We start from the raw sequence: 52851 nt of genomic DNA on the forward strand, positions 1-52851 counted from the left end.
TTCAAGTGCAAAATATCTCTTGTATTCAAGTCTAGCTCTGTCTAGTGTTACTCTGCGCGTGTTGCATTGTTTTTGAATCACTTTGTAGGCATTATTACGAAATAGTAGAATTTCCCCTGTTTCGTCTCTTTGCTATATAAAGTTTGTTTTCTTTGTTAACATTTCGCTTTGATCCATTCCGTGGCTTTCGAACGGCGAAAGCTGTGCGCAAAACGGCCACTCACCTTTCCGCTTGGTAGCTGGCTTCTGCCGAAGTTTGCCACGCTGAGTCGAGGGCACCTCCTCTGAGACCGAGCCCGCTACCTCTACACGCTCTAAGGGTGTCTGGGAATGCACGCGGTTAGTGCGCGAAGGTGATAGCGCCTCATCCTGTTCTAGTAAGTCTCTTTCGGCAATGGCCTTTGCTTCGCCGTCTTGTCCACCTTCATCTCCGGCACGCCCCACCATCGCTTCCACTGCTGACAGAATAGGAGACGGACGTTATAATGACGCCTCTCCGATATCAACATGCAGAAATCGCGAAACTGTATGCTCCGGTTTTAAGGCTGGTTACACACCAGGTGGAAATTGTTTTCCGTCGCGTGGGTTGGACTGTGCATCTTCGACTAGGCAAGGTGCAGAGGCATGTGGCACAAAGGTATCCTTTTCTGTGACCCTCTGGCCGTGCTGATTTACCACTGCATATTCTCCTAATTTGTGACGCTCCTCACAGAACTCCTCACTCTTAAACAATTCTGTTATGTTGGCTTTCAGCTTATACGAAAAACTCAAGTAAGCTGAGCTACTCTTTTTTTCGTACTGATCACTTTCGCGAGTATCCGCCGCTGACAGCCAATATCTCCAACAAAAAATCTCTCAGCTCATCACAGGCCTCCAAGCCGTCGTTTAAAACTTCTCGAACTCATGAGATGCTTCGCTGGAAAGAAGGGCTAAAAACTACGATACTCAACAACACTGCCGATGCGCTTCCGCAGAGAAACGGGTTGAATTCTGCGAGATACTTTGCCATATCCGTTGCGATGAGGATGGGCGGCCGCATGTCTCTCGAGTGATGACCGTTAACATCATGCAATGCAGAAAATGTTTTATCCCTCCTCAAGCATTGCCGATGAGCTTCGTGCTCAAGGTCCATCAACTTGGTTACACAAGCAAGCTGTTTTAATGCATTAGCGATTCTTTTAACATCTTTATATTTGTTTGCATAACAAAACAGAGGGAGTGCGGGCGAAAGGTGTGTCAACACCTGACGAAGGGCTACCGTCCTGTGAAGAGGCAGTTTACAAAATAAATGCAAAAACATCGCATGAAGACATACAGTATACAATATGCAATACAATATACAGGATACAAAATATGAAATATGCACAAAACTATACAATGAAAAACAAGCTATGTATAATAGATATCTCTGGAAAATCAATGTACAGGATATACCAAGATAATACTGGGAAAGAAAAATAGAATACACCAAGTGGATACTTAAATATAAACAATGTGTGAAAGGGAGAAACGTCTGACAAAGTATTGGACATTATCCGCATTTAGCCGTTGTTTGTTTGTTTGTTTCTTTACCTGTATCTTCGTTCGTTTGTTTGAATAGTGTTTTGAGGTAGGCTGATTACCTACCTGCCGCCAGTGGTAGCACCTTCCTAAAAAGGGCCGTCGTGCATCACTTGACTGCTGCAACACTACACCAGGAGTGCCAGAAGGACTTCCTGAGATCTACGAGTTTAAAGGTGAGAATGAACAATATGGACATTAACAAATTATCGCTATCCGAACAACTGCCATCCATGAACACCGGATCTGCACAATGGAACCGAAGTGAATACCGAATTGCTAGCGCACCTAATTGGTATTTTGCCTTACTACGCAAAATCGACCAATATTTTTTCCTCTAGATGCTCGTTTCCCACCACCCCCCTTCACCTCGTCATTTCTTTTCCTCTACCCGCCGTTCCTGTCTGTCTACTTCTTCTAGCCCCCCGCATAGCTTTCCTTTTTAATCTTCCTCTTCGCACTAACAGAGCTGGCATTCTTTTTAACGCGGCAGCCTTACGTTTCCCGTTCTGCAGGAAATCCGGCGTCGTCGGTGTCGTCCTTGGCAGTGTTGTGAACAGAAGATCCGGACCGTGCAACCTGCCTATTGTACTACGTGGTAACCTATCCTTCGGATTATGCGCAAACCGCCCCACCGTGGAAGGCGCCAGTTACACTGATGATTGGTCCCGGGAGGTTGCCCGGCGAGAGCTGCCTTTGTCTCAAAATCCGCACCAGTGACTGTGTTTGAAAGAGCCACCTTACGGGGCTGTGGCGCGTCGTTTACTACTGCACCACCGCACCACAATTTGTATAAGGACTACCTGTGACCTAGACAATGACAATGTGATGTAGACGATGATGAGTTCCTCATATATGGGTATGTAGGCCGAACCTAGGCGACGAAGGTGGAGTACTTGAGCTGGAGGGATCCTTAACCCTTTTTGCCTCGGTGGTATCAATTGACACCACAACACAAATGCTATCGCATTGTACTTTTAAGAGTAGGTTCAGCGTTATGTGATGGTGGAAGAAAAGCAGTGTCTGTGACGTGCAAGGTAAAAAGGAGTCAGTGCCCCTGAAGGGACCCATTAAAGCTACCGCGTAATTTCCTTAAGAACGAGTTAAGTACCCCTTCAAATTTGCTTCCTTCTTAATTCCTAGCGGCGTTCCTGGTAATCAGCCCTCGCATCATTTCGTCAGCAGGCACTCCCTGGCCCAAGGTGATGGCCAGCATATGCTCATATACTTCAATGAGTTCCTTGATCTTGATCTGGTGCCTTGTTTTTTTTTTAAGTAGTTCTCCATCTGCCTCCTTCCATCATCATCGTCCCCCATCGTGACCTTCTTTTATCTCCTCTTCCCGTCCCCCAGAGCAGAGTAGCAGGCCGGATACTTATTTTTCAGGCCAACCTCTCTTCTTTTCCTATCAATAAACCCTCTCTCTCTCTCTTGATCTGAAGAGTTTCAATCGTTCTCAATAGCCTTTTCCCGTCTGCACTTTCAGAAATATACTGTCGCTCACAATGATCGAGGTACAAGTGTGACACGGGCAATCAATTCTCAACTCTGCTTAGTCCACTCCCTCGGTATCAGCCCTGGTGTTAAAGCCCTCCTACTTGGCTTCATACCATCAAGTCTATGTCCAGTGTTTCACGCAGCCCTTCTGAAAACTACAAGAACCTGTGCTGGTGAAGTTTGGTGAATTGAGGGGAGAACATCAGGTGCTCACAGCGCCCAGTCGCTGACGTATGTAGATCCCGCGGCTGCCTTTCCCTGTTGCCTTTGACTATCCCGCCATTGTGACCACTGTTGTGACGTTGTGATCATCAACGCAGGTCTGCCAAGTTTCCTGGAATGTCTCATAAGACCATTTTGCGGAGGCTCGCGCCGGCCCGTAGTCATATGGTGATGACGCTCTTAGGGAAACAAGGTGAGCTTGGGCAGCGCCAATCAACAGGGAGCATATCTTCCGCAGAAAACAATCTGCAGGAACTTCTCTGGAAAACGTCCCGGCGCGACGGGTTCTCCTCTGCTACTAGCACTCTTGCAAAAGCTACGCAACCGCGAAAGGAGAATTTAGCAAGTTTTAACAAGCTGTGGATTCTTATATTTCTGCGCGTGATTGTTCTGTTTCCCAACTGTGTATGGAGAACAATCTACGACCTCCAGTCAACCTCTCTGGCATGCAGCGACGCGAGTAAGCCGGGCAGTCTCCAGTTGCCAGTCATTAAAGGGGCTTCGCCATGGAAAGGAGAGTGCCTTACCACTCCTTATACAGCGAGAAAAAAAAGGCGAGGAAATTTTCCCACTTCATTTTCGTTCATAATACGGCACAGCTTTACGGTCACTTGCCACCTGGCTAGGTGAGTGGTGCTGGGGTGTCTATGTAAACGTGGAATTAAACTTAAAGTGGCCTCAAACAATTGCACCGCCCGAGCCATTCATTTCAATGAAAATGTATATCCCTCTGTCCCAGAGGGTAAGTGTGCTCTAAAAACCAAGAGTGCCTTTGTCACTGTTCGTTACTCAGTTCGTGAGAACTAAGGGTGCACCCCGTGAGACATCGTTAAGAGGATGTTTCATTACACTATGGTCACACAGGATTTTCTGTCACCAAAAAATGTTGCCACGGTAAAAGAAAATAGAGGGCTTAAAGTTGCCTGTAGCCGATTCTTGTATACGCGATAAGTTCATAGAAACCTTGGGTCTCTATTAACGGTAATCTGGTGCTTATAGAGAGGTGTTTGTCATAGGCGACATTTCTCTTGTCCGGTTGACAATAGAGTGCGTCGAAAATTCCAAAGCACGAGTAAGAGTTTTGAGTGGTGTCAGTTCTCATGATGGCGATTCTTCTAAGTATATTTTATGATATGCATGACTGCGTTCTGTTTCAAAGTTTAACACATCGTTCTTATGCTGTCAACTTGTTTTTTTTTAGTTTCGCCGATGTAGGTTCTTGCAGTACGCGCCTAGTGAAAGTGTTACCGTGTTCATTGAGGAGCGCGATAATCGGAGGCTACCTTCAAGATATTTGAAATGGCTTCACTGGCTTCTCGGACATAAGGAAGAGTGATGTCTTTCCGGTGTGGCGTCCACTCTTCTTGGCTGATTTCTCGGCGCATGTTGGTCTGTTTTGAACCGGAATGGTTTTCCGAATGAAAGATTTTGGGTAGGCGTGCAAGGAGCATTCCTTGAAAATCACGCATTTCTCTGTTCTACTCCACAGTGAGTTTCAACTGTTAGTTTTAATTTCTTCACATCTGGTGTGTTATAGTTTGGTTTTGGCTTCATGGGAATTTAACTTCCTAAAACGACTCAGTCTATGAGAGATGCCGTAGTGAAGGGCTCCGGAAATTTGGACCACCTGGGGTTATTTAACCTGCGCGCTGACATCGCACAACACACGGGCTTCTAAAATTTCGCGTCCATCGAAAAACGACTGCCGCGGCCGGGTGTTATGGATGGTGGGCCAATTTGAAGTGAAGCGCAGTGCCAGCCGCAACAAAACTTTCTGCTGGTATTTCGACGACTGTTTCTGAATCATCAAGAATTCCCAAATCCGAAATTTTCTTTTCCACTGAAATTCCAAAGAAGAGGATATCTAGTACAATCTGGGAATGAAAGAAGAAAAGTCCCATCAGTTTGTGGATGCTCTAGTATCCAGGATATGCAACCCCAAACAGTTCTACGTAAACAGCAAATTTCTGCACACTGGCCGATATCTTCACTTCAAACAACCCGACCATCTACAAGACAAGATTTGAAGACATTAATGCGAAGAGTTGAAGCAAGCTGCCGCACAGAACCAAAAAGAATAAAAGCAATACACACGATAATAAAACCTTCATTTTAATTTCTTCACAGCTGGTGTGTTATGGTTTGGTTCTGGTTTTATAGGGGTTTAACGTCCCAGTGCGACTGAGGCTATGATGGACGCCGTAGGAAATGTCTCCTCAAATTTCGACCAATTGGGGTTATTTAACGTGCACTGACATCCATCCATCCATCCATCGAAATTCGACCGCCGCGGTCGGGATCGAACCAGCGTCTTTCGGGTAAGCAGCGGAGCGCCATAGCCACCGAATCACTGCGGCGGGATTGAACGTTGTATAGACTTAAACGAAATAATCAACTTTGAAAAAATAGTCATGTTCGGAGTCAATATAAATTTCTGAAAATGCCGCTTATCTTCGCATACTCAAACCAATCCAAAAAAGGTCAACCACACAGAGGTCAACCATCCATCAATCTAAGCCTAGAGGTTCAGCTCAGAAGCTCCATATCCACAACAGTGATCATATCCACACAGCCCGGCTCTGTGACGCACAAGTGTAACCCTGAATTCGACCATCTGCACTCTTCTAGCACCCTTTACAACACAGCACTCCTCCTTCCCCAAAATGTTGGTAAAGGTTCCAGCAAACTCACCCTGTAACCCCTTCAGGAGGAACCCGGAAGACTACGAAACGTCAGGTGATTTGATTGGAGATCTTTTGCAATTTATTGGACGTGTGGTTTGAACAGTGACCGTAATAGTTTTGAGCACTGTGGCCAAATCGGCTCATTTTCAAGATTCCAGATTTATCTTAACTTTTCCTGGAGGACGGGGAGGAAATGGGCTAGTGACCCAGTTACTATAAAGATTGTGATAGTTGTGGAATGCGGGGTTTACAACGTCCTCAAGTGATGCATGGGTTAAAAGCCAGGTAGCGGACTCCAATTTAACCCAGCTGTGGTTCCTTGGCGTGCCCTGACGTAATGCAGTGCATAGGAGCGTGAAATTCGGCTCCACTAAAATGCTGCTCCCGCAGAGAGACTCCAATTCTGCGACATAATCTCCAGTAGCTGAAAGACGAAGCCGCTTACCCATCAAGGCGGGCAAGGAAAGATCCATGTCAGTGTATTCTAGCGTGTTCCGGTTACCTGCGATTATCGTGTTCTGAATTCATGACAGTCCGGATTTACAAGCAGCAGCATGCAAAACACGGGAGAATATTAATAACGACTAAGAAAACTGTAGAGATCAGAGTTCACACGCTTCAGCTCCACAAAACATGAGGCGACCCATGGGCACGGAATATCAGTATGCCCAATAATGCATGCACGACAATACAAGAAGACGTGATGGCGACGCACGTTTCAGTAACCATTCGCCTTCTCGCTCTTATCAGCGTTGGTTGTTAAATCGAATCAAATTTATTCCTGCCTTGAAAAGGTATACAGACAGCCGAGGCGCAGAAAAAGCTGTAAGATACAGCTTGACAAAGCCGCAGCTCCCTTTCTCTTCACAGCGACTTGACAGCAAGGGTTATAAAACAAAGGCAATTGGTAAACGTATCAACAGGCATACAAAAATGAATACAAAATAAAGTGAAACAGCAATATGCAATATTAAATCGACAATCACACTGGATAAACACAAATCGATAGCAAAGAAAAAGAATAAAAATATTCTGCACATCAAATTAGATAGCACGCAATGATTTTTTTGACGAACTGAAGAGGTAAAAATTATTATATGCGTATGCATTCAAGCATTCAAGCAAATATGCATTCAATCATTCGAATCCCTCCTGAATCTCCCAAAGTGAGCCGCAACTGCAGCTTAAGTTAGGGTTTACGCAAAAAGCGTACAGGCGCTAAAAGACAGAGACAGCGCACACATAAGACAGGACTGACGCCAGTCCTGGCAACCAACTAGCTCAAATCAGTCTTGCTAAGTTAGGGTTTCGCGGCTAAACAGTGCCTTCGACGATCGACGTGTCTTCGACCTTGATTACAATGCGTGAAACTACAATTAAACCTGACCCTTAAAAAGCGCACGAGTCCATAATGACAAGAGTACGGTGCGCGTCGACGTCTTCTCTTGTCAGAATGACGCACTTGTAACGTTGTGACAGCGCTGTTGCTAATAGTCGGGACGTGGACATCCCGGTGCGTACGTTACATCTTTGATGATTTCTTTCAGTCCCCGCGTACGACACCTGTATTCTTCTTTGGCTGGGCATTCTGGTCTTTGGGTTGGCCTAATTCCAGCTGCCTTCAGGAAGTTTGTCCACCTTTTGCGTCTCTTGCCGGGCAGAAGATTTTTGCACACCTTATTGCACTCCTCCAGCGTGTCGAACCTGCATTAGGTCGGTGATAAAATAAACAATGAAGGGCACGAAGATGGGCACGTTCTAATGAGAAGTACATGACAAAGTAAGCGTTTTTCCGCAAAAAAGGTCCCGGAATTCAATGCAGGCAGCGACACCACGCGTCCGTTTTCCGGAACTGCAGAATCGTCAAAGCAGCTTTACAATACACTGCCATTCAGTTTCGCACGATAATCACGTAGGTTGTTTTGGGCCAGTGGGGCGAAATTTTTTTAGTTATTTTTTTATTCTGCTACCTTTAGAATGCGAACCGTTAAGAAAACGTATCAATTGTACGGCGTAGTGTGGTGTACCCTATCTACCTGCACAGGCTAGAAGGTACGATTCACCTTACACAGCTTATTAACTGACCGGTAGGAAGAGCCACCTTCCAGCCAGTTGGCGGTGTTGGCACCTGCCAAGTAGAAGGAAGGAGAATCCACTTCTAAAGGAGACGATGGACAGACCGGAGGATAGATGCCGCGGATGCACTCTCCCTAAAAAATGACTAATTATTATGATGAATAATAAATTGTAATATATATAAAATGTTACAAGGTAAGAATATTAGGCCAGATATTATAAGTGTATAATAAAAGGCACTCATGGCAACAAAATCTAAAGCTAACGAATCGTTACTGCATCATAAGCCCTTTCACTGGCGAATAAGCAAGACGATGGGCAGAAAAAAAATGAATTGAGGTTTTCAAAAAGAAATTCATAAAAGTGACCCTGTGTGCCAACTAGTACAGGCGCCTTAAAATGTGTGCCGTGAAGGTCAGAAGCATGGGGATAGAAGAATGTTTTCTTGGCTTAAAATATTTCTTTGATTTCAAGTTTTTCCCAGGTGTTTCTGCATGGGTGACCCGCTTAACTCTGCTTGCCGCACCTATTCAAAACGTTCTCGATGAAGCAACCTTCCCCCATTTTAGCTATCTGTGCCTCTTTTGGTCAAATAGCACCAATATTGTGCGAAAAGACGATTACAGTTTATGAAATAATTTTTTTAATCAGTCGCATGAGGGAGTATTTTTCAATTTCGCACCAATCATTTCAACACGGAGCGATAGTGCAAGCAGGGCGCTCAAGCTGTCATCCTCTTCTCGTACTAAAATATTTTAATCAACTATTTTTTATCGCTTAAAAGTGAACTCTCCTAGGTACTCTATTACATGCGGCAAGAAAAGAAAATATTTAAAATAGTGTACGAAAACCACTTATCCACGCCGACATAAAATTGCCGGTCTTCCTGCGATAAGGAACAATTTGAGCGGCATCGGATCTCGTGTTCTCGAGTTATTAGCCTTGCAATAGGAGGGAATGATGTGGCATCAAAATTGAAAACAAACAAAAAACAAGTGAAATTATTGTGGTGAACTGTGTGTGGTAGTGACGTAAACACACCTTTTGTCTTCGTCGACGCAATGGTGGTCCTTCATCGTCTCGTACGTCACCTGGTGGCATCGTCTTATTCCATCCGAGTGCACGTACATAAAGTAGGGTTCGTTCATGAGGGTGTGGTTGCAGATACCACCCTTGTGTTCATGTATGCAGCCAGGCGGAGGGTTCTTCTTATTTACGCAGTTTTTCTGGCAGCTGTCGTAAGTGTAGTACTGTGTGTGCCCTTCTGGGTTGGTGGGGCATTTGCCCTCCTTGTATCCCCACCGCTGGCACATGGTTCTGCAACACCAACAGCCAATGCAGGGGTGAAATGTAACGATCAGCCCTACTTAATTTTCGCCGCACCACCGAGACACGAATGTTCGGAGATTGTATACCTCTCCCTAAATACACTGCATTTCGCTCTTTCACGTGAGTAAGCAAAAGATGATTTCTTTGCACACTCGTTGTACTGAACAAGACTTCAGGAAGAAAAAGGGATGCACCTAGACGAACATCACGATTAGAGAATAATCTTATTCGCAAAAAGTTCTTTACAAGCTATGGATAAATGTTAATATACCACACCATATATCCCATGCAGCATGCGTGGCTCGCTGCTCCTTCGTCGCCATCGCCAAGCAGGAAAATGAAAAATGAAAATAGTTTTGGGGGAAAAGAAATGCCGCAGTATCGGTCTTACATCTTGGCGGACACCTGAACCGCGCCGTAAGGGAAGGAATAAAGGAGGGAGTGAAAGAATAAAAAAGAAAGATGCCGTAGTGGAGGGCTCCGGAATAATTTCGACCACCTGGGGATCTTTAACGTGCACTGGCATCGCACAGCACACGGGAGCTGCGTTTGGCCTCCATCGAAACGCGGCCGCTGCCGTCGGGTTCGAACCCGAGAACTCCTGATCAGTAGCCGTGTGCCCTAACCACTGAACCACCGCGGCGTGTCCAAGCAGAACAGCCACGCGCTAGAACGATCACACTTAAAAAACGATCACACTTAGACATCGCGATAGAAGCGGCTGCCTTGCCACCCTTCTCTGTAGCAGGTGTTGCCGGCAACAGTCCGTGCATCTAAGTCTATCCGAGCTGCAATGATAGACACCTTCATTGCTACCGATACTAGACTGGCAATCAGCGAAGTTCAATACTTGTGGTGCGACACATGGCTGATGCCTTTAAACCTCGATAAATTCCAACTGTTGTTGTTCTCTCGCAAACGCGCAGTTATTCATCATTCGTACAATATTAACTCAGTCACGATTGTCCCAACAACGTCATATAAGTATCTTGGATTGCATCTGACATCTTCACTATCTTGGGTAAACCATGTCCAAAGAATATGTTCGGATGCCTCCCGTGTCTTAGGTTATCTACGACGTAACCTCAAGTTAGCAACTCCCGAAGTAAAAAAACTTGCTTACCTAACATTTGTTCGTCCAAAACTTGAATTTGCATCATCCATCTGGCATCCCTCTCAAGCTTACCTCACCGCCGAAGTTGAGGCTTTCCAAAACCGCGCGACCCTTTTTATCACCTCTAATACACTAAAGAAATTATCACTGCACTCAAACGTTCTATCTCCCTCCCCACACTTGAGTCACGCCGCATTATTTCACGCCTTTGCCTACTACACAGCTTTTTTTACCATCCGACGTCAAAGCACCCCCTGCTGAAACCACCAATCCGAACTTCCAGTCGCCTCAGCCACAGCCACCCCATTTCCAGCATCAAGAGCCGTACTTTAGCAATGAGCATTTTTTTTTCCTGACGCAATAACCCATTGGAATGCCCTGTCAAACGACATAGTTTCATGCAACGATCGCAAAACATTTCGCCCGAAACTGACTAGTCATTTTCAGAACACGTGAACTTGTAGTTGCCCTGTACTTTTTCTTGCATTTCTTCCCTGTATTTTTGTGCTTTTTTCTTTTTCTTTTTTTGCTTACCATTTTGTAACCACTTGATCCTATTTTAGTGGGTTTTTTTTTAGTGTTTACAGTTCCAGTGTTAAGTTCATTGTGCCTATGTTTTCATCATGAGTGCATTTACACAAACCAATTGGAAGCCCCTCCGTATGTAATGCCTTCGGGCCTTTAAGGATGAAATAAATGAAATAAATGAATTAGGGAAATTCTCGTCAGGATCACTTATTGGACGCCTCGCTACGGACGCATGCGAATGTGCTACATAGGCACGGCACCAAGAAAACACGAAGAACTTGACATCACTCAAGTCGGTGTACCTGTCCGCTTTGCCTTAGGTTGTGCCTTCCTATGATGCTTTATACTGTAGCTTAAGGCGAAGAAATCGTAGTTCAGGCTGGACACTTACCTCTTTGTGTTTAGGAACCAAAAGTCGGGTTCGAGTTTAGTCTCATTACAGGGTGCGAAGTACTTAGGTTGGAAGCATTTAAAATCCTTTGGCCTTTTTATGCAATATTGCTCGCATTCGTGCAGGTATTTGAACCGGTTGCCATTGCAGTGGCAGATGTAGTGCAGGTAGTCTGTAGTCGACACGCATCTTTTCGTGTAGGCCTCGTAGTAGTACCCGAACTTGCTCTTCTCGCAGTAGTAGAGGTACGTGTCGACCGGAGAACACTGCGGAGAAATTAAAAGGTGTTGCTTCGTTGCAGTCTCGACTCGAGCACAGTCGAACTGCACTGGAGCAGATAGTCCTCGCAGTGCCAGCTGCGCTGAGCACGACGTGGTTCGTAATAAGGGAGTAGTTACTCATTGACATCCACCCGAGCTCAGCCTTCTGGCTACAAAGGAAAGCTATACGGCTCTCTCAGAAACTTCGTGGTGAAAGAAAAATTCGTCCTGGTACGGGGCTCGAGCCCGGGACCACCGCTACACCGGAGCAGTCGCCCTACCAACTGAGCTAACCGGGGCGGCAAGCTTATGGTAGGACGAGAGCGAATGGATCAATAACTAGAAGTCGAACGGTGTTGGTCAAATGTTTAGGGCAACCCCCAAGGTGGAGAAGATCTGTAATAAGGGACTAATTACTCATTGTCATCCACCCCAGCGCAGCCACACGAATTTTTGTTTAACTACGAAGTTTCTGGGAAAGCTGTAGAGCTTTTCTTTGTAGCAGTATGGAAAACTGATAAGGTCGTAAGCGTTTATTAACCCTTTAACCACCAACCCCGAGCTGCAGTCATCATGGGCGACTTTACTAATATTATCAGTGATGATTTATACTTGTCCGGCCCGATGTTGCGCTGCTCCAACTATCAAAAACCTTTCACGATAGAAATAGCATTTCGAAACTTTAGCGCTTGTTTTAAGCCTTACAACAGTGGCTTCGTAATGGCGGTAGACCGTTACAGATGAAGACGAGGGCGACGACGGGGACGTTGGCGCAATGGATAGTGCACGTTAAGTACTAATTATGAAACCTTGTTCGTGTTAGAACAAAGCAACGTTGATAAATTTTGCATTGGGTTACAACGTACCGGATCCTATAAGTAAGACGCAGTTATGTGCGTTGTAACCTACTACTATTGCACGAACTGAAAGCAAAGCTGCCTTTAAGAGCAGCTTTCTCTCTATAAAATTATTGTTTTAATTCTAACCACAAACAAATAATGTATTACATTTTGAGAGCGATATTTTTTTTTGTACACCATTACGAGTGCTTAAAGAATTGGCAATTTGGAACGACTATCGGGAACCAATTTGGCGGTTAAAAGGGCAAAGGACTCCTTCGATCCTTGTAGCGCTCTGTAATCTCCGCGATGCTAGCAAGAACATCCACAAGTCAGAATACACGCGGATTTTCTAAGACGCCACGGTTACGTTGTGCGCAGGTATTGCGAATGTGGCGCAGAAAACGTGCACAATGCATTCCTGGATTCGCGACATACACTCTTCATACATGCGGTTTTCAATGAGTCGTTCACGAGGAAAGCCTAAATGTGACCCGCAGGATCTCCTTGGCTTTCATCGCCGACGAGCATGCTGTCCTGAGGCTTTTGAACTCAGCGTTCTCAAAACTTTCGCGTTGAGCTTTTCCTCGCGCCGGTCTTCAAGAGAACGCCGTGGTACTGCGAGATGTCATCAGTGCTTACACTTTCCCTCCATCAGAGTATTTGAGAGGTCTATCTTTTGATGGCCATTTCGGAGTAAGTGCCATTTTCTTTCTAGAAGCGGCCGGCTTCTTAGACACCGAAGCTAAGTTTTAGCTGGCTTGATTATTTTTAAAGCGATAATATTAAGGCTTCTGTTCAGCGGAAAATGCGGCGTGCCGCCGCCGACGCCTGGCGTTGTTGTGTCGTGAAATTCCTGGTCGATCGAAAAGGTGCCAAAGTGATTAAAACAATGCATAAGTCGCGATTACAGAATCGAAACATCACTAAACAGGTATTGACACATGTAAGACAACAAATAAGTTATGTACTGAAAAAATTGGCCCAATTAGGGGGGAATGAAACCCCTTACACTCAGATAGCGCGACACACACGCTATAGGCGACGCCGGCATGGTAGTGTGGCTGGTTAAACCGGGATTTTGTACGTATACATGCGTGGGCTTTCTGATAATGTGGTAGCTTGCGACTATACGCTAATCATGTGTGTGTTTACAGAGGTACTAATTAAGAGAGTGGCAAAGCGAATCTCGGTGAGGGGTCGGTGCACGGGAACGACTGTCTTGTGCAACCTGACGTTGTAGTGTCGTAATTTGGGAGCATTAGTAGATCACGATATCAAACATAAGAATGAGGTCAACTCGAGTCTCTGATGGGACGCATTAACGCCATCGCGTCGTACACTTACATGAATACCTTAAATGTCCCAGAAATGTTCTATTTATATCGATCGATTACTGCTCTCTACGAAAACGTCGCTGTTTCCACTGAAATGGTACGCTTTATAACAAGGATAAAACTAAACCTCAGAGCTGTCTCCACCCCCAGCCGATTTGACAAACCAGCATCAGTTCAACGAACATATTTGTTCGAAGAGATTCGAAGTACGACCATACGCGCGCAAAACGACAAACAAGAATTAGACAACCAATAACGCTCTAGACGTAATCCGCGATGTCATGATTACAAGCCGAGATGCGAACAAATTTCCAGGTTTATGTTCGAATTTTTCAGAAATGAGCACATAATTACAAGTGACCAAACATAAGAGAGAGAGACAAGACCAGTATACGGTACTTCTTAAGTGGAGAGTACCATGAAGTTTGCTTTAGCGCCCCCTAACGAAGCCCGGAATTTGTCACTCTTACCGTGTTATAGTTCGTAACACATGAAATGCTGGAGCGGGCACAGCTGTTGCCCAGAGCTGCCTTACAGAGAATAAAGCAGTGTATTTTTCCTGGTGCATCTTCTTCAAAGGTTTTTTCTGCGGAAACGCCCTCTGAGCGTTTTAAAAGGAAGAGATAAGCGAAACGTGACAACAGTTTTCACGGCTAGCCATGCGGTGAGACGAACTCAATTTGATCAGATAACTGCCGCTGTCACCTTTTTGGCTCACGCGAATGAAAGTAAAACATTTAACGTATTCAGTGAGCCCATTTAACTTGCAAATTTACATTCTTTAGCCGCGCGTTGTTTCACATAATCTCTTCTTAATATTATGCACGTGATGCACAACTGCGCCTTTTAGGCTGGGATGCTTGAGGCGAAACTTCTAGGCATGACGCTGATGGTGTGGCTGATGTTTATATTCCAAAAACTTGTGAGCAACATGCAAAGATAGCTGTTCTCTCTTTGATACATTTACTGCGTCACATAAGGCAGTATATTTGCAACGATCGCAATCGCTTTCCGTGGCTGTGTTCTCATAATGCGTTGGGATTTGGGCGCCTCTTCTCAACGCTGAAGTGGGAGCATGGAAATGTTTTTTTTATTTCATTTATTTACCACCACAATATACATGGTGACAGGGTGTCCGTAGTAAAAGCGGCCTCTTGGACCGCTTGACCTGACCATGCGCTATTTTATTACTTCTAGATAGGTACTTACGCTGCAAATGGTCACAATTATTCTCACATGAAAATAATATTTTATGTATACACGTACATATATTTATATATTAAAATCAGAGGCTCGTTATACCATGCATATGGAGGAAGCCAGGAGCCTCCATGTCCATGGAGCACAACTGAATATTTTAATTTTTTTCATTTTGTGATGTTGGTCAATGGGAGATTAATTGTCTAATTGCATTTTTGCTTAAAGGATATTCATGAGATGGCAGAATGAATGCAATGATAAGCCACCGATGAGGTCTGATCCCATGACCTCCGATGTTAACGTCCGATGCTCTACCAGCTTAGCTAATTCGTCGGATGTACAACCTCCTCTTTTCGGGGTTCACATGCTGAGTGGAACCAAACGTTGTGTGTAGTCACAAAGTGAACAAGGATGTGAAATCTGAATTTGATTTAATAAATTTTGGCATCCCCAAGCTTCTCTTCTAGAATCCCTTTTGTTCTCTGTATATATCAATGATATTGTTAACATTCCACTAATTGCCAATATTGTGTTTTATGCCGATTACACAAATGTCTTCTTTTCAGAAACTACCCTACATACACTTGAACACCGATCAAATGTCTGGCTGAAAGATGTAATGATATAGTTCTCTTTTATTCAACTTGAATTCAATGTTCAAAATGTGATATTCATGTTTTTCTATCCAAAAAATAACCCAATAGACCACCATATCTCACTTCAGTTTAATAAAAAGAATTTAGCAAGTGCTAGCGTTGGGGTTCTTTTCGTGTATTTCGGCAGTATCTAGGTTGGACCGATCACGCATATAACATCAGATCGAAAATAGCCAGATGTTTAACTGTGATTCGTCTAATAGGGCACCTTCTGACACAGCAGGTTAAAAGACAATGAATTTTACTCTGGTTCACTCTAATCTAGTATTTAGCAGTCTAGTATAAGGTTCCTGGAATGGAACAGATTCGCATAAATTATCTTCTCACCAGAAAAGAGCCCTACGTGCGTTATGTACAACCCAAACTGATGAAACAAATTTCTAAAACATGTCAAGCCCAGTTTCCTTGAGCATTAAAAATTTAGCTTAGCGATTCAAATGCTTCATAGGCTTAAGGAAGATTTCACTTCTTTCCGGAATATGTATCTTTCCATACACATAAAATATGAATTGCGCGTCCTTTCCCTATCTAATACAAGGTTCAAAACAAATTATGGAGCACAAAGCATGATTAATAAAATTGCAGCCTTCTGTAATGCGCACCCATCTTCAGCGGAAATAGCTCAAGAAGCTACGAGCACTATTGCATTTAAGAAGAAATTGAAGTTGTTCTTTATTGTTTTGTAGTTCTGCGATTTTTTTTAGTTCTGTTGGCTCTGTTTCTTTCTGAATGTTGTGAATTTTTCTGTTGCCTGCTTATACTCGAGTGCCTGTTTTCAATTTTCAATTTTCAATTGGAAATGTTTTTCATTTTGCTAGTTAGCAAAAAACCGGTTTGGACATAACAGTGTCATGTTTCTGCTTTTTTTTAGATTTCAGGAATGTCTCTCTTTTGCCTCGGTTATTACTTTTCCTACCCTGAAGTATGTTGTTTTGTTGTAACGTGATTTTTGTACATATGATTTGCCGCTAACTCAGCACTATCCTGATGTGTAAGCCAGGTGTAGGCTTCATCAGGAGGCATGCTTTCCCTGCCTCCTGTCGCAGCTCCTCGAAGGAATATTGTAAATATGGTGGAATAAACTTTTCAACTTCACTGCAGGAAGTATGATCCATGGTTTTTTGACATATTCTGGGCCGGAGCAAAGATACTAAGGCACGGGAGGTTTCGGAAGCTTTCCAGCATAAGAAAAATCGTGTCAGTGATACCCATGCAACTCTCTTTAGGACCGAGATGTCGTATCTTCAACGGCTTTGTTGATTGTGTAAGGTCTTACGGCGGCTCATACCTTGGCTTTCCTAACATTTGCTCTCTCCTCCGCAAATAAAGTTAAATGAAGTTAGCGCTTGTCCAGCGTCGTTTCCCCGTTGTGCTGGACTTTATAGGCGTTGTTGTTTCCTGCCTGAACTGCTATGCAGCATGTAGCCCCAGCTGAAATTTTTCTAAATTCTCAACAGCATCAACTTCGTTATAGTTTCGACTGGCTTCCTCTGCTTATGAACAACACTCGGCGATTAGGCAACAGTGAAAAAGCTCAACTTTGGAGTCATCGCTCGTACTCACTTGTTTTGGCCCTTTCTTCGTTGGTTTTCTAGTGGTTGTTGTCGAAGTTGTAGTAGTCGTTGTCGTGGTCGTTGTTGTAGTAGTGGTTGTAGTCGTGGTTGTAGTTGTGGTTGTAGTAGTTGTAGTCGTTGTGGTAGTTGTGGTGGTTGTAGTGGTGGTTGTTGTAGTCGTCGTTGAGGTTGTGGTAGTAGTGGTGGTGGTCGTTGTTGTAGTTGTGGTGGTAGTAGTCGTAGTCGTAGTAGTCGTGGTGGTTGTGGTTGTAGTCGTTGTAGTCGTAGTAGTGGTGGTGGTTGTAGTAGTAGTAGTAGTCGTGGTCGTGGTTGTAGTAGTAGTAGTCGTCGTGGTAGTTGTCGTTGTAGTCGTGGTCGTGGTTGTAGTTGTGGTAGTAGTTGTAGTTGTCGTTGTAGTAGTCGTGGTTGTAGTCGTAGTAGTGGTTGTAGTAGTAGTAGTCGTAGTAGTCGTGCTTGTAGTAGTAGTTGTCGTGGTCGTTGTGGTAGTCGTGGTGGTAGTAGTTGTAGATGTCGTAGTCGTAGTTGTAGTGGTGGTTGTAGTAGATGTAGTTGTAGTGGTGGTTGTTGTAGATGTAGAAGTAGTGGTAGTTGTCGTGGTAGTCGTGGCAGTGGTTGTGGTCGTCGTCGTGGCGCTTGTAGTTGTAGTGGTCGCAGTGCTGGTTGTGGTGGATGTTGTCATGGCAGTCGTCGTGGTTGTGGATGTCGGCGTAGTTGTAGTGGTCGCTGTCATAGTTGTGCTGGTGGTACTGCGGGTTGTGGCAGTGGAACTGACGTCACCGGGACCACCGGAAGAGGTCTGTGTGGTGGAAATATCTCTGTCGTCGTCGCGGTCGCTTTTCGTCGTGGTTTCAGGTTGTAAGGTGACGGTTGCCGGCGGTCCCAAGTTCCCGAGGTCCGGCAGAAGAGTGGTGGCGTTACCGGTGCGTTTCCCCAGCATCGCTCCTCCCACGATACTTGTGACGACCAGGAAGAGTAGGAGCAGCAGCAGTAGAACAGTGCACAGCAGGCGGAGGCAGCAGGCACCCCAGTTGCTCCGTTCGTCGTCCTCTGTGGACACTGCGAGCAAACGCAAATCAGAAAGAAAAGTCACAAGCAGGACGAAGAGTTTGATCATCTAAACTTCCATGAGCACCAAATAAAACTAGTAAAAAACACGGTGAAAATTTTGAACGCGTTACGATCAGGCATGCGCTAAAAAAAACACTGCATGATAGGAATAGCAATGTCTGGCTGACATGTCCGAAGCTGCATATAGGCTATGACAAATGGCATATTGGTGCGCGACAGATTACTTTAAACCATTTTCGCGTGTTCTGCTCATGCATACCAGACGAACGTGTTCGAGTTTGTTCTGCATCTAACTGAAGCTTGCTGGCCAAGGTTCGATCCCACGGCCTCCAGCTCAGCAGTGGAAACCTTCGACGCGGTTAAATTTCATCAGTGAAGAACTATGCAAAAAAACTATCGCTTGTTTCCCCAAACTTTTTAATCTCGAAAGCAAAACTGGCAAGTATTGCCACGTGGCTCAACGTTTATTTTTAATGCACATCCCTGGCGCACGGCATCATGTTACATAGCGAATAAATTTCGATATCCTCATTAAAGTGGTATATGTGTTTTCAATAAACTTTTATACACTATATCTAGTCTCTAGGCTTTTTATTTTGCCCATAGAGTCCATAGACTATCAACTAAATCTATGAGAGCATTAATTGCCTATTTTCTATAGAATGACTTTAGGCTATTTATATGCTCAAGTCGATAACCCCTGTGTGTTGGCGGCAACCCGTTGCAAGTAACGGCGTTACCGATAACGCATTGATTTTTTCGGTAACTTTGCAACGTACTCGTTACCATTTCTGTACTGTAACGGATAACGTACTTCAGTTAACATTTTTCGCTAACCTGAATTGTCCCGTTACTAGTTACTTTTTTTTCAAATTGTCCCTCCCCCGTATGCTCCTGTTTTTAGAGGAAAAGAAAGCGCAGAGCACCTAAAGTGGTGTTGTAAATAAAGAAAATGTAGAGGTGCTCTCGACGACCCTTGTTGCGGCTCGCATGCATGCCAGAAAACACATGCCCTTGACGATGCACCCAACTAAAAGAAAAAGAACACCCATAATGCACTAATCTCGTGCACAAACACGCATTCACACACTTGCCTTCGCCTACCTCCCCTTCGCAAACCACTGACACACACACAACTCTCTAAAGAGTGGAAGCATGCCGAGCATTTAACGTCACATTTTTCAGGACTACTGTAAATTTGTTTAGAGTTAAGCGATGATTTGTTCGTGAATTTAGAATTGATGATGAAGTGTCATTTTGTGTTTATGATGTCACATTCAGAAAATGGCTTCACCGTGGGCCACAGAGTTGTAAGTAGGATACAACTTAAAAAAAACAGCAGTTCCTTACACTGGGCCGTCGTCCGCTGCGTCCTGTATTACTCCGGTAGCCGAATGGAAGTGCTTGGCTGTATCAAATAATTACCAGATCAAAATTCTAAAGCTCATAATTATTTTTTGTGATAAACTTCTTGTTTAAGTTACGAGAAACGTTTAAGCAGCGGAATACTTTTTCGTTGTGAAGGAATTCTGTGTGCGGCGGCTGAATGTGGGCGAAGCTTCACGGCAGATTTAAGTTGTATCGGACTCCTTTAGGCCACTATAACATTGCTAAGCTCCTGCACTATTGTGCAAAGTATTCTCGTTATATGAGAATTTCCGCTAAAGTCGCCGTTTGGGCTAGAAGTTTTATGTGAAATCTGAGCTTTAAAACATTGTTATCGTGAGCTCTTGCATTGAAGACGCACAAAATTTATTGCCATGGAATAACGGCAGAGTAACGTGCGGTACGTTTTTCGGTAACGGTAACGGTAACCCTCTACCTTTGTTGTAGCTAACGTAGGGCTGTAATGCGTTCATTTTTTTAGCGCAACGAGAAACGCATTTAGTTACTTTTTCTCGGTAGCGCCTGCAACACTGAGTGATACAGTGGGTACAAGTTTTCCCCTGGCATGGTGCTCGGCTAATCCTGAGTTAAATTCTTGGAAAATGGGTTTGAGTAATCTAAAATACCTTGAGCCATGGCACTCTTTGTCCACAGAAGCCCTTTCGCCATAAAAATCCACCATCACCATCGTTTCCTCTATAGACAGTTTATAGACAATCTAGAGAATAATCTCTAACTGCTTTAATTTTCTTTTGTCTATAGACAACCTATAGACTATCTATAGCGTAAGTCCATAACAGCCTTAATTTTTTTCTGCAGACGGCCTTTAGACTATCTACAGGCTAAAGTCAACAGCTTTAATTTACTTTTTTCTATAACCAGTCTCTGTATATGAGAGGCTTATTTTCTTTTAGTCTCTAAACGGTCTATAGCCTATAGATTGAAACCTATAACAGCCTTATTTTCCGCCATCTATCGATGATCTGTAAACTATCTATCGACTGAAGTCAATAACCGCCATAAATTTCTTTTGTTTGTATACGGTCTAAGACTCTGTAGACTAAAGTCCATGATAGCATTGATTCTCCTTTTACTAATAGGCAGTCAATAGACTATCTACAGACTGGAGATAAGAACAGCCTTAATTTTCCTTTGTCTATAGACAGAAGTCTACAGTCGCTTGAAATTCTTTTGTCCATAGACAATTTATAACACTATCTATAGACTAAACAGTCTACAGACTCCTTTACTTTTCCTTTGGTCTATAAATGGTCTAGAAATTATCTACAGACTAATGTCTATGACACGTTAAATTTTCTTTTGTCTATACACTATATCTATACATTATCTATAAACTAATGTCTGTATTCTTTTTTTGTCCATAGACAGTCTATACACTATGGGCCAAAGTTTATTAACTGTCCCAATTTTTTTCTCTGTAGACAATTTATCCAGTGCCTTTCGACTATGTCTACAACAATTTAAATTTCGTTTTGCACTTCATGCGAGGGGATCCCTCGAGGGCGAGGAGAATGCAACACCCTCCTGTATATTGTTTTCAGAAACCTTGAAAAGTACCTTTCCGTTATACGGTGACGTATACAGGGTGTTTCCCTTAAGATTTTAAACAATTCTTGAAAACGCGGTTTTTGAGTTAGAAAATCGCTATATGCGGCATAGCATTGTCAGCGGTGTATTCCAATACAACTAATACGTGCTAACTAGAATACAACTAATACGTGCTAACTAGAAGGATGTTAAGTAATATTGAATACTTAACCTTCTAACCATTACTGGTATGCTTCTTAATTATTGAAACGCATGTAGCTCACTGTAGGAAATATCCATATCACTTTTTAGAATTCCGAAAACGCGGTTACCCTCGGCGCTGTGGCCAACAAATTTGGCTACTTCGCACTAAAATACATGCGCTTTGGAGAAGCTTGCATCTCCAGTGTATTTAACTCTAGAAATACCCAAAGTTTGTAGGGCCATAGCGGCGAGGCAAACCGCATTTTCGAAATCCTAAAAACTGATATGGACATCGCTTACAGTGAGCTACACGTCTCTCTACAATTAAGGAGCCTAGCGGTAATAGTTAAAAAGTTAACTATGCAATATTAGTTAACCATCCTGCTGTTTAGCACGTATTAGCTATAATGGTATGCACTCCATCGCTGAGAATACTATGCTGAAAGAGCTTTCATTAAACTGAAAAAAAAAACTATTTTTAAAAACTGTGTAAAGTCTGACGTGAAACACTTTTAATTAACATAAATATTTAATTCAAACAGGTAAAGAAAGCAAGAAAGGCATTCCTGGAAGTAAGGGAACCCGCTAAGTCTACTACATTAAACCAACACGCTCTCCCTCAAAGGAATCGCTCCAGAATATTTCAATCCATCTTTTGATTCTTACTTCCTAACGCGCTTGACTCAGAAACGTTTCATCAGCCATTCAACATTTCTCTAAAACTCCCTCAAAATGAAAGGGTTAAGACGATTGTCAGAATTCAGGATGTGCCCACCTCTTAGCAACATCGGGAGAATACTCTCGATTAGAATCTGCTGTTTATGCCTTTGCCGTGCGATTCACATTGAAAAGAGCTGCGACTCAACAATCACAAGGCTAGTATTTTTTTGTTCCTTTACAGATACCTGATGCTTCGAAGCCAATTACATGCTGATGTCGCTCATACCAGTTTTCTATGCATACACACACAAAAAAAGACTACGCTTTCGACTTTTTATTTAACCGAAAAGAGTGCCACATACTATACGGTTGGAGACGGCATGCATATGGACAAAGTAGTGAAGTTTCGCTTTTGTTCTCTCGATAACAATGCTGTTTTTAAAGCGCGAGGGAGAATTAAGTTTCTAAAACTATTTCTATCTGCTGGCTTAGATACCAGATCAAGCTACACACGTAAAGGGTGCGAATGGTGAAGATACGACAGTGAAATTAGTTTGCTTCCCATTTTATCTATTATACTGCGAGATGGTGAAAAATTATTAGGGCTGCAAGAAACTGTGCGCGGATGTGTCGGCGTCATCGGCGTGCAGGGTTTGTGTTGGTGGCCACTTCTCGCCAAATTTATTAATTTGAAACTCTGTCTGGCGATGAGAAATTCAGGTTGGCTCTATGGCTATTTTCTCGCTTCTCTGAACTTTTATTTTGCCGCATTTGCTAGCCTTTTTTCCAAACGCTGCGTCCTCGCCTTCAGGGTCGCTGCGAATCGAAGCACCCCTGCGCACGGCTAAGATAGGAAACTTGCATGCGCTCGCGGCGTGACTCTAAAGAAGGTGACATCTTCAGAGACAAGATTTCACTAGACCAAGGAGCCGTGAGAGAGCGCCGCTTACAGTTCATGAGGCAAATGGCGATACAACCCGTGCAGCGGCTTCCAGGTGCCTCGTTTGCTCTTCGGAGGCTGCCGGTCATCAATCGTAATGACAAGGAACGCGCGAAGAGACGTGAAGGCATACTGGAGCTGCCGCTGAATTCTTTTGGATGTTCATCCCACATCATGTTTGAGTTTATGGCACGCAGCGGCAGAATCGTACGAAGACACTTGCAGCGAATGCTCTTTTCCCTAGCTGGCGCAATAAGGCACAAAATTTTGTCACTTGGAGTGGCTATCACTTTTGCTGAGTTTGTGTTCTTGTGTGTTAATGTAGTAAAAAACATATTTTTATACCTGCGCCGCTATGCTGCACCTAAATCGCGGAAAGCTAGTCTGTGCCAAACTCGTGATGATAAGGTGGTCCTCGCGAGCTGTCTACTGGCTTTGTGTAGCAAGTTAGATGCATGGCCACAAATATCGTTAGCCCGTGATTGACGGTCGAAACGGAACTATTCATTAATGCCATGTGAGCTAGATTTACTTGGCGCGGCCCGAAATGCACACTCGCGTTCTGATGTGGATTGCGTTTTTTTTTAAATCTTTGTGTTATCGCCTATCTGGACCATGGAGTGCTGTTCCTCGAGCGGTCAACGACTAACGGTCAACGTGTACAAGCCCCGCGAAAAGCCTACGCGCTGCATCCCGTCTTCTCTTACGTAGCACATGCAAGGATTCGTTCATTTTTGTTATCTGAGCCGCTTACCTGGGCTTTCGTTTCGAATGCTGGGTAAAGGTAGCCTCGATAAAAGATAGCGTAGAGTTCTCTTCGAAAGGCTAGTTCATAAAACCCGCTCAGGAATGCACAAATTTCTCTAACAGCATTTGTGCGAGAGGCAGAGTATGCGTTCAGATTGCTACATTTCGAAAACGCCTTTGTAATCTGCTGCTTATTTATGCAAACGAATTTACTTAGCAAATTTCAGGCGGTATTGACAGTAATGCGTATGCAAGCTCACGCCTGCTTTGGAATCGACGCAGATGTAGCCATTATGTGCTGCTCAAGTTTTTCTCGATAATGCGTTCGGCATGGAAACCCTGCAACCCGTTTGTTTCGAAGAGTGCGCGCTAATGCATGGCAATGCTATTCCATATTTTTGCTTCAATATATGGGCACAAAACTGTGGTGAAATGGTTTACAACTGCTTGGTGGGTTTTGCATGGCTGTGCCCGTTTGGGTATCGGCGTACGTGCCTGGCTTCACACAGAGTATTTTGAACCGCTTGTTTAATAGCAGGTAAAAAAATAAATGCTGCAATAATCTTATGTTGGAATCCTTTTGTGAGGGGCATGAAATGTGCATTATATGGGATGACATTCAAAATCGTAGTGAGTCAACACTGATGTGTGGCACAATTCTTCAAAGTCTTCTGTTTCAACCGAAAAGGAATGCCATCAAGAGTGAGTATTGACAGCAAGTGTTTAGAGCAGAAGGAGTTTGCTCCAGGGATTATGGGCCTTTTTTTGTGTTTTATGAAAACCATTAAAAAATTTTCGTGCTTATTTACTGCAGAGAAGCCGGCGCAATTACTCCGTGGTTACCGCGATCATCTGATGACCTGAGAGACAAAGGTTCGACCTCGTCCTCGGCGGTCGGGGTTTGTTGGAGGCGAAAAGCTAGAGATATAAGTCTATAAACTGTCTATAGACATTCCGTACAAAAATTTCATTGTAATGCTGTAGACCTTTGTCTATAGACAACCTATAGATATATGTCTACAAAACCTTCAGTAGACCGTTGTCGATACAATGTCCCTCAGTTTTAGTCATCTCGGGTCTTTGAGCAGCATAAAACCAAACCAAAGCTATCAAGTTACCTTTCTAGAATGGTATAGCCAAGATATGTTTTGCTTTGTAAAGCACGTGTGTAGAGATGGAGTATATATTTTTTTTCAGTTACCCTTTTATTTTCCCCCTGAGCCATACTCGTCAACATGCGGGATGACTGACTGCAGACAGCAGGCCACAGGAATGCTTGAGGAAACTAGCGCGACCGTTACTTTCAACATTTATTTGTATGATGAGCTGAATTGTTATGGTTCATGTACAGCTTCTTTCAAGCCCGGATAGGTTAGAAATAAACTAAATTTTTAAGTGCATTGATCGTGACATCATTTTTGAAGACCGTGTGGTGATCTTTTCAACAGTTGTAGAATGTGTCTGTAGAAAGCGGTGTACTCAAGGTTTTGCAGACAGAGGTCTACAGGGTGACTGTAGACAGAGGTATCTACAGCATTACCATGTCATAATTGTGTGGAATGTCTATAGACGGTCTGTAGACATGTCTAATGGACCAGTAGGCTTTTGTCAATAGACTGTCTACTGACAGAAATTTTCAGGAACTGCGTGGCCATAAGCCTATAGATTGTCTAGAGAATGTCCATAGATTTTTGTCTATTAGTCTTTCAGCAGACATTTGTCTACACACTGTCTATTCACAAGATAGATAGATAGATAGATAGATAGATAGATAGATAGATAGATAGATAGATAGATAGATAGATAGATAGATAGATAGATAGATAGATAGATAGATAGATAGATAGATAGACAGACAGACAGACAGACAGACAGACAGACAGACAGACAGACAGACAGACAGACAGATAGATAGATAGATAGATAGATAGATAGATAGATAGATAGATAGATAGATAGATAGATAGATAGATAGATAGATAGATAGATAGATAGATAGATAGATAGATAGATAGATAGATAGATAGATAGATAGATAGATAGATAGATAGATAGATAGATAGATAGATAGATGGATAGATAGATAGATAGATATATATATGGATGGATGGATGGATGGATGGATGGATGGATAGATAGATAGATAGATAGATAGATAGATAGATAGATAGATAGATAGATAGATAGATAGATAGATAGATAGATAGATAGATAGATAGATAGATAGATAGATAGATAGATAGATAGATAGATAGATAGATAGATAGATAGATAGATAGATAGATAGATAGATAGATAGATAGATAGATAGATAGATAGATAGATAGATAGATAGATAGATAGATAGATAGATAGATAGATAGATAGATAGATAGATAGATAGATAGATAGATAGATAGATAGATAGATAGATAGATAGATAGATAGATAGATAGATAGATAGATAGATAGATAGATAGATAGATAGATAGATAGATAGATAGATAGATAGATAGATAGATAGATAGATAGATAGATAGATAGATAGATAGATAGATAGATAGATAGATAGATAGATAGATAGATAGATAGATAGATAGATAGATAGATAGATAGATAGATAGATAGATAGATAGATAGATAGATAGATAGATAGATAGATAGATAGATAGATAGATAGATAGATAGATAGATAGATAGATAGATAGATAGATAGATAGATAGATAGATAGATAGATAGATAGATAGATAGATAGATAGATAGATAGATAGATAGATAGATAGATAGATAGATAGATAGATAGATAGATAGATAGATAGATAGATAGATAGATAGATAGATAGATAGATAGATAGATAGATAGATAGATAGATAGATAGATAGATAGATAGATAGATAGATAGATAGATAGATAGATAGATAGATAGATAGATAGATAGATAGATAGATAGATAGATAGATAGATAGATAGATAGATAGATAGATAGATAGATAGATAGATAGATAGATGGATGGATAGATAGATAGATAAAGAGGACGAGGGAAAGGAAAATTTGTCTATTCACAAATGTCTACTAAAAGTGTATGGCCATAAATCTAGATGGTCTAGACTAGTCTATGGGTTTTGTCTGTAGAGAATCTTTAAGATTTGTCTGCAGAAAGTCCACAGATTTCACATACTAATGTCTATAGACAGTCTATGGATTCTCTAAAGAAATTTTTGTAACGCTACATGCTTCCCGGCGCATTAGTTCGACTCAGTCCTAAACAGTTCAAACAATAACCACATTGTGGGCTGCTATGTACAAGCCAAATTGTAAAACAAGCCGTTGACTGAATGCAGTCGAATATGCTATCGTCTGCGATTATTGGCAACATTTCATCGGGGAACTAAAAGCTGTGTTAAATTTTGGAAAAACTCTTATATTCTGAAAAATTTTAAAATATAACGCACGTTTTCGTAACCATTTAACTGAAAGGAACATAACACCATATCCGCCTCAAGTGATTTTGGTTGCTCGTGCCGACATTTTGTGCCAACTGAGTTCAGAGTTCATGAAGAAATAAACGCGGCAGCAACAACCGGTGTGAGGTGCAAAAACGATCTTAAATAAACGCAACTTTTATTCCGACCAAAGTCGTTTTGCCTTTCACTGAGAACTGGACGTTCCGAACAAAAAAGTTTAAGTGATGTTTGACAAGATAGTTTGTGACTAAACGTAGAGTGCCAGCGGAAACCAGTTGGTCACTCTAACCGCACTCTTTTAGAATCCACTCGGATATTGCTTGAGGAAAAACAATAACCTGCAAATTTTGTTAAAATTACTCCGTTTCTCGAATGACTACCAGTTTCACTCAAGGTTGGTCTGGGATCAGAAAAGCAGTGAGTCGGTGCGGACTATAATGGTATGGACGGCTCATAACCTCCAGACGTCTGCTCTGAGCATGGCATAATATTTAAGGTTCACTCCACGACAGCAAAGGCAGTCGCCATTTTTGAGTGCTCTTGATTTTCCACTGATTGCACAATCAACACAACCTGGCGCGATAATAAAAGTGAAGCCCTTGGCTGTTTCTCCCGGAGCACGTGTTATCGGTCCTGTATGTGAATCTATATCGCATTGTTAATAAGTGTGATAGATATAACGGTGGCTTTCAAAACCAGGAATGTGGCACCAACTTTGTCGTACGTGCCAAGGAAAAAGCACAGAGACCGCCACTCCAACAGATGGTGACACTGACCTCTAGTTGCTACAGAAGTCTGGGATGGCTTATCCTTGCTTTCTGGAGGAGATCCTGGTTCATAGCTGCTTTAGTGCCGCCTGTTTCTCTTTGTGTTCCTGATATGCTCATGCTCCAGGAATTAATATTAGGCCTGCCAACTTAGGCGCGAAGTTGAAATTAACAGATTTTTGGCCGGTCGCTAATAATAGCCATATCCGTTTTTAGAATTTCGAAAACGCGATTACCCTCGCCCCGTGAATTGTGCAAAAATACCTGCGCTTTCGAAACAATGCAGGCAAAAATGCAGACAAAGCAAATCCTCCAGTGGACACGACTAGTCTAAAAAGCCAGATTTTGTTGACCCACAGCACAAGGGTAATCGCATTTACGAAAATCTAAAAAAAGATACGGCTATTACAAACGACCGGCAACAACTCTCTGATTGCAACTAGATGCCTGCTACTCAAACTGTCATGCCTTAATTTAGACTCTTGTGTGCTCACCTGGATCAGCAGTTTTCTAACCAATCGTCTCCAGTTTGTTGTCGCCAACTCCCATTCATCCGCTCTCTCCCATGTCCGGTCGGGTGTTCCTCAAGGTACTGTTTTAGGCCCCCTTCTTTTCCTAATTTATATTAATGACCTGCCAAATAACATGTCATCGAACATACGCCTGTTTGCCGACGATTGTGTGATTTACCGCTCCATAAATAACCAATCAGATGTTGCCGTCCTACAGAACGACCTCGTTAAAGTGCAAGAGTGGTGCGATACCTGGCTCATGAAACTAAATGTCAATAAAACTTTTTTAGTCTCTTTTCACCGCCGACGTAACTACTCACCTCCCAACTACCTCCTTTACGGTTGTCCCATAACTCAAAGCGACAATATTAAGTACCTAGGTGTCCATATCTCCAGTGACCTATCCTGGCACAGTCATGTTACTAATATAGCTAACTCAGCCAATCGCGTCCTTGGCTACTTACGGCGTAACTTTTCCTTAGCACCCCCTTCCGTCAAACTAATTGCCTATATATCACTTGTCCGACCTAAACTAGAGTACGCCAGTTCTATATTCGATCCTCACCAAACCAACCTGTCGAATTTACTGGAATCTATTCAAAATCGCGCTTCGCGATTTATTCTTTCAGAGTACTCATATCGCGCTAGTGTAACTGGACTAAAATCTCTACTTGAACTTCGTACCCTGGCATCCCGTCGTCAACTAGCTCGCCTTTCTCTTTATCATATATTTTTTCACAGCTTGCCACCGAACAACGCACTCATCCGCCCAGCCCATCGTTTATCCCGTCACAGCCATCTCAAAGCAGTCTACCCCCAGCGCGCCCATACCACAACGTTCCAAAAATCATTTTTCCTCCGTACTGCCCTGGACTGGAACGACCTTCCCGGCCATATCGCTTCCCTTGAAGATCTTCAACAATTCAAGACTGCCATCGAAAATCATTTTTTTTTGTCATAACTGCCGTACTCCCCGCCCACCCCTCATGTAATACCCCTTAAATGGGGCCTTTGATGACTTAATAAATGAAATGAAATTAGTTAAGTTATTTATTTAAAATAAATGGCCCAGCTTACTAGTTGAGACGATTAACCAGTTTTCTGGTGTCCGTCAGCGTTGGTAATACTATGTAGTAAAAGCCTATTTTAGAATATTTTTGAAAGTGTTCAGTGAAACACATAGTATATTGCACCCGAGCTCGTGCAAAAAATTTTCATTGCATTTGCCGTAACAACAATGCCACTGCAACTCTAAAATCTCTGAAAAACGTGATCTACTGCCGAAGCACGATCAGCCATCACACCTGCCAACCTCACCCTCCGCATTACTTCCACCAATTAACAAGCGTACGCAGGAGAGGAACAGAGAAGCCACGGTGAGATCCGCAATCCGATAGTACGCCTTTCTACTACTTGTTCGAATGAGTAACGATTTCGTTTCTCATGGCTGACATCACCGGAAGATGTGGACGGGCGCAGTGGACGGCAGTTGTGGACGGGGCGTGTCCGTACGAACTGAATGAAAGTAATGAAAAGTAAACGGCGGCGTATGTAAGAATCGAACGCGGCCCTCTGGCGTACGAAACAGGAACGCTTCGACTCCGCCATGATGGGTCAACGTTCGAAGTTGAATTAAGGCGAGTCTACTAAATGCACAAGTGTATCTTCGAGCAACGTACCCAGGCGTACATGATTATGAGCATCTAAATTACAGATGGTGCTGTTTCGGTAAATAACCTCCGTGCTTCAAGCGTGGCCGTAGCGCCATCGTGCGGCACACACTGAAACCCCCCTCGCAATGTACGGCGCCGGTCCAACAGATAGAGCGCGCGTAGGCACGTAGGCAAGATGGCGGACGCGCAAGAGGAGGGAGGACGCGCCGTTTAGAGAAATGCATTCGCATCACTGCACCTAAGCAGACTTAAGTGCACCCCTGGATTTTTTTTGACTTTTACTGTTTGCTTTGTTCTCAACATACTTCCCTTTCCTTTAAGTCCTTTCTTCCTTGTGACGATGTTTGCTTCACCCGTTTTAATTGTATATGTACTGAGGTTATTTCCACGGTTATTTCCACCGGACTATTGACTTGTAACTATGGTTGTTCTTCTTGCCGGACTCGACTACAACTGTATGCATTCTTGTAACTTTTATTGTTTAAGTAAATCTGTTTAGTCATTTTCCCTGCCTTCTAATAGGCTAATTCTGCATTATATCCACTCTCGAAGTGGAATTTGATCAATCAGGGTATACTGTGTATGTATTGTATTGCATAGTTTTTCAAGAAAGAAACGCCACTTTACGGCGTGTATTGGATGCTGTATAGCATTGCAACTTTTTTTAAAGCAATGTCACTTTACCACCGCCTAGTGCTTTTTGTACTGCGACTCTATCAAGCTGTCATTTACACCAGCTTTTACTGTCGGCCTTCAGTGTCATGTACCATAATGACACCAATAAAGGCAGTATTATAATTATTAATATTAGATTGCAAGGAAACACACTGTGGGAAAACCAGCTGCCCCCCTGAAGCACACCATTCTGCTGCCAAACCACCCCACCTGCTTAACTAGGGCGCCTATCCATCCGCCGCCACCTTTCAGAAAGAATTTGTGGCATGTAAAAAGTCTTGGCTTATAGTAAAAACGTTCATTGAAGCGAAAACACTCAAAGTAGTTTTAGCTGGTAGATAGACCTGCGCTCACAGAATTGTTGCAGCAGATGTCTGATCTTCCACTAATTTTTATTCTTCTGCATTGCGTCCTCTGTTCCTTTGCAGTGTGGTTATATTTCCTTAGTTACTTTAATCAGCACTGAATAATGCTATAAGCCTGTAAAGAAAATTTGGCCAAAGTCTTACTCCAAAGTCCTACTCCAAGAACTCCACAATTTGCCACATAAGGAACAAAAAACAAACTGCAAATGCCAGAGAACGGTATTAGAGAAGAGTTATTAGTGACCTTGACGGCTGTGTGGCCTCTACGTAAGTCAGCGTTGCCTATAAGAGCATTTTGACCACTCGTTACAATATTTATTGCCACAGCATCCTCCAGTTGCCCGGCATTTTGTTTTGCGTTCGGAGTTTTCAAGCTGGGCTCAGCGATTTTGCTTTTTTTCCTGTTCAGAAATGTGCGCTCAGAAATGTGCACTCGGAAATATGTCTTCAGAAAGGATTATGGATATGATGAATTTTTAGGCAGCAAAGAAAGCTTTAGCCAAAGCGCGCCATAACAACAACAGTCATTTGTTCGAAAACACAGGTGTGGCCTAACTCATATTTCACGAGCATGTTATCAAAGGGAATCCGGGAACCAAAACATGCTGCTCGGCATCCCTATGGAGAAAAGGAAACGGCAGCTATTTTGTTCGGTGCTGCTGCATCTAGGGCACCTGTGGAAGCAGTTCCATCTATACGGGCCTGAGCAGAATTTGCGAGCTGTCGAATGCCGGCGCTTTGAAAGCGTCAAACCAAACGCCTCAACAGCTGTGTCCGGGGACGACCCCAGGTCGCTACAAAAAAAGACGGGGGGATATCCACAGTGACGAACGCGTAATCAGTGCTTGCCAGCTCGCGAGATGATTACAACAATTACGAGACGCATGGTTGCCCGTTCCACTGAACTGCCAGCGATAAAGCACTGAAGGCCGGACTAGGTGGAAAAGGATAGGTCATATTCATGGCTGAGGGGAATCACACTCCTCATCACCGCAGGGCGGCGGCCTTCAGTTCTGCCTTGGTTGCCCAATATTCTCTGTTGAGGGGTAAAAACCAGACATGGTGGGCCACCTCGGGCACAATGTTCTGTCGCAAGTACTATTCGATCGAGATGAACAGATCGACGACGACGCGATACTGAGTGAACTGAAATTAGTCATTAAGAGCTGTAAAACACTAGAACACTAACTAACCCTTGCCTTAGCCCACATCAGTGCATCTACCTGTGTTCTTTCAGGCCTCGGCCTACCCGTCCGACGCCGGAAGGGCATGCAAGGACTTTCTGCCTTGGAATTGGGAGGGCTGGGAAAAGGGGCGAAACCTAAACAAATCGTCGTGAAAGCTTACGTCTTATGTAGAATAGGTCGTCCGAGTATAGGGTGCTGGCCCCACCGGTGACGCCAGAGGTATCTGCCACGGTGGTACCGCCAGCAACTGTCCTAGTATCGTACGCGGTGGTGCGGCTGGTCTCCCAGCCGCCGGTTGTCATGGCGGTCGTGGCGTTAACCGTGCTGTCTCCGATGCCGGCGGTTGTTTCAAAGAAGGACGTGGCGTCCTTTTCTGCGTATGAGCTGCGATGGGCAGCCATGCTTACGCTTAGCTGGAGACCTCGGTGCAAGCTTCAAGCGAACCGCGGAGCTCTGCTGACGGCTGACGGAGCGCGCGGTTCCTTTCTTCTTCTGCGCGCCCCGAGGCGGCATGCAGCGACACGTGAGCCGCGATCACGCTAGAAAAAGCAGAAGTAATAATCAATAAACATTATTTCTTAGGACGACGAACTGCGTCTGGTTTTGAAAAAGGCGTTTAGTGAAACAGGACTGAGGATGAGGACCTGGTGCCCTTGCACTCGATCTACAATTGTTTTTCGGGAGTTTGCATGGCAAGCAAAAAGTCAGTTTTCTCAACCTAGGTGTTAACTACGAGTATTTCCCTGCAAGTTGAGCCGGCTCTCCTTCGCCATCATCAATAAGAAATTTGGTACGCACAGAGACATTCTATTAATTCTGCATAAGAATTATATAAGACCAAATTTAAAATTCGGTTTCTTTCTATTCTCCGGTTCTCCTAGATACAAAATTCAACCTCTGGTGCTAACGGAGAGGCGCGCTCTACTGTTCTGACTGGGTTTGCCAAAATCAGCGGCAAATGACCTCTTTCTGAAAGCCCGCATACGGTACTTGAACTCACGCTCCCACGTTCTCACAGCTCGCACCTTCTTACGGGGACTTGAGCCTATGCCTGGAGTGGCTCCACCCATTTTTTTTTAGAAACCCTAGCTTCTGCCTAGATAAACATCGGCCGCAATACAAGCTGCCTCAATTTGTGTTTACAGAGTACCGGTTGTCTAGAATTGCTGTCTTGCTTAGGTCTGTGCTATGCGTTAGCAGTTTGCAGGCTGCACCACCTGTTTGCTTCGACCATACGCTGCCACTATATGCAAAGCACTTATCTGCCAATCTGCTAAATGGTCTCCTGAAGGAATATCTGTTTCAATATTCGAGCTATAGAGTAAATTTCACAGATGCCTCTCAACAGGGCGAAACAGTAGCTGTAGGTGTTTATTCTCACGAACAAGATGTAGAGTTATACCCCTGCTATACGGCAAATTTAATGTCATTCGCATCGAATGACATTAGCACCTCATGCCATTAAACCGCTGCTACACGGTAACATCTAGTGCCATTAGGTTGGAATGACATTCGCTATCGAATGAGTTTGGGGAACTCATTCGCAATCGATCCCGAACCGAATGTGTACTCTGGACACCAGATACGCAGCAGAAACAAGCGACGCAAAAAATATAGCATGCGCACTGCCAAAGGTAGAAACTGCATTTATTTAGTTCTCCTAAAGAAATATTTATTTTGTTGTGAACCTCTTGACACTAGAAGCTGTCGTGGATAGCTTTTTTTACTCTCGGTTCCAGCAGCAGCCAACGGCAGCAGGGCCTTTCTCGCAACCGTCAATCCTTTTGGGTTGCGTTTTTCTTGCTCGATGGCGTTCCATGTTCGTTTAGTTCGCAAGTACTGGAAAAAGTAACTGAGCACTTCACCTTTTGGAAGTCATTTCCACGCTCCGCGTGCCTCCATGTCAGCCATTTTGTTTATTTACGTTTATCGGATTTGTGGTTGACTTCGTACTTGCCTTGGCTTTTTATGGCTAAAGTACTGAAGATTTGCTATAAATTTGGGATCGATACCCAGCACCTCCACCAAAAATGTAACGAAGACAGGACCGGCACAGATCACAGTCTCAGCGAAGTCCAGCGCACAGCAGGGAACTCACAAGATGGCTGTCCGAACCACACACACACTTCGTCTTTGTCCACCGGCACACGCACACATCGTCTTCATCGTCGGCGCGCTCCCATGAGCACGCGCCAATATTTTAAGCTTATATGATTGTACAGAAATGTTCTCACCCAGTTTTGAAACACTACATAACCATTTCAAACATCTTTTATGCACGCTGATGTCTTTCAACTGTACTATTTTTTTTTCAGTGATCGACACTTGCATCATTTTCGAATGACATTATTTTTTCCGTGTAGCACTGAAGGAGACCGAATTACATTCGATGCATCGAATGACATTTGGTTCGAATTACATCAAATTTGCTGTGTGGCAGGGGTATTATCCTACCCGGTTCATATATTATGCAGCAATTTTTGCTGTTTGAATTTCTCGCTATTGGTTTGGCGCATCAAAAAGTTCCCCGCTATTTTTGTCTTGCAATCATTCCCTCGGACAGTCTCTCAGCCTTGGCAGCGCTTGAAAGCTCGAGGACTAGTCTCTTGTACTGATCCATAATTTACTTCCTGCTCCTTCATGTAGAAGAAGTCCAGTGGATTCCGCGGCACTGTGGCATTCTTCAAATTCATTGGCCGATTTAGCAAAATACGCCATCAATGGGTTTGCCCCGCCGCGGTGGCTCAGTGGTTAGGGCGCTTGACTACTGATCCGGAGTTCCCGGGTTCGAACCCGACCGTGGCGGCTGCGTTTTTATGGAGGAAAAACTCTAAGGCGCCCGTGTGCTGTGCGATGTCAGTGCACGTTAAAGATCCCCAGGTGGTCGAAATTATTCCGGAGCCATCCACTACGGCACCTCTCCTTCCTTTTTTCTTTCACTCCCTCCTTTATCCCTTCCCTTACGGCGCAGAAACTTCGCATTTAGAAAAATTTGTCCTGGTGCGGGGTTTAAACCCAGCACCAACGCTTCACCGGAGCAGTCGCCCTACCAACAGGGAGGCTAAGCTGATGGTAAATCCAGTGCGAATTGATCAATAACTCGAAGTGGCAACCGCGTTGGTCAGATGTGTTTAGAGGACTCCTCCAAGGGGGAGTGGATTTGTGATATGGGAGTAATTATGCCTTGGCATCACTTTGGGGGATTCCCCTAAAAATATTTCACCTCCGCTGTTCCTACTTTCAGTTATTAATTCACTCTCGCCCTACCATAAGCTTGCCGCCCCGGTTAGCTCAGTTGGTAGAGCGACTTGTGCGGTGAACCGGTGGTTCTGGGATACAATCGCGGACCGGGATGAATTTTTCTTTAACTACAATGTTTCTGAGAAAGCTATATAGCTTTCCTTTGTAGAAAGCTATATAGCTTTCCTTTGTAGTCGTATGGCTCCGCTTAGGTGAATGTCAATAAGTAATTACTCCATTATTACAAGTCTACTTCCACTTGGGGGATTCCCCTAAAACTATTTGTTCGAAATTGAAATGCGACACCACATGTGCTTCACATAAGAATCACAGAACTGCAAGCGTGAAGCGATACGTGTGCAAAGTAAAAAAAAGCGACAAGAAAAGCGAGGACTGTGCCACGAAAAGCCCAGACAGCGCATATTTAGTGGGAAAAATTCACAGGAACACCAGTTATAATATGTATTGGCAGTGCGATAATATTAGAAGTTGTTGATGAGATTACATTCAGTTGTCAGGCACTCTTTCGTGGTAGTGTTCGCGGGTCCCTACACGTGTGTCTGCCCACAACCAAACATCGCATCGGGTCATCTGGAATGAAATATGTTTGTGCAGAGGTGTTTACATTTGGTGACAAAGAAGCAGTGAAAATTTTGCCAAACGCACATTTCCACTTCCCGCCAGGTGATGTAACTTCCGGTCCTCAAAATTAACTGCAGCAACGACCTATTTTTTTCTTTTGAGGTCCTCCCGTTCTGACCACATGTTTAAAGTTGCTGTCCCATTTTTCAGAACAAAAGCGTGTCATAATTCATTTATTCCCAAAACCAGCGCAAACTGGAACGACCTTCCTCCCTCCATCGCTGCCATTTCTGACATTACAATTTCAAGATCAATGTATTTTCTGCCGCTTTGTAAAATAATATTGTATAAGATGCACTGTTTTTGTTAAGTACCAATACCACTCCTTTCTGTAATGCCTTCAGGCCTGGAAAGTATTCGAAATAAAAAAATAAAAAATAAATATAACGCTATTGCGTTGAAAAAAGCTTCGCTTCACTGCGATCTTATCGGCACCCCAGAAGAGATGTATAGATCCTGCGCTTGAGTATGCAAATGGATCGAGCACGATTAAAACTCGAGCGATATTCTTTTCATATGAAAGAAATTAAACTGCTTTGTCAAAGGCGCGTCTCCTGAGCCTATAACGGCGGGCGTGCATTACGTGTTTATTCATTTACAAGACACTGCGTCCTTTCTCTTAGCCTTGAGCCAAGAGTGGGTAGACCTTGAATGCGAACCCTCAAGCGCAAGAGAATGTGGTAGACAAAAGCTTGAATGTTCGTCTTGAGGAACATAGAGTAAAAAATTCGAGGCGACACTTAAGCTCGGCCTTAAGGATGTGACGCCCTAACATTAATGAGGTAATGCCCATATTTGCGGAATCGTCATCACGTTTACATTCAAAAGTCCGTCCTTGCGCCGTGGTGCGGAGGGTACGGGGTGCGCCACATCCCTGCAATGGCAGTGAATTGACAACACCTGAAAGAGAAGGAGAAGGACTTTAATGGAACAGGAGACAACACCTGGTCTCTGCCTTTTACTACTGGTGTTCCCAACCACGCCACTCTACCGCGTTCAGCCCCTACCCTCGATTCTATTTTGTGGTGTGTTTAATAAACCCAGCTGCATTGGCCGCTTCGGAGTTCTGCCTCCTTTGTGGAACCCGACTGCAATGCGCAAGGCGGGCACCATTCATGTGCGTGGCACACAGTACGTATGAAAAGCGTGTTATTCTGTTACGTTCTATCATGAAAGAGTTAGACGTCGGATTTAGAGGATATTGTTTCGACGCATGAAAAAAAAATAGAGGGGTTAGGGGCTGTAGCCAAGCAAAGAAGGTAACCACATTTCAGTATGGTACATGCTAGGCATTACATTCAGGAGATGTCGATGCGTACCGGTTGACGGAAACTGCATGTTCTTACTTTCTAGGGGATTCGATGTGCCGTGATCATGAGCGATGTCAGCCGCTTTTGAACTATCTTCGAGCAAGACTGCTCCTAGTTCATGAGAATTTGCATCAGCAGATACCACAGCCGGGTAATGTGGGTGGTATTTCGCCATATACGTTTCGGAGCTTAGCAACGACTTGATGCTAGCGACAGCTTTCTCTTGGCTGGGACCCCAAATCCAGGCGCTGTTCCTGGTCAAGAGCGAACGGATGGGTGCAGTAACTTGCGACAAATTTGGAATGAAACGGGTCACATGGTTCACCATTCCGAGCAATCTGCAAACGCCGCTGACATCGACTGGAGACGGGAGGCTTTTTGATCGCATCGACCTTGTTTGGGGTGTGGTGAAATTTCCAGCACATCCCCCACGACTCCTAGGAACTTCACAGAAGACGTTCTGAACGGAAACTTCGTTTCATTGAGTGTGATCCCAGCTTGATTTAGGCACACCAAGACGCCGGCTAGGCGTTGGTCGTGCTCGGGATGGTCCCTGCCGAAGCCTAGCATATCATCAATCATATTGACAACTCCAGGAATGTCTTCTAGCAGTCTTGCCATGAAATGCTCGAAATACTCGGGCGCCGTCGCGATGTCACAGGGATGGAGTCTGTAGCAATATCGACCAAAACGAGTTATGAATGTTGCCAGTTCTTCACTCACGACTTAATTTGATTTGATGGAAGCTGGATCTTGCGTCGAGCTTTGAAAAGAAGGGCGCCCCACCAAGCTGGCCTAGGATGTCTTCAACTGTCGGCAAAATATAGCGCTCTCACTGGATGACCTTGTTAAGTTTCGTCAAGTCAACGCAAAGTCTTTACTCGCCCGACGGCTTCGGCACAACGACAAGGCCTGAACTCCATGCAGTTGGCGTGTCGACTTTTCGGATGACCCCCGGAGCTTCTATGTCATCCAGCTCTTTCTTGGCATGCTCGAGCAGAGGGAGAGGTATTCGTCTTAGAACACTTAGTGGAAAAGGACGAGCATCAGGATACAGACGGATGTGATACTCTTGCACTTTTCCAAGTCAGCGAAAAAGCTTCGCGAGGGAACGCTGCCGAACGCAGATGCCGGGAAAGCAGACGCTGAGGCCGGAAGAGTAGACGCTGACGCTGGAGCACTGGGAACGCTGACAGCTGAAGCTGAGAAGCTCTCGACCGAATCTAAGAACTGAACGACACCCAAGTCTTCGATTGCCGGTAATCCCAAAAGATGAGTTGCCTGGTTCTCGACGACATACAAGGTCTGAACAGACATCCTATTGCGTCAATCCAAAGTATCAGAGAAAGTCAGTTCCCAATACGCGTAGCTTGAGATTTCCCTTTCTCGATACCTCGGCTCCGGCTTGATCTAACACACGTGGCAGTCCCTGGAAAGACGGCGAAACTACAGTAACTTCTGCTCCCGAGTCAATCTTGAATTTCGGAAAGTGGCCATTCACGCGTGCGTCGGTGTATCTTGCCCGACGCACACTGAGCGTGTCAAGTTCAATGTAAATTGGTTTTTGGAGAAACGAAATGACGCAGTATCTGTCTCACATATCGGCGGACACCTGAACCGCGCCATAAAGGAAGGGGTAAGGCAGGAACTAAGAGAAGAAAGGAGCAAAGAGGTGCCATAGTGGAGGGCTAGGGAAGAATTTCGACCGCCTGGGGATCCTTAACGTGCACTGACATCACACAGCATACGGGTGCATCAGCGTTTCGCCTCCATCGAAACGCGGTCACCGCGGTCGGGTTCGAACCGGGGTACTCCGGATCAGTAGCCCCGCGCTCTAAACACTTAGCCAACGCGGCGGGTTTCGATACAACCCAGAAGCTCTTTCCGGAGCTTGGCCTTGCAAACTTCTGCGAAGTGGCCATGTTTCTGCAGAAATGAGGCGTTGATTGGCGTGCGGGGCATTATTTTCGCGGGTCTAAACTACGGCCACAGAAGGTTCAGTTCGATCCAGGTGGTGGCGTTGATTGCTACAGCGTGACGATGAACATGACGATATCTTGCTGCTCAATGCTGAGCCCTCGCGAACGCTAGCGCGAGGAAGACGCTTTTTTCGGCTTTTTCTGGCAGGCGCGCTTGACATAGGGCTTCTTCCGCCGAGAGTTTCGTGCAGCGGCACAACTGGTCTGAGTGTTTTCGTCCCACAATCCCACGACAAATTTACTGCGAACGAGGTGGTCTTCTACTTCCAGGCTTTTGCACCCACACCGTTTGACAAGATTACGAAGCGCCGTGAAGAAGTCATCGACAGAACCGCCCTGCTGCTGCGTTCTGCGATGAAACCGGCGGCCCTCATATATTTCGTTGACAGGGTGCATAAAATCAGACGATAGCTTAGTCTTGACCTCCGAAAACAAGACAGTTTCAGGGGTCCACGCTCCCAGTGACAATAAGACGCTGAGTGCTTGAGGCCCCATGTAAGACAAAAGCATCCGCACCTGCTCTTCGTCGTCGGCGGCGTTGAGACGCGCATCCAAGGCGTAGTCTTCGTATGTTGCTATCCACGCCGGCAATTCTGCTGGGCTTGTGGACGTGAACGGCGGTGGTAAGTCCGGGCGCTCAGACATGCAAGACGTTGACCTTGGACTGCTCGGCGTCCGTACCGGCTGCCTCATTCATAACCGTGGCGTTTGTCGGAGCCCACTTCTGACACCATGTTCAGGAGTTCCAAGAGACAAGACAGCGGCCAAATGGGAGGGCCAAACAAGAAGCCTTTATTGCTGTTGTTGTTATTGTGACTGAAGGAAGAATGAAAAGGAAAGTGCATGGGCCTGCCCACTGGTTCAAGCTGAGCCACAATCGTTGACACGTGCTGACAGTAGGAGAGTTGAAAGAGATGTAAGATGAAAGATTAAAAAAAAAAAGACACGCTGCAGACGGAGCTGTCACCGCCTTTATTACTGCCCACAGGCATAATATATACCTTTGAGGGGCGCCGTGAGCGTCCCATAGTAAGAGGAAACACAAACACGGGCGGTTACCAGAAGTCCCATTTTTGAAAAACCGAGAGATCACCGCCTTGCCTTGTGTCCCTCATATAAGTAGATACCGCACGTTGAAAGATTAAATATGGGAGCAGTTATTCAACTTCCGCAGCTCCCATCAAGGGTGGAGTATATGCCGACTGTACCTCCCTATCTGAAGAGAAACGATGCAGTGGTCACTGAAAATTATGGACCACACGCAGCAGCCAAAAATACCTGGCGAAAATATCTTCTGAAACATAAATCCTGTTAAGCCGAGCACTAGAGGAGCAATGAAGGTTGGTAAAATGAATATTGTCGCACTAATTTTCTTCCATATCCACAAGGTTTTGTTCATACGGCAAATCTGTAAGTAAAGCACCACTAAAGTCAGAACGCCTACTCAACATTGTTGGGTCTTCATCCCTGCAAGCACACTAGGAATCAACCAGCAGTAAAATGTTACGATCCTTGCGCAAATGTCCAGTTAACGACAGAAAAAAGAAACCTTCTATTTTGATGCTTTACCGGGGCATAATCATAAATAATTTGCTACAGTATAGCCGAAATTGCGGTGTCATATCAGATTAGTCGTCCGTCATCATCTGCGCTATACAAGACAGCATAAGGCCAGGAATAGCCTGCACCTTCGTGACAAGCCTGTCGAGTTTAAAAGAATGACATTGAATTCCGGCATATGTTATTCACGAGCAACTTCAGTCTCCCAATCAAAGGTAGCTTGGTTTCCTGGATGGCTGCCACACTCACACTCCACTTTAGCAGATGTCTTAACTGATCCCTATTGTCCCTATCGTCAAATACAGCCGCCTGAAATGCTGCGATGCTGTTTATTTTGTAGCGAGAGCTACACTTGCCTACCAGTCGAGCAATTCGCTGTAATCCGGAAAGGCCAGTTGTGCGCATACGCCGTTACCATAGCAACCGGAGAGGCGCAGCAGTTGCGGCGTGCGCTTCGCCGCGGCCGCGCGCCCGCTCCACTGTCGGAGCCATGCGTGACATGACGCGGATGAGCAGTTGTGCGCATGCGCCGATACCATGGTAAGAAGAGAGACCCCACAGGTGCGCTGCGCGCTTCGTAGCCTCCTCGCCGCACGCCGCTCTATCACCCGAACCACGCGTCGCATGCGCAGATGCGTATAATAGCTGGAGATGGAATGAGCGGCTGTATCACAACGTTTGATATGGATGCACAGAAGGAGGGTCCAGCCGCTGCTAAATGGCGGTATAGAAAAGAGAACATTAACTCCTCCGATCCTGACGTTGTCGCCTGGCACTTGGCTACTCCCGAAAGAGAGATTGAGCTCAAGAAGGCAAAGAGAGCAGCGGAGACGCCCGAACAGAGAGAGGAACGGCTTGCCAAAAGGAGACGCCAGATTGTCGACGTAATAAACGGCGCACAGCCGCCGAAATGGAGCCCAATGTCTGTAATTTCTCAACATACCGGACCACAACAAGCTCAGCCAGGGAAACGTACCTCTCGCTACGTATATCCTGGCATTTCCGAGCTAAGCCACTGCCAATTTTTTTGGTGCCTGTCCTAATGAATGCATCTCCTGTACCAGAGTGGCTTCCCTGCAGTTCGACGGCTTGCAAAGCAGACATCGCCCTTCGTTTCGAAATTTCCCATCAAAAAACAACTATACCGGATGCCTTCTGCTCATCGTCACCGACACACACCTGCTCATCTGCAGGGCGTTTAAAAGGTGCACTGTTTTTAATGGCTTCTTCAGATACAGCCAAGGCTTCAGCCCATGAAGCCGAGCAGAGCACTTCGCTCGCAGCCTGGCAGCGAGTCATGTTTTTAAACATAAGGGCATGAGATCAGTCTTCATTGAGAGTGAGTTAAGGTTTCATGAAAGAAAGCATAGCGACAAAACACAAAGCAACGATCAATCATCTATGGTTGCTCACACAGGGGGCAGTTGGCTGACTGTGGCAAGTATATCCCGTTAGCACGAAGCTACGTTCTAACAAATGAGGCCCACTTGTGAATCATGATAAAGTTTTTCCGGCCGATTTAATGGCACATTCGTTGCGCCCGCTAAGAAAAGCGAGGTATGGCTGCAAACAATGGTACAGGAAGAAACAGTAGCTTACAAACACCTGAGCCCCAACGTTAGCATATTCTCGTCACAGTCCGCGTGCAGTGCTGAATACATTTGCCTCTTGCAGAGTGTCCGGAAAACACATCACGTTTGCAGTCTCAGCTCTATTGCAAACTTTAGACCACTTATCCTGCTCTCATATAGTAAACTTTCTAGGAACTGTTTAACAATCGGGGTGCTATAAGCGGTCATCGAAATTGGTTGCGTTGTTTGAATCAGCATTCTGCTCCTAGCGGCTTATTAGATCTCAGGTTGGTTTGGATTTACCGTGAAATCACTTTTTTTCGTTGGAGTATGCATTCGCTCCTACCTATATGCTAGGGCCAAGCCCATTTATAACGGCTGCAGGTGTAACGAACGCTCGCTTATTACGAACGAGGGCGCTCCTAAGCTCGAAATATGCATTAGAGCGAGGGTAGTTCATCTCAATAAAGCAAGCAACTGTGGCAGCACCGCTCAGCTATAGCGAACGAGAAGGCGCGGCAAAATAGCCCCCGCAGTCAACTCTTGTCACCAAGCTCGGAGACAGCACAGAGTCTGTCAGCCTCGGATGCGTTGCACCTGAATGAACAAGATGACCCAAAAGTTGGTATCAAAAGGTGGTACTGTAACCGGACAACCAGCGGCCAAGCGCTCGTTGATGGCCTAAAACGTCACTCATTGAATACACGTGTGCCTGCTGGCCAAAAATCTCTAAAGTGGACTGCGATGGGTGCGATGCAGAGGGATCGTTCTATGTGAAGCTACGGCGCTCGTTCATGTTCAAACTCTTGTCAGCGATCTGAGAAGTTTCGATGCCTTGCTTGTGATTCTCGTCGTGTGTCGTCTGCCCAGTCGGCTGTCCGCGGTTTGTGCTGCTACCACATGCAAGAAGCGAGCCGGTAACAGGCAGTGCCGCAATTTCATTTCTGCGCACGTGTGCTAAGCTGCTTTCTTCGCTGTAAGGTGCTAGGTACGACGAATGACGCTGCCGAACAACCACTAGATCAGGGATCCGTGACCTTTGTGCACAACTTTTTTGACGCAGAACTCGCCAAATGTCACCGGGTTTGACACCATGCGGAAGCCAACATCTCGGAGCCGTTCACTGACGAAGCAGTCGTAGACGAAGCAAGAAAGCAACCCGGCCGTCAGGAAACAGAGTAGGCTCGCCGCCTTTCTACCAGGCGCCGTGAAACGCTTCAAGCGTGATTCATCATCAATTTCGTCATCAGCCTGACTACGCCCACTGCAAGGAAAATGGCTGTCCCATGTCTCTCCAATTAATCCTGTCCTTTGCCAGCTGTACCCGCTAACTTCTTAATCTCATCCACCCACCTAAGACCCACCTAACAGGCGCGATATTACTGCCGCGAATCTTTGTACGGTTTGTTTGTTCAAGGTCATAGCCGCCAGCACCCGGCTTCATAATTTTGTTCATGACTCGAGATGCCACCAGACCTATATTAAATAATTGACATTGACCAAGATTATTCTAGTTGCTTTGCAGCCTTATCTCAATGGTTGCTGGTCAGCTTTAAATCATTCTCGAGTGACGAAACTGAAGTTTCCTCCTGCACCGCCTGCTGCTAATTGAGCAAAAGGCCGAAGGGTACTCTGGTCCGAAGCACCCTAATCCACTTTGTGCGTTTTCTGCGTGGAGACGCGATGTACGGCGGTCTCTTCAGGACGGTTTTTCGGTTTGGAAAGGAAGACGTACACAAGCTACAAAGGGCCTTGCTCATATACGAGTCGGTGATGGACGTCTTCGTGAGCAGTGAAGGTCCTGCGTAACATTTTCGCCGGTGCGCCGCGTCCCTACACAGTGATGCCTACTAGTCGACGTTCGCGCTGGAGGGCGCCAGGCTAGGCTCCACAAGTCTCCCGTTCACTGGCCTCACTCCACTGGAATCACCAGGAGAACGGGGGAGCGTGCAGCGCCGTATACAAGCCTGCCGCTCCAGTGTTGCGCATGCGCAGTTGAGTCCCCACTTGCCCGGTCCGCCGGCCGGTGACCCGATCAGCAAAAACTCTCCAATGTTTAACTCCACAGTGTTAAGCCTCCCGTGCACCCTTAAAACTTGAGTCGTCCCGGCGGCGTCGCTATATCTGAAAACCCGTCATTTTTGTATGCTCTGAAAGGAGATATTTTAAAACTGGTTTTGTAATGTAAAATATAGGCCATCACACTCCCAAACATGATTTTTTTATAAAGTAACTAGGATATAGAAAGAATTGGCTGCGGTTTAGCTACTGCTTAACGTGATTTAGAGAGCGAAAGCTGTAGTGTGTCGGGCAAGTATATATAGACGCGGCTTGGCGTCTGTAACGTGGAGTGCGTTCCACACACTGCATAGGCACCGCGCCCACACTGCCAGTTGGCAGTTAATGGTTGAACTCGAGAGGTTGGTCACCCAATGAACGCTGCGGCCTATTGCTGCAGTGCCACGTGTCTGCCACAATGTTGTCAGAGCTAATGCATGCAGCCTATATCTCTCTATCACCAACACCACGTACCTCAAAGCGCGGTTTAGGCATCCACTGACACAGGAAGCCAGTTATGCGCCATTCATTTCCACAAAATCATCGGTGTCTATAGAACGTTGCCAGTGCCTTCGCGAATGAACGCAATGAACGCCGACGGACTATAGAAACCGAGGCGAGTGCTCGGTTTCGGCTGCGGCGGCTGAGTAACGTCATAGCTGTCACGTGGTTTCCCCGCGGTTCAAGGTGAAACTCACGCACACGGCGAAGAAGCTACGGAGGGGAGCAGTAAAGTTTTCCCTTTAAAAATTGTATATACTGTAGCTGACACTAAAACCCAGGACCTTTTCCGTAGCAGCAAGGCGCGCAACAGAATAGGACACGTAGGCACCATGCTTTTGCGGAGGTACAAGGATGTGACGTGTGTGCGATCATGACGCAATTTGAAGCTTATTAATGTAGTAAACAGTGGACTGAACTAGAGACGTCCTAGGTTTGGTATGCTCTTTATACTAACGTTGTGTGCCTAATCTGCAATGTAGAACAGTTGGATGACCACAACGCGGAGGCTATGTTGAGAAATTTGTGATAAATGCGTGGATGTTAACAAAGAGCAGGGGCTGTGAGGAGAAACCGCTAAAGGAAGGCATTAGACACCTTTAACAATAGAGCACACCATGATACCGTTAATGTTACGGGAGTACCAGAAGCCCACCCACCACCAGTCCGCACGCGCTTATTGGTCTCAAGCCGGGTACCTGGCGCCATCTACCGAGTACGTAGTGTCATTTGACGCTCTCAAGGTGATTTGCACATGCGCCTTCAGATGCAGGGCCGCGTAATCATCTTGAGGAGAGCACTTCAACAGTGCGCCTGGCTTCAGCAGACAACGATCTCCTGGAACTTCCTTGGCCAACGTTCGGTGCAACAGCACCTCCTCTCTGACTAGTACTTTTTAAAAGGCTACGCAAGCATGCAATCACCTTTTAGAACCCCTCAAAAAGGTCTGAAATCTCGTACTTACGTTCACACTGCGCCAGATACTTTTGGTTCCCAGCGGTATCGCATATGGAGACCCATCTTTGACCTCCTGTCTTCGATTTGTTTACCATGCCACGAAGCCTTGAGGAAGTCGAGCAAACCGAACAGTTTCCAACTGACAATCATTTGTTTCTATTGCTGCAACTGAAAATTTTCGTGCTCATAACAATTCTCTCCAGCAGATCTCTTTCCCTCTTTCCTGCCCCACGTTCGCCGGTTAGCGTCTTCATCCTGTGTGATATGTAATTGCAAGCCAACGCAACCAAGGTGGTGAATGGGGCCCCTGCGTAGTTATTGAACAGTGAACGGTGGGAGTGCGTGAGAAACCATTTTTAAGCTCCATAATCAAAGAAGAGTGCGGCGAAACGAGGTTTAAGCCATAGATTCAAACGTTAGTCCATTTCTTTTGGCTACACTGTTAACAAAAACGCCCAAATGGGAGTAAATGGCTTGTCCTCTAGCGCGCACCCAAAATGAGGGTTTAGTAACTCCATATATATGGAGTATTTTATTTACTTCCTTATTTACTTCCTCCACTGCTCCTCGTCGACCACTTCCCTGCACGGCAGCCCAAATCTCACGCAGCATATCTCCAGCCCAGTGCCGTGTGCCGTTGTTTCACCGTCGCCAGTGGCTGTGGCATCCTTTCCTATGGCGGTGGTTTCCACACACGATACGTAGGGAGTAAATTTTTTACTACACTACCTACAGAAATGGAGCCCAAAAATTGCGTCATCTTTATTTATCCTCATTCAGGCTCATTCTTACAGCAGCGCCAGCGGCGGGAACGGGCAGTAGCTGCGGGGGCCGCCGGCAATCCAACTTGTGACACTGCGCTGCCCTAATGTGACCCCGCGTCGCGCGTTCTTTTCGACGTCTGCAAGCCTAGGCGGCGGTGGCAGGAGTCGTCTGCTTGTCGTCGGATTTTACTCTACCCGGCCCCGGATGAATGACTAAATAAACAGAAACAGGTTGTTTGGAGGCAACTTCAAAGAGGCACATTCTCTAGCCCACACAGAAGAGCCCTAATGCACCCCGATAACTATGAACCACAGTGCCCCATGTGTAAGGATCCAAAAGGGAACCTTGCGCATATGATGTACGGATGCCCCAGGCTTAGAACTAGGCCAGAATGGCATATTAGCAACAAATAACTGTGGGAGACTGCGGTAAACAGCTCGGAACCTGAACTTCAGAGGCTGGTGATGGATTCGGCACTGGAGGTCGCCTGCAGGCACGAAGCCGCTGCCATCGCCTGAAGCCTGGACCCAACACCGCACCCACGGCGGTGACAACGCAACCTTTTTTGGTTCATTAAAATTTTCAATGAATGAAATTGCTGTGCGAGTTTCTTTGCTTGGCTATGTTCGTAGATAGAGGGATCTAACATTAGAATCAATAGTTCAAATCTGAAAAGAGTCGAGGGGTAGTTTTCACGGTCTGCACCACGCTCTATTTCAGTAAAAACCAGAGCAGAATAAGTCGAAAACGGAAACCCCGCCGAAGGTTGTTTGGTATGACTGTGTTTGCTTTCATGGTCACTTCCTTAAGGCTTGGATTTTCAATATTAATGAGGAAAAATGTAGCCTCATCAGCTGAATCAAGAGCTCAGCGTTGACACTCTGTTCTATCACAGTTCCATGTTATAATCTCGTTATAACACATTATAACACATTAACACATTATAACACATAATCTCATCCACCCACCTAACTTTCTGCCGCCCTTACTACGCTTGCTGCAGCTTACTGTAGCGAAAAACGGCGGCAAGCATGCCTTGTACCGCGGCAGGCGCCCGTGAAGGCGCAGAAGTGAGCAGGGATCCAGCGACGATAGTAACGTGGGGGTCGTCACTCACCGCCATTATCAGACGACTGACCAGAAGCAGACTAGACGCTAGGTGGCGTGGCGGATGGCACAAAATGGTGTCTTTTTACTCCATTTGGGACTTAGGGCGCATTGAGACCAAGAAGCTCCATTTAAAAATGGGAGTTATAAGGAGAATCCTCCTTATACCCCATTATTTAGTGTACGGAGTAAAAAAGGTCATTTAGCACATTTTTACTCCATACTCATGGAGTAAATATTCCCGCATATGGAGTATAAAGGGTGGTGCCAACCATTTGCGCCCCCATTTTGGTTGATTATTTTTTGCAGTGTAGGCTCACACCAAGCCTCAGTCACAGATGGGCAATGATGGCCGCCGAAATCTGACCTGGCATAGCTTGTTGGAGTCTAGAAGATGCACTTAAAGACAGCCAAACTTTGCCGAACGCAGTAAATTATAATCGCTTCGACGATTGTTTGCGTTTATACGATCAACCGGCGTGAATAAATTCGCCATGCTTTTCCCATTTTATGCAAGACCGAAATGTTTAAGTACTGTTACCGTGAACATCAAAAGACACTGATGTGACACCACCCAAATTTGTGCTCTAAAAAATATTCAACCACTTTTTGTCGCTCGATTCTCATTCCTCCGGTCGCAAGAGGCGTTTATTCGGAAAAAAAATTCATTTCGAAAATTTTCCGTTATCCAATTCAAACCCATAACGTTACGACTGATGAGTATAGTAATCGTCGAGGACGCATCCGCGATTTCACTCATTAAGCGAATGACGCTTTACCCGAGCCACACAATCCCCTACCAGAAAAACTGGCAGCATATATATGACCCGATCCGACATAGTCACGTAGCATTCATCATCATCATCTGCCTGAATGCGCCCGCTGCAAGGAAAAGGCCTCTCCCATGTCTCTCCAATTAACCCTGTCCTTTGCCATCTGCACCCACCGAATGCCCGCTAACTTCTTAATCTCGTCCGCCCACCTAACTTTCTGCCGCCTCCTACTACGCTTGCTTTCTCTTGGAATCCACTCCGTTATCCTTAAGGACTAGCGATTATCTTGCCTTCCCATTGCATGTCCTGTCCAAGCCCATTTCTTCCTCTTGATTTCGACTAGGATGTCATCAGCCCGCGTTTGTTCCCTCACCCACTCTGCCCGCTTCCTGTCCTTTATAGTCACATCTATTATTTTTATTTCATAGCTCGCTGCATTGTCCTTAACCTGAACCTTTTTCCTTAGCCTCCACGTTTCTGCCCCGTAGATGAGTACCGGTAAGATACAGCTGTTGTATAATTTTCTCTTGAGGGATATTGTTAAACTGCCATTAATGATCTAAGAAAACCTGCCATATGCGCTCCACCCATTCTTATCCTTCTCAATATTTCCATCTCATGATCCGGATCAGCGGTCACTACCTACCCTAAGTAAACGTATTATTTTACCACTTCCATTACGTTTACATGGCACGACACGTCAAACACTTTTTACATCACTTTTATTGCATACTAAGTGTTATTTGTACTGTTTTAGGTTTCATACTTCTACTTGTTTTCCCTTCGAAAGAAGGATCTCCCGTCAAGCACACGCGCTCTGCGAAGGCGCCAAAATTCGGTTCGTTTGGTTGGCCGCACAACTTACACGCGTTGTACTCCCTTCGTTGTAGGCTCCACTACCTTGAGATCCACACTCGTGCACCGAACAGGGCCGTTAATCCGTCAAGGAAACTTAAAGGTGCACTAAAGAGGATCATGTGCTCGTATTGTTACAACGGGAACTCGATCTACACGCTCCCGAGCATTCTTGAAACTGCGAATTAATGTCTTGCGCGACCGGTTTTTCTATTAGATCTATTTAAACGTCTCGGCTCCCGCCTTTCTTTTTTAACTCACCTCCGAATAGAGGAGGAGTCAGCTATCGTGTCCAGTTCCTTTCAACCAGTCGGGTACCGGCTTCGCTTTCGCTTTTTTCTAGGTTTTCATGAATAATAAGTTTCAGTCGTGGAGTACTTAGCCGCAAATTAGGCCCGCGTAAATAAATATACGCGTGGACTCTCTGCCTTCGCCGAACGCTAGGTATAACTCCGCCGATGGCAGAGTGCCAAGCCGTCACGCGGCTGGCCGAAAGGCACCCCACGCTTTGGCCGACTCCACTTTTTGGTGGTGACTTAAAAAAAAAAGCGGGAGCTTGGAAGTTCAATTCGATTTAATAGAGAAATCAGCCGCACAGGACCATAATTCGCAATTTATACGATGCTCAGAGAGTGCAGATCGAGTTCCCGCAGTAGCAACACGAGCACAGAATCCTCTCTAATGTACCTTTAAAACTTAATCTCTTCATCGGAAGAGTGTAGCGGAGGAGCGGATACATAGGGAGCGCGTGCGCCAGATGCCTAGAAAGATCAAAGGTATGCCTTCAGCGTAATAAACTTGCATTGCAAGGGAGTGTTCCGTATATTCCATAGAGATATGATAATGAAACGTCGATTTGGGCGAAGGGGTTCGGGTCGATTGATGTGGTCGCTGCCCCTGTCCAGGGCGCCGTTGGCTTCGGCCCATTGCTATCGAGAGTTGTATGAATCGGTGCTGTTCCTTCGGGTCCGCTGGAGGGAGCACGCAAGAAATAGTCTTAGCTGCTATGGCGGTGTTTAGACTGAGTTCAAATATCGAATTTGTTGGCTATAGGTTAAAGCACGAGATTAGCATACTGTTCTGGTCACGTGTTGATTTTTAGCAAATTTCTCCGGGCAGTACTTCTCACGGACCAAGATGAACATTTCTAGCGGGAGGTCTTCAGTGTAGCGGAATAAATATCTACAGGCTATGGCTAGGAAGGTCGGATGTTTGGCGAAAGCAAAAGTGAAGTAGTGTTAACGGCGAGCCTCAGGTGCGAGATTCTTGCAGGTTTTGTTCGCCGAACATGGCACGCAAACTCGGTCTGAAGCTGCGATATGGCGACATGGGGAATGGCACGAATGTTCTATTTCCCGTGGAACACATTCTTGACCACGTCTTAATGCAGGGAATTGAGCAATATCCTGCGGTTTAATAATATGGTGTGGCTGATTTTGGCATTCCACTCTATTCGCAGTAACTACGCAATCAAAATTTCTTGCTACCGCCCTCAAAATAACCAGAAGGAACTAATGGCCCATCTTCTGCGATATTAGATCTTCAGATGCTGCCAGTGGCGGCTACCTGCCCTGGCATCTACGGGACGTCCTTCAGCAACCGCTAGCAACGCGGCATCCTCACTAAAGTCTTTTGATGGAGTTGCGCGGTGTGCTCCCTTTGCCAATAGTGACCAAGCAACAGGGCTTTCTACTGAGTCGCATTATGAAGTCCTAAGTCCCAAGGGTCCTGAAAGGTGAGGACAGGAGTTTTTCCTATCCTGCACAACTCGGAGCTTAAGGGCCGCCATATAAGCTACCTACTGCACGACTAAGACTCGATACTCGTAACGCTTGACAAAGACTGCTAGTTACTGCTTTTAGGCTACGTTGGCAGGCTGCATTATTATGGCGATAACTAACTTGGGAAATAGCCTATAAACAATTTTTCGACAAAACTGGCGCAGTACTGCTCTTGTTTATTCTCTTTCGCCTGCCCTAAACTACGATGCAGCTCCTCTTAGTGAGGTGATCCAGAATATTAGTGACGCTGAGCTCTCCAAGACGCTGACCTCATCTCTGGGCCTGGCGCTTTGGCGGTACAGACCTTTAATGCCTGAAAGACTACCATGAGCCACGGAACTACAGAAACCTCAGCTGCGAGATATTGAGGAAAGACGCGCCAGAAGGATAGACACATACTGATGGCCCCACACGCGCAAATGCACGCATGCAAGCACGTCAAATAGAGAAAGAACGAGTATATTAATGCACTCAGAGGGACAAACGTTGTGCAGCCCCCTTTTCTCTTTGTGGCATACTGTGGCTGCCAAGTTAACAGGAGACAAGTGTTATTAAATCCGGTAAGAAAATAGCACTTAGCCGGAGTACTCTAGAAGCATTTGTACACTGAGTATTAGAAGGCACAGCCACAGCGTAAAGAGTGGAAAGTTGTAAAATCTATGAAAGCAGCTTAGCGCAAGAGAGAAGACGAGAGAGGGGCACACCACGAGCGCTACTAACAACAAAGACTTTATTGCAACAGTTTTCATCAGTGACCAACAAGCCAAATTCACACCTTAATGAAAATCTAGTCCTTGCTTATGCAGTTCTAGAGCACGCAATAATATTTCGTAACTATTATATCTGCTAACATCCACAGCCTCGCTCCATGTTGATCTCCTTTCTCCTTTCGTGGACGACGGGAAACATGCATTTGATTGCAACAGACTCAGCGCCCGCTTTCATTAAAGGCCTTCACCGTATAAACAAATCTAGCTTCTCTAATGTCTTTAGCAACAGAAGTTTCATCGCGGTCAGGTGATATAAGATTCTCTCTCTATCTCGCCAAAAGAAGTGTCCACGCGATAAGAAAATAATGGTCGCAAAGCATGCTTGTTTTTCATTCCACTGAAAATAAACAAAACTCAACAGTAGCAAGATATCGCAGTACCTTACCTTGTTAATGAACGGTCTTGCAGTCGTCCATAGAGCGTGCATTTATTATGGTGTCAGATATAATACCTTTTCTTTAAAGCAGAACTGCAACTTTAATGGCTGCGGCTGTAACTGCGATCTACGCCACCACAGTTCGAGAATTTACTGTCATT

General features: G+C 45.0%; 2 protein-coding genes across 2 annotated transcripts; both read right to left on the bottom strand.

Moving 5' to 3' along the window:
- Positions 1–7333: 7333 nt before the first annotated feature.
- On the bottom strand, positions 7334–13018 carry LOC144103537 (papilin-like). The gene is made up of 4 exons (XM_077636232.1): positions 12995–13018; positions 11402–11667; positions 9081–9356; positions 7334–7667 (listed from the first exon to the last, which is right to left on the bottom strand). Exons 1-4 carry the CDS (start codon positions 13016–13018, stop codon positions 7451–7453), a joined length of 783 nt encoding a protein of 260 aa, XP_077492358.1. The 3' UTR covers positions 7334–7450.
- Positions 11583–32846, bottom strand: LOC144103538 (uncharacterized). The gene is made up of 4 exons (XM_077636233.1): positions 32606–32846; positions 18133–18323; positions 17257–18034; positions 11583–11667 (listed from the first exon to the last, which is right to left on the bottom strand). Exons 1-3 carry the CDS (start codon positions 32844–32846, stop codon positions 17285–17287), a joined length of 1182 nt encoding a protein of 393 aa, XP_077492359.1. The 3' UTR covers positions 11583–11667; positions 17257–17284.
- Between the last annotated feature and the right edge of the window lie 20005 nt (positions 32847–52851).

The sequence above is a fragment of the Amblyomma americanum genome, chromosome 9, assembly GCF_052857255.1.
Source record: "Amblyomma americanum isolate KBUSLIRL-KWMA chromosome 9, ASM5285725v1, whole genome shotgun sequence".
Taxonomy (NCBI): domain Eukaryota; kingdom Metazoa; phylum Arthropoda; class Arachnida; order Ixodida; family Ixodidae; genus Amblyomma; species Amblyomma americanum.

Bases quoted from the DNA above. Each gene is read 5' to 3' on its own strand.
- LOC144103537 (XM_077636232.1), bottom strand. From the start codon at position 13,018: ATGAAAGCCAAGGAGATCCTGCGG. The intron at 9,357-11,401 runs GTAAGTGTCCAG...TTGGTGTTGCAG, and splicing joins TGGTTCCTAAACACAAAGAG to AACCATGTGCCAGCGGTGGG. The intron at 7,668-9,080 runs GTGTGTTTACGT...GACCTAATGCAG, and splicing joins TGCGTCGACGAAGACAAAAG to GTTCGACACGCTGGAGGAGT.
- LOC144103538 (XM_077636233.1), bottom strand. From the start codon at position 32,846: ATGGCTGCCCATCGCAGCTCATACGCAGAAAAGGACGCCACGTCCTTC. The intron at 18,324-32,605 runs GTAAGCTTTCAC...GTTTGCTCGCAG, and splicing joins CGACCTATTCTACATAAGAC to TGTCCACAGAGGACGACGAA. The intron at 18,035-18,132 runs GTCACCTTACAA...CGGTGACGTCAG, and splicing joins ACTTGGGACCGCCGGCAACC to TTCCACTGCCACAACCCGCA.